Raw genomic sequence first — 72089 nt, forward strand, 5'->3', positions numbered from 1 at the left:
ACCATAATAGGCCCCAATCCAGCAACACCTCCCAGCTGAAAGAAATCTCCTCTTCACCTCCTTCAAGCAAAACACCCAATAGCTCTATACTCAAACCAACAGCACTTCCTTACTTGCACAAAATTCTAGCCTCTCTAGACCTCATGAGAGAGATCTATATATAGGGTTTTGGAGAAAGGATGAGTCATCTTGAGACTGGCCTGAAGCTGACTTGTGTCCTCTCCCACTTTAGTTAATCTTCAGTTCTTGAGTCCACTTGGAGAATCTTGCTTCCACTTGGAGATCAAGACCCTCTTACTCATCACTAGGCGAATTCCTTGACCCAAGTGTCAGTTTGGAAGCTTCCTGGGCAGTTGACACCTTGCAGAATGACTGTGCCACTTGGCCAATCTCGCCCAGCGCAGGTAGCCTTCATTAATTTTGACCTTCAGCGTAGGTACAAGGAGGAGCAGTTGACATTCAGCGCAGATGCTCAGTGGAGTAGCTGACATGATCCAGAAATAGCCTGTTTTTGAGTGTTTTCAGGTGGACAACTGATTTTCAGTGCTGTTGTTTGCAGACCTTGTTCCTCTAAGGGTAAGAACAACATGTTTAGGGACTTTGGATCCCTCATATTATTGACATTTCAGGCTCCATGCTGTTAGGCACAAAAATTTCTATAACAGTTGCCCCCTAAAGTATGAGGTCGTTTATCGGGTGAAATGCTTTATCAGGAGGATCCGAAGTTCATTCAATCGCTGAGAGGTGCCCTGCAATAAAATACAATACAATACATTATTTTTCATTCTGCTTTCATGATCTAGCTGAGGCGGACATTCCCATGCTCAACTTTATAAATTCATTTTGGTACATATAACAGACGACCGTATGATGATAGACTGATAATTCTCTGCTGAAATTATCATCCTTTGAGTAGGATGATCATCTGCTGCAATAATGTACATATCAAATGTCTTTATACTTCCTGAATATATATCGCAGCCCGGATGGATGAAACTAGATCCGGGGTCTTCAATCTCGTTCGATCTTCACTCTAAGTACAAGTCGATCCGTGTGAGAATTACGTTGAAGTCGAACATGGAAAGACATCGCTTGATTACCGGTCAATAATGTAAACCGTTAACAAGCGCGAGAGGAATCACCAATAATGATAATGACCCTCAAGGTACTGCAGTACAATTCACGTGGTGTGAATAAAGGACTTGGCGTCGAACACCATGCAAAATCTTCTGGTTGAAGGTCATTGATGTATACCTGTCGCCGGAAGTGAGAAACTTGCCATTGAGGCATGCAAGCTTCAAAGTACTGGGGGGGGTGTTCCTAGATCAACTTCTTGGATAATGAGCTGAAGTCGACAATAAGTGATCCGTCAAAGGAGGGCCTTAATGAATCCCACATCAGTGACACGGAACGGAGCTAATGATTTTAGTGGAGGTGAAAACAATCTGTGAGATATGATTCAGGGCGGCGATCATGGGTGGATGAAGGATAATGTATGGCAGTGGATGGGACACGGTTGACTCTTTCTGAACACATCTCTTGAACATATAACGACACTGATGTGATGGATCGGTAGCATTACCCCAAATACGGATGGTTTGGCGAGGACCATGGTGATGAGACCGGTGAATGAAACAACCCAACCCGATGTGATATGGAGGACAAAGTGTCATGTTCAAGAGCGACTTGCTACCATTAAAGCTTTGAGGTTCTCCCTTTCCCCAGTCATTTCTGACCAATACCTCTTTATTTTTGTCAAGCTTGAGGAGGATAACATATGCTTGTTCTATAACCTGCCCTTCGGGCAAGCCCATCGCTATGTTTTAACGAGCCTAGCGATAGGGAAACTCGTTCTCGTCTAAAGACAAGTTTGTCGCTATTTAATCATTTTAACGAGTCTAGCGACAAAGAAAACTCGGTCCTTTTCATTTTTAGAGAGTCTGAAAAGGTACAGAAAGTTAACTCCAAAATTCCTTTTTCGTCATCTAATCCCTTAAGTCCGAAAAAGTATAAAACAATACAAAAGGGATGAATTTTCGATAACTTTAACGAGCCGAATAAAACAAGCGCTCGACCTTTTTATGCAATAATCCCTCAGGTCTAAAAAGATTAAAATCTAGAGGAGGGATAGCTCTTCCGGTCACTTTAACGAGCTGGAAGGCCAAAACTCGGCAAACTTTTCATATTTTACGAGTCAGATGAAAAGAGCTCAAAGAAGACTCGTCTTTTGAGGAACGAGTGATAAACAGGGATAGCAGCAGATTCCAGGTACAGGTTGGAATTTTCCAATCACGGCAGTGTCACAAGGATGGCTAAGTGAAATCACTCTTCGCAGCTGTTCCTCAAAATGGGTAAACAATCATATGGAGGTGAACGATTGGCCAAATGAAATGGAGGTGGCGGGTGCAAACACGACCAAGGCTTTTATGGCTCATAAATTTACGATCACAGTGGTTATTTACCGAGATAGGTTCTTTTTTTAGATAAAAATGAGCTTAAACTCTGGGGGAAACATTTCTCACTACTTTTATTTATTTTTTAACAAGCATGAAGACCGCGTTAAAACTGCTCGGACCTTGCGTTTATTTTTTGATGAGCATGAACTTTATGCTAAAACTGCTCGTTGATAAGTTCGCATGACCCCAGCATAATAACACAAATCGAGGTGCATGCCCCCCAAGCTTCATTACATTCAACTTGGTGGTTGGAATGAAGGTTTACCTTTGGAAAGGGGGTTTGTTTCATTTTTTTTTTTAAATGAGGTTGACACAGTAAAATAACTATCCTCATGACTCCTTGTTTCATTTTTTAACGAGGTTGACACGAGATAAGAACCGTCCTCGGAGTCTAAATCCATTAGATATAGAAGGTTTCGTATTCCACTGTGGCCATTTCCGCCAGATTACTCGGAGGCGGTAGGGCAAAATTACCCATTAAGGCAGGGTCTTTTAGGAGACCTACTCTGATATTTTGGAGCGAATAATTGCTTCCATGGATCTTTGGAATGCTTCCTGTAACTTGTGAACTGTTGGGGAGAAAAGTTTGTTGGTCGACGATTGTAATTCCTCCTTGGAAGGGAAATGCAATCTTCCTGAAGTAGGTTGACACAACCGCGGCCATGGCATAGATCCAGGGCCTTCCCAGTAGGATGTTGTAATCGAGGTTTCCATCAATTACTTCAACATCAATTCCTATTGTTTTGCCCCCCAGTTCAACTTGAAAGTTACTTAAAATCCCGTATGGAGTGTATGATCGTCCATCAAATGCTTTTAACGTCGTTGACGATTTCGACAAGGGTGGTGAGCCTAAATCTTTCCAGCAACTCATCGACATAAGACATGTAGATGCCCCCTCATCAATAATTGATCGATGAATAGTTTTGTTGAGGGCTTTCACTTGAATAAGGAAAGCTAGTTGAGCTGGTAACTGAGGGTCATATCCTTTATGATCAAAGGCCACAAGATTGGAATCCATTGGGCCAATCCCACCTATTGCTGATAATAAAGCTTGCTCTTGGGAGGGGCAATTTTGCGGTACCTCAAGTGTCGACACAACGGACGGCGATTGGGCCAGGTCCTCTATCTGTGCTATTCTCACACAAGGATTAAATGTCGATTTGTGTACTGCTCCCTTTTGCGACTTTATTATTGGCTCAGGGATGATGGGTGGCACAACTTCGGTCAAAGTTGTTGTCGAACTACTAGGTTGTTCATTAGCCTTGTTGTTCGACAGCTTTGAATTCCTGTAATCCTTATTCCTCGTCAAAGCATTATTTTGCTGCTTTGAGGTAGACAACATAAGCACTTGGGATCGGGAAGCATTTTGATTAGCAACCAGATTTTGACCTGGATTAGGAAATGGATCAGTCAATACTGCTGGGGTTTTTCAACTCTTAAAGAGTTTCTTAACTTCAGCTATATGTGGAAAATCTTTCGTCCAATGATCCTCATCGCATATATGACACCCTGCCGGGGGTTTCCTTTTTCTCCCTGTCTTTTTCTTCTTGCCCCCTGGCTGTTTCAGTTGTTTGCCCTTGTCGGTTGACATGGCATTTACTTCTGAGGCAAGAAGTTCTTCATTTGCATTTTGATTAGAAATTTTGTGTTTTCTAATCACGCCATCGTCAGCGTGAGAGTCATTGTTTGATTTAGGAGGAGGAGGAATTGAGAATTCCGGTCTAGGGGCGTCAGGTATTTTGTCGTAGAGCGTGCTGGACTGAGTATAGACCAAGTCCAGATATTGCGCACGAGCAATAACCTGCTCTTCCGTTACGACTCCCCCCTTTGCCACATCTTCCGTGATGGCAGGAAGTAATGACTTGATAAACCATTCAGCTAATAGCTGATCGGGAACGTACGTTTTTACCATCCTACGACGGCGTCGCCACTCATGTATATGATCAGATATGTGGGTGGCAGTCGTCTGTTTGAAGTTGGTAAGGAGTTCTGTTCCCATTTCATACCTTATTGGTAATTGAAAATGGGTTAAAAAGGTTGTGGCTAAGGTACTGAAGTTGTCGAACGAAGCTCTAGGCAATTCAATGTACCATTTTGCTGCTGGACCCGTTAACATCCTCTGAAAGAGGCGAAGTCGTATCGAATCATCATTCAGGGTGTTTGATGAACACCATAGATGGAATGTCATCACATGATTCGACGGATCTTCACCCGGATTTCCATTAAATTTAGGAATGTCTGACGGAAGTTTATGCGGAATCACCGGCCACTAAGGGGCATAAGAAATTGGATCATTTGTCAGCCGGTTTAGATCTGGTAGTTCTAGAGTTGCTACAAAGGGCAACTGTTGGTTCAGGTTAGGCGAAGCATATCCAGGATAAGATGGTATCGCCTGAGCAATGGGTCTTTGCAGACCAGCATAATGCTGACAACTTTGACAAGGTTGATGGGCATAACCATTACAATATGGTTGCCCATTACTTACAAAGACTTGTTGCTCAGGTCCTTGATATGATTGCTGAAATGGAGTTTGTTGAGATTGAACCAGCTCTGGTTGTTGGACCATTTGCTGTTGACCAATACTGGATGATTGACCAAGATGAGGAGTCACAGTACTTGTTTGAGCCTGAGTCGCTCCAGATAAGGAGGCACTAACCTGAGGTTGTGATTGAGTCATTGAGACAAGATGCTGTTGTATTGCAACCTGAGAAACTTGGGGTCGACATACAACATGTAGAGCTTGTACTTGCGACGCATTCACTATAGCAGGTATGGTGGGAATATTCGACACAGGGTGTACTGGTTGCGTTGAATATACAACTCCTGGTTGTTGAGGCAGTATTGGTACCCAACCGCTGGATGTAATTCCAGTTTGACCTGAACTTTGTTGTAAACTCCCATATGGTTGTTCTCTAGGGGCGAACAATGAAAGAGCATACTGCCCTCCATACGGTGGAAACCCAGTACTTAAAGGGTAAATTGGCCTTTGAAGACACATTGGATCAATTTGTTGAGTTTCAACATAAGAAATACCAGATGATAATCCGGATGAAGAAATAGGAACTAACCGTGTCATCGTCCCTGATGGGACTCCGGCTTGTTGTTGAGGACAATTTGCCGGGACAGATGGTATACCAGCGAACATCGTTGGAGTAGCGGCAGGAGGCTCTGCCGCTGCTGTGTCGGACGACACAGTCCTAGACGTCGACGGTTGTTCAGACATATTGAGTCTATCCAATAGATTGCCTAGCGATTCTACAGGAACTTCACTCGTGATAGACTAAATTTGAAGATCAATGAGGGAAAGGTGATGATTATTCCGCTTAAAATAAATTTTATAACGACGCTTTAGACACAACTTGCTTTTTCACTTTTAAAGAGTCGAGAAAAATCTAAAGATGACTCTAGTCTCCTTCGATGTTTTAACGAGCCCGAAGTGACAAATGCTCGGATGGAATTTTTCAGTTATAGAGTTTGAAAAAGGCCAAAAGAAACTGCTCTGGAGATCTAGGCAGAGGATGTGCCAAACTTTTCGCAAAACCACAGAATACGTTTTACGGTACGAGTGGTCGATCTTCGTGAATGCTGTGTTCAATGCATTGCGATCAGTAGGGCGGCCGACACAGTTTCCTATGGATAAAGGCTTTGATCCTATAGGGGTAAGAACAACATGTTTAGGGACTTTGGATCCCTCAGATTATTGACATTTCATGCTCCATGCTGTTAGGCACAAAAATTTCTATAACACCTACCCAATGGGAAGACACTTGAAGGTAGAAACAGATCATGATAGCCTTAAATACTTTTTAGAACAAAGATTATCCTCTGAAGAGCAACAAAAGTGGGTCACAAAGATGTTGGGTTATGACTTTGAAATCATCTACAAAAAAGGGAAGCAAAATGTGGTGGCAGATGCACTCTCAAGAAAGGATGAGGATGTGGAAGCATTGTTGTGTGCCATTTCTATTATCCAACCAGATTGGATAAACAAAGCAAGGGAGGAATTGAGGAATGACGAAGAACTGTGGGCACTTATTTGAAAGTTACAACAAAATTCCAGTATGTTTGATACATTTAGCTGGAAAAATGATTCTTTAGGGTACAAAGATCACTTATACCTCTGTAAGAATTCCCAACTAAAACAAAAGATTCTTATGGAATTGCACACTTCTCCCTTAGGAGGGCACTCAAGATTTAAAAAAAATTACCATAGGGTTAAGAAGGAATTTTTTGGGATGGCCTTAAATTGGATATTCAAAAATTTGTGGCAGAATTTTTGTTTTGCCAACAAAATAAAGTTGAAACAATTAAGACACCAGGTCTATTACAACCTTTATCCATTCCAAGCCAACGTTCGGAGGAGGTTTCAATGGATTTTATCACAGGTTTACCCAAGTCTGAGGGAAAGAGTGTCATCATGGTGGTAGTTGACAGACTTACCAAGTATGCACACTTTTGTGCATTATCACATCCATTTAAAGCCAACACAGTTTCTACTGCATTTATGGAAACAATTCAAAAGATACATGGAAACCCAAAGATTATTGTAAGTGACAGAGATCCCATTTTCACTGGAATTTTTTGGACAGAATTATTTTCTTGTCTTGGTACTCAGTTACTTCATAGCTCATCTTATCATCCTCAACCTGATGGGAAAACTAAGATAGTAAACAAATGTTTGGAAGGATGTCTTCGTTGCTTTGTATATGATAAACAAACACAATGGGTCAAATGGTTGCCTCTAGCTGAATGGTGGTATAACACTTCCTTCCATACAGCAATAAAAATGATCCCATTTATGGAACTTTATGGATATCATCAACCATCCATCACATCATATTTAAGAGAAAATTATAAGGTTCAAGCAGTGGAACATCACATCGAACATCAAAAACAAATCTTCCAACTCTTAAAGGATAACCTTGTGTTGGCACATAATGGAATGAAACAACAGGCAGATCAACATCATAGCGAAAGAAGTTTTGATGTAGGTGATTGGGTATTCCTACGGCTACAACCATATAAACAAATGTCCCTCAAGCAAGCTAAGAAGGATAATAAATTATCACCAAAGTATTATGGTCCATACAAGGTGTTGCAAAAGATTGGTACTATGGAATACAAATTGGAGCTTCCTGCAGCTTCTTGATTGCACCCAGTTTTCCATGTTTCATGTTTAAAGAAGGTTATAGGTGACAAGCTCCCAGTTCAAACAATATTGCGAGAACTTGACGAGGAAGGAAAAATTATATTGGAATCGGAAGCAGTCATAGAAACAAGAACTCGACAGCTACGAAATCAATCAATTTCAGAATATCTTATCAAGTGGAAGAACTTATCCGCTGAATATTCCACATGGGAGGATGAGGATTTTATACAAAAGCATCCAAAACCACTCAAGCATTGAGGACAACACTTTTTTGAAGGAGAGGGGCATGTTGGGTCCCTATAATACTAGTGATTACCCCATTACTATTGTAGCTGCATCCCTTATTAATATTGTTGTGCCCCTATTATCCCCATATTGTTATTACCGTGCCCCATAGAATCCCTCTATTGTTATTTTTGTGGCTTTATATTATTATTGTTAGGTCGGCTGGGTTATATTGTGACTCCTTAGACTCCTATATATAGAAAGGAGGTTTTGTCATTTGAATCATCCAAGAATTGTTCATTTATGTAATGTAAAGGAGGTTTCCCCCTCGAAGAGGCTGAATTCTAAGGCATTGATCTATCTTTTATATCTTTTCTTTAGCTGGTTTCATAACAATGTAGGTTTTAACCCTGTACAGAAATTACTTGCATACGAATTTTAAAACATAGAAAATAAACAATGCGAGAGAATAACACATAAAACACATATACACAAAGATTTTCCCCTGGATCCCAAAACCGGGACTACCAGCTTGATTTTTCATTATTTTCCTTTCAATGTTATAATACATATTTATACATGCAGAAGTATCCAATACCATGGACCAAAAAACCATCGCATCCAATACCATGGACTGAAAACCATTGTGTCCAAAAAAACATGTGCGAAAATAATGCACAAAACCATAGGTGGGTCCGCCCGACCTAACATAGGGTCCAAAACCAAAATTTTTTGAGGCACTGCCCCAGACCCCATAAAGTGGGGTTACGGGTACACCTCAAACCCCCTGTGACCCCCCCCTCCACTACGCAATCGACGCAACGAAGGGGGGCTCCGCCCCCTCTCTAACCCCCCAGTTAACTACGTGGGCTTGTCATGGAAAGAATATAACCCAACCCAACGTTCTCCCACTTGTTGTTTTCTTTCCACAGGGGGCCACAAGAGAGCTTAGTCATTTTTCCAGCCCTGAAATGCACATTGTCTCTCTACACCAAGAGAACTTTTCAGAGCTCACAAATTTTGTCACTCCATCTGCAGTATTCTTCAAAGTGTCCACCTTTACCAGCAACACCTTTTTGTCTTCTATCATATCCCTCACAAAGTGATACTGAACATCAATGTGCTTTTTATTTGAAGGATATGCGGTGTCCTTTGCCAAGAAAATTGGACTTTGGCTATCACAGTCTATCCTTATAACTTCCTGTACTAACCCCATACTTGAACACAATCGTTTCAACCAAATTGCTTCCTTACTTGCATGCGTGGCTGCCATGTATTTTGCCTCTGTAGTTGATAGTGCCACTACAGATTGTTTCTTACTCATCCAACTAACTGCACCTCTAAATAGGTTAAACACATACGTACTTGTAGATCTTATTTGATCCAGATCTCCAGCCCAGTTTGCATCAACAAAGACATGAATATCCAACACTTTGTCCAATCTTGGTCTTCTTTGGTAGCACAAACCATAATCACTAGTGCCATGTAAATACCTGAAAACTCGCTTCACTGCTGTCCATTGCTCCTTCGCTGGTTTTGACATAAACCTGCTCAATACTCCCACTGCATGTGCAATGTCTGGTTTGGTACAAACCATTGCATACATTAGGCTACCGATTGCACTTGCATATGGAACACGGGACATGTCCTCTTCCTCTTCTTGTGTCTTGGGACACTTTTCAGTAGATAACCTCGCACCTACAGGAATAGGAACCTTCACCAGTTTACTATCCTGCATATTAAACCTCTGCAATATTGTCTCGACATACTTCCTCTGGTTTAACCATAGCTTCCTCTTTATCCGATCTCTTTTAATTTCCATGCCAAAAATATAGCTTGCAGCACCAAGATCTTTCATGTCGAATTTGGAGGACAACTGGGTCTTCAAATCTTGGATAACTTCTTTGTCATTTCCAACCAACAACATGTCATCCACATACAAGACCAGATAAATAACATGGTCACCAATTAATTCAAAATACAAACAGTGATCTGCTTTGCTTCTAGTGAAGCCAAGTCCCCGTATAAATGTATCAAATTTCTAATACCACATCCTTGGTGACTGTTTTAACCCATACAGAGACTTCTTTAACTTACACACCAGTTTTTTCTTACCCTTCACCACAAAGCCTTCAGGTTGCTTCATGTAGATCTCCTCTTCCATATACCCGTGAAGAAATTCCATCTTCACATCCATTTGTTCTACCTCAAAATCAAAAGTAGCAGCAACAGATAAAAGTAATCTAATAGATGTTACCTTGGCAACAGGAGAAAAAATATCACCAAAATCAATTTCTGACACCTGGGAATAACCTTTTGGTACCAATCGAGCTTTGTATTTCTCCACTTTTCCTTCTGCATTTGTCTTCTTTTTGAATATCCATTTGCTGCCATGGGTTTCCTTCCAGCAGTTAACTCCACTAGATCCAAAGCCTCATTTTTATGCAAAGATGTCATTTCATCAACCATGGCCTCTTTCCAGAGTTCGTCATCCTTTGAATCCACTGCTTCCTTCATAGTTCTAGGATCATCATCAGTAATAGGAGAAGCAAAATTTGAATAGAAAGTAGATGGACTATACCTTTCTGGCTGCCTTCTTTCTCAAACTAATCTTCTCACACCCAGAGTTTGTGGCTCTTCATCTTCTGATTCCTCCTCTGCTGTAGAGTCTGATTCTTCCTCCTTAAGCTCAAACTCTATCTTCTCAGGGTCCTTTGGTTGGACTTCATGTTTAATTACATCTTTTACATCTCTAAAAACCACATCTTGGTTGTACACAACCTTATGTGTGAGTGGGTTCCAAAGATTATAACCCTTTAAACCATCCTTATAGCCAATAAAGATGCACTTTTCAGATTTACTATCCAACTTGGCTCGTTTCTCCTTTGGAATATGTACATATGCATCACATCCAAATACCCTCAAATGTGAAAGAGAGGGTTTCTTACCAGTCCATACCTCTTGTGGAGTCTTATCCTCCAACGCTAATGAAGCTGACCTGTTGACTAGGTAACATGCAGTATCCACTGCCTCTGCCCAGAATTCCTGTCCTAACTGTAGAGCCTCTAACTTGCACTTGATTATCCATCATTACCTACAGCTTTTCCTCACTTATCCCTCTCTTTTGCTCTATTTTCTGCATAAACTTGCCCAGATCATTACATTTGATGTCTTTAAGCATAATTAGTTAACTTTGCTTATGTTCTACTGTTGGTTTAGATTTTTGACATATAAACAGAGTTTCCGCAGCTGATCAGCAATTCCGCAGCTGTTCAGCAATTCCGCAGCTGTTCAGAGGTTCCGCAGCCTTTTTGTTGTTTGATATGCTCCACGTGTCTACTCAAGGAACGAGCCACATGGGCATGTTGGGTTGGATGTACACATGGATTGTATGCTATTGGTTGAGCCAAACCAGTCACGTATGCCATTGGTCAACGCAGGTATTCCCTCGGTCAAACGGTCAAGTTCTGAATGGTGGCACAGGAGCCGTAAGCAGTTGGGACACGGAACTGTAGTTGGCACCTCCTCCCTGCCACGAGGACAGCTAAAGACAGGATCCAAGCATAGATTTGTCTCCCATGATGACCGTTTCCCTCAAAAGTGCACGGAGTACCTACGTGTTTGCTGCACAAGCTAATTAGCTAAGACTGCGTGTTGCTGCGTAGTTAATAGGTTAGGCTGTAGTTGCTTAATTCACGCAGAGAGTAGTTGCCTCTGTGCTTATAAATAAGCGTGTGCCAACGCTTGTAGATTAGCTTTTTGATTATTGTAATTGTTGCGCAGACTTTGTTATAAAAACTCTGTTTTAGAAGGCTGTTCTTACAGCACTTTTCACTATAACTTTGACATGCTGGTTTTATAAAAAGAAGACTGTTCTGTTCACCTTTTCATAGCTGATCTTTTAAGTTGGTTGTGTGCATGGAGGGCCCCCATCTATGATAGCCCGTGTACATAATGTTTGGTTTCATTTTCCTGCTTTCAACAATTTCTTTTTCTTTCATTATGTATAATAGTGTACCATTTGCTCTTATGTCATTTCATTTCCAGCCTTTTTTTTAAACTGATCAGTATTGTTCTTTTGCAGGTTTTTAACCCGGGATTGTTTTTGTCTTTGTGTATTTGCTTTATATCTGATGGCATTTTCAGTTGACTTGTTCAAAGTTGCTGCCTTTACTTTATTTTCATAGCTGATTTCTAGTTTAGTTTCTCAAAGTTGTATGTTAATATATTGATGGTCTCTTTATCACAAGTTGTTCATCTTTCAGGGATCAGAATACTAATAAATTGCAGCTGGCTTTGAGTACTTTTTAGACTAATATTTAACTACTTCCTAATCGTGCTTTACATAGTACCATATGATAGAGGTAGAGAGTTAGGAAGAGTTGAACATTATAACTAGTCTTTAAAGTAGATTTTTCTCATTTTTGATCACTTTTTAAACTCATCTTTAACTACTTCCTAATCGTGTTTTACATAGTACCATATGTTAGAAGCAGAGAGTTAGGAAGAGACAAACATTATCATTGGTTTCTAAAGTGGTTTTCTTACCTTTTATTTTGCAGCAACATGAATAGTGTCTAGTGCCATTAGAAAGTGGTTCTTTGCTTTCAGTTTCATTTCAAGTTATTTATTTATTTCAAGCTTTTTCTTTGCAAATTTAGAAGATAGTTAGAAATCACCTGTAACACACACTCACTCATTTAGAAATCACTTTACACACACACTCACTCATCTGTTTATAAAATCTCCATTCCATCTTAGGAAGATAAATTGACCACAAACAACACCCCCAAACGACAAAAAGATCTAAGAGGTTGCTTAAGTACATATAGTACACCTTCACTTCATCAGCTTACGAGCCCCGGGTTGACAATTAATGACATCAATTTAGAAACACTAAATTGACTAAATATTTTGGCGCCGTTGCCGGGGAAGTGAAATTAAGTAGCCATATTCTTAGAAAAAAAAAAACATAAAAATTTCAAGGAAAGAAGTTGATAACCTATCAAAGTATGCTCTCCTCTTGCACTTCAAGGTGATCTGGAGGATCAGAAAAGAGAAAGTTATTGATTTGGTAGTTTCTTGAGTATGCTCTCTTCTTGCACCTAGAGTGAACTAGAAGATCAGAAAAAGAACTATTAACTTGACTTGAAGAAAAATAATAAAAAATGACATGCATAGGGCTAGAGATTCTAGGGGAAGGTTTTTAGCTAGAGCTCGAAGTTCAATTTTTACAAGTCCATCTGCTTCAAGGGATAGACAAGAGACACCTCCGTTATCTCCAACCGACATTCCTAGTCCTAGAATTCCTGGAATTCAAGAGCCAAGAGTTGACTCTCCTACACCTTCTATTGAATTTGAACCAGGAAGAGACTCTTCTCTTTCTCCTACAGAAAGACCAATTGTAATTGAGGAAGTGGAATCATCTGAAGAAGAAGGAGAAATCTCTTCTCATTCACCTTTTGTAGAGGAACCAGAAGATTTTGAAATCCCTAGGAGAACCATCATGGCAGAGGAAGAAGGAGCTGGTGGAGGTAGAGGCAGAGGTAGAGGAGGAGGAGGAAACAACAACAATAATGGAGGTAGAGTTCCCCTTGGAGGAGGAAATAGAGATGGGGATAATTCATTTGGGTTTCCCATTGTTAATGAGGATTCCCGAGCCACTATGAAAAACATATCACCATCTGTCCTCCCAAATTTCCATGGGTTAAGAACTGAGGACCCTGAAACATTTTTATTTGAGTTTGAAGTGGTGTGTTGAACTTATGACTACCTGGATGACTCTCAGAAACTCAAATTGTTCCCTTCAACACTGAAGGATCAAGCCTTGAAATGGTTCATGGGGTTACTCACTCAATCCATTAGGTCTTGGGATGAAATGAAACAGACATTTTTGGATAGGTATTTGGACTATTGTATGCCTACTAATCACAAGGACGAGGTTTTTAAAATGATACAAAGAGAAGATGAGAGCTTAGAAGATTTACTTGAAAGATTTCAATATAACTTGAAAAGAACAAAAATGAGTAGCTTGGATGAAGACACCTTAAAAGCCCTCTTATTAAAAGCCATTAGGGATGAATGGATAGATATCTTAAACATGATGGGGAAAGGGGATATTTCTCAACTTTCACTCAATGATATAGCAGAACTTTGTATCCATCTCTCAAGAGGCAAATCAAAAACTCAAAAAGGGCCTAGAGATCCTTCTCTCCTTAGAGCAAATAAGTCTGCAACAGGATCAGTAAGTAGGGCTGAAATCGGCAATATGCTTGATGAATTCAAAACTGACATCTTAGGGAGTCTTAGTGAACAACTAGATACCCTTAGGATTCACAATAAACAAAAAGCAGAAGCTGAGGCTTTGGCCATTTTTTGCCCGAAATGTAGAAAGAAACATGCTTTAAGGGAATGTCCCTTGGACACACACGTTGTAGAAACATGTGTAATTTGCTCAGAAACTCATGAGACTAAGAATTGTCCTTCAATACCTGGCCTCAAAGCAGTCTTTCAAGAGGATCCAAGTACACTTGAATCTCTCTGTTTTATTGCAAGGAGACCTTGGCAAGGGCAACAGAATCAAGGGTTTAACAACTCTATGAATTCTCAATCCCAACCAAATTGGAATCCTTGGCAACAACCTTGGCCTCAACCTCAAAATGCTTTTCAAGCATGGATGCAAAGCATGCAAAATCCTTATGGGAGATTTGCTCAATTCTATCAATATCCTCCATCATTTCAGAATCAGCAGGCTCCACAACTTCCAAATCAAGGTCAACAACTATCATTTCCATACCCTCAACAACAACAACCTCCTCCACAAAATCAAAATTCTCAACTCTCGCTTCAATCCGAGCAGAAATCAAATCAACTTCCCTCTAAGCCATTACCAAATCCAAATAATAGGAACCCTCAAAATGCTTACATGATGGAAGGTCAACCATTCCCTACCTATATGGTTGTTCCTCTCAATGAAGTACAACTCAGATCAGGTAGAATCTTAGATCAACCTTCTACAAGTGTTCGACAACCAAGCATTTCTGAGGAAGAATCTCTCAAAGTCAATAAGGGTTCTGAAGTGTCACTTCAAAACCAAAATATCCAAAAAGAAAAAGAAAAAGAATCAATCTCTACAACTCCCATAGTTGAGCAACCTACACCTTTAGCTACACCTCCTTTTCCTGAAAGATTACAAATTGACAAAGGAGTGGAAAAGAAAATATGGGTGCCTGACTATAGTTTTCTAGATGAATTGAAGAATGTCTGTATCAAGATCCCCTTGTTACAAGCCATTAAGGAAATTCCCATTCTAGCAAAGACAATAAAGGAGTTGAGTTTGAAGAAAACAGGAAAGAGAACCAGAGATACCAAAAGGATACATCTAGTTGGAAAAATTGCAGACATTATGATGGGTAAGATTACCATGCAAAAGTATGTGGATCCCGGTATCCCTAGAGAAAATACTTTGATTGACTTAGGAGCCACGATCAACATCATGAGTAGATAGACCATGGATCAGTTAAAGCTTCCTAACCTTCTCTTTACACCTACTTTACTACAGCTTGCAGATAGATCAATCATTAAACCTGATGGTGTATTGGAAGACATTCCAGTCTCCCTAGACTCTTGGGAATATCCAGTTGATTTTATGATTTTAACTCCCAAGAAAAATCTAGGAGGACATCCTCTTATCTTAGGAAGACCTTGGTTAGCAACAGCTAATGCTTTTATCAGTTGTAGGTCTGGGGACATGTATATATCAGATGGTAATTCCACCAAGAAATTCAACTTGTATCCTCCAGCAAAGGCAATAACAGAAATAGGAGAAGATGAGTGGGTTGATGATGAGGATACTATTCAATCTGTTCTAACCATCTCTGAGATCAGTGAGGATAGTCAAATTCTAAATACATTAGAAAATTTTGAAATACCTTTAGAATATGACTCTACACAGTTTCAGTTAGATGCAGAAATTGAATATCTCTCCTCTAGACAGATGTCTCTCTTCTCAATGGAAGGGTTTGGTAGTTCTACAGTTGAAATCCTTCCAGGAAAAGCATTGAACATTAACAAAAACTTGGAAAGACCATAACAAGAAGAATTAACTAAACTTTTGCAAAAACATTCCACTGCATTTGCATGGGAATACACTGACATGAAAGGAATCGATCCTAAGACTTGTATTCATCACATCTATATTGAAGAAAACAATAGACCTATTAGGCAACCACAAAGAAGGATGAATCCAAACCTTAGGGAAATCGTGAAAGAATAACTCCAAAATTGCTCAAGGTAAACTTCATTTACCCCATTTCAGATAGCCAATGGGTTTCTCCCTTGGTTATAGTGCCCAAAAAGAATGGTAAATGGAGAGTTTGCATTGATTATCGAGAATTGAACAAGGCAACCTTAAAGGATCATTTCCCTCTACCTTTTATTGATCAGGTACTAGATACTTTAGCAGGTAAAAAGTATTTCTCATTTTTGGATGGTTTTAGCGGGTATAATCAAATTCAGGTAGCACCTGAACATCAAGACAAAACCACATTTACTTGTCCTTGGGGAACTTTTGCCTACCGAGTACTCCCTTTTGGATTGTGCAATGCACCCGCTACATTTCAAAGGGTTGTACTAGGAATCTTTTCAGATCTGATTCATGATTGTGTAGAGGTATACATGGACGATTTCACAGTTTATGGTAATACATTTGAAGAAGCTTTGGAAAATTTGGAAAAAGTACTGATAAGATGTAAGGAAACAAATCTTTCTTTAAGTCATGAAAAGTGTTTTATGATGTTTACTGAAGGGATTCTTTTAGGACATCATATTTCAGGAGATGGGATTAAGGTTGATAGATCTAAAGTTGAAGTCATCTCTAAGTTACCTGTTCCAAATTACCAGAAAGATGTTAGAAGTTTTCTTGGGTTTACTGGATATTACAGAAGATTTATTGAAAACTTCACTAAGATAGCATCTCCTCTTTTCAAATTGCTTACCAAAGACTGTGAGTTCAAATGGGATCCTGAGTGTCAATCTTCCTTTGAAGCTTTAAAGACTAGAATATCTGAAACACCCATCTTAAGGGGGCCAAATTGGAAACTCCCTTTCCACATTTCTACTGATGCTTCAGATACAGCTCTAGGAGCTGTTTTGGGAAAAAAGGATTTGATCCCTTATGCCATTTATTACACAAGTAAGAATTTGACTCCCACTGAGTTAAATTATACTGTTACAGAAAAAGAGTTCTTAGCTGTGGTACATGCGATCAATAAGTTTAGACACTACATAACCGGCTATGAAACCTTTGTCCATACTGATCACTCTGCCATAAGATATTTAATGAACAAACCTGTTACTAATGGTAAAGTTACAAGATGGCTTTTACTTTTACAAGAATTCAACATTACTGTGTTAGATAGACCTGGAAAACAAAACACAGTAGCTGATTTCTTGTCTAGAATCCAAAACACTAATGAGGATTCTCCAGTAGAAGGTAAGTTTCCAGATGAATACTTGTTTGCAGTAACTACCAAGACTCCATGGTATGCAGATATGGCTAATTATCTAGTTACAGGGAAGCTTCCTCTACACTTATTTCCTAATGAGAAAAGGAAAATCATTCAGGAGAGTTCACATTATTCTTGGATTTCTAATGAATTGTTCAAAACAGGGCCAGATTGTATAATCAGAAGGTGTGTTCGGGAAGATGAAATGCCTGACATCCTTAAGGCATGTCATGATGAACCATGCGGCGGGCACTTTGCTGACAAGAGGATAGCCTATAAAATCCTTTCTCTAGGATATTATTGGCCTTCTCTCTTTAAAGATGCAAAGCAGTATGTTAGAAGGTGTGACAGCTGCCAAAGAGTTGGGAGACCAACTCCTTCAAATGAAATGCCACTACAACCTCAGGTATGCATCGAACCCTTTGAGAAATGGGCTCTAGATTTCGTTGGACCAATTAATCCACCATCAAAGCAAAAGAAGTATATACTGGTTTGTACTGATTATGTTACTAAGTGGGTAGAAGCCAAGGCATTGCCTTCTGCCACTGAAAATTCAGTTGTTCAATTTCTTTTTGAGGATATTTTCACTCGTTTTGGTGTCCCAAGGGAAATTGTAACAGATCAGGGCAGCCAATTTACATCTAAATTGATGGAGAAGCTGATGGAGAAATATAAGATCAAGCACAGAACATCTACTCCCTACCATCCACAATCTAATGGCCAAGTGGAATCTACCAATAAAGTTCTTGAAGGCATCATCACCAAGATTGTTCATCTTCATAGAAGAGATTGGGCAGAAAGGCTTCCTGAAGCCTTATGGGCCTATCGAACCACATGGAGGAACACAACAGGACATTCTCCCTATGAACTTGTTTATGGGAAGGAAGTCCTGCTTCCCATTGAGTTCCAAATTAAGACCTTCAAGATGGCAGTCCAATTGGGAATGAGCCTCTCAGAAGCCCAAAGACACAGAATGGACCAGCTAAATGAGCTAGATGAAATAAGACAAGATGCAATTCTAAGGACCGATCTAGTTCAGCACCAAAGATCTAAATGGCATGATCGTCATATCAAAGAAAGAAAGTTTCAGAAAGGAGATTGGGCTCTATTGTTTGATTCAAAGTTTAAGGACTTCAAAGGAAAATTTCAAATTCATTGGCTTGGGCCATATGAGGTTGATGAAGTCTTTAGTAATGGAGCAGTTCGAGTAAAAACTATTGATGAATTTCATACTCCTCTTATTGTGAATGGCCATCGCCTGAAAATCTACCAGAGGCCACTCTCAAAAGAGGAATTTGTCAAGTTGTTTAAAGAAGATTCTGCAATCAGGTTGGTGGAGAAGGATTCTTCTCCTCCATCAGCCTAATCTTTGGTTTTTGAAAAAAAAAATGAAAAAAAAAATAAAAAAATGTATAAGCCTGAAAACCAATCTCTGATTGGCAGTATTATGCAGAAAACCTGAGGTGAAAATCAGGGTCACCTGACACCTCATGTTTTCCAAAAAAAAAATCTCTCTCTCTTCCATCTCATTTCGCCATTTCATTCACTTCATTCACCATCTTATTCATTCAACCAATCTCACTCCACCACATTTCTTTTCATTCATCCATCCATTACATTCCATTCCACCAATAAAGTCATTGTCAGATTTATTATTACACAGCTAAAGTTGTTTTGTGCAGTCAGAAGGGTATTTCTGCAGTTTCTGCAGCTGAGGAGCAATTCCGCAGCCAATACACTTTCTCCACCTGCATAAGAAAAAAACACAGTCTCTTTAAAGAAGGAATCTGCAGTCCAAAGGTCATCAGAAAAAATTGAAAGGTCATGTAGCAGCAACAAACCATGAAAAGGAATCAAAACGCGGACACCTAAGGTATGATTCAAATTCTAAACCTACGGTTATAACATTTTGCATAGTTTACGGGTTGTGTTTTTTTGCCATTCAATGTAATGATTGCCAATCCTCTCCATTACTCGACCAAAATCCCCGTATCTCTCAGCCTTAACAGCCACCATTCATCACAATTTGAAAACCCACACACGGCTGCGTTTCCATTTAAATTTTCGTACCTAAGTGACGTAGACAATTGTACTACGACTCTCTGCGTTATGATTCTGCAGCCAAATGTACACTCATGACCGAAGTTGAAGGACTTAACCGTTTCTTTCCATCATTCATAACCCACCTACGCATGTATTATCTCATTCACGTAGTTGTTTCACCTCCACATTTTCCTTGCTTTCCACTGCTCTGCCTTATTCACCACTCTGTCATCGTAACCATACTCTGTTTCATTTCTCTCCTCTGCTAAACTTTGACCACCGTTGTGAATGTATTACGGCTGTTGTGTTGAAGCCGTAAGTCTACTGTGTGGAAACCACTATTGAAGCCGTAAAGTTGTTGAGTTAAAGCCACCGTTGGAACCGTATAACCCTTCCTCAAGAGTATTAAAATAGAGCCAGAGAATCAATGGGTAAACTTCTGAGGGCAGAGCCAGAGGGCTCCAAATTTCTGGAAGGATATCCCCAAGTCAAAGATCCTTTGCAAAAGGCAAATTGGCTCCAGTGCATTCAAAAATTCAAGGGTTATCATAGAGAGGTCACAAAGACTTTTGCACGTTCTTTCAAAGAGAAAGACAACCAAGTGGAGATAGGAGATCTGAAATTCACAGTCACCGAGGGCAGTTTCGCACAGCCCACTTCACTACCACAAACTAGGGAGAGATGGTTCAAAAACCGATCAGTACAAGACCAGCAATGGAAGCAAATTCTGAAGAATCCAGGTATGGACACTAGCATCTTTACAAAAGGAATCCCTGTTAATCTTGTCAAAGAAGAATGGACAGCTTTGCTTCTACTAGTACCAAAATTCTTTACATGTGAGGGAAGGTTTGGAGTTCTATATGTTTATCATCCCAAAATTATGATGCATTTCTTAGGAGAGCATGACATTAACCTTCCATACTTTTTACTCTCAAGCCTTAGAAAAATGTGCTCAATAGTCCAAAGATATCCTGAGCCACATTTATACCATCATGGGCTTGTCAAAATACTAGTTGAAGAACAGTTAAAGGCCAAAAGGGATACCTGGGAAAAATTTCTTGTGAGAAACCACTTCGAAGAGGCAGGAGAAGCCTCTGTGCCTAGAAAGAGTAGAAGAAAAAAAGAAGAGGTTACCCCAGAAACTGCTGTCCAAGAAGAAACTGTCCAGGACCTTGATGAAGAAGAAAATGTTGTCCATCATTCTGAACATGAAATTGACCCTGAACCTGCTGTAGACATTGATCAAACAGCCCAAGGAATAATTACAGAAACCCTGCAAGAAATTGTACAAAAAGCTGCTCACAAGAAAAAGGAGAGTAGGAAGAAACAAAAGAAAGATAAAGGAATAACCATAGCCCAAGAAACCTACCTTACTCCTGAGAATTCCAGTGAAGAGGACACTCAGCCATTGGCACATAGGTTGGCCCAACTTCATGAGGCTGCCCTTTCCAAGAAGATGCAAAAACAAAAACAGAAGCAACAAAAAGAAAAACAGAGCATCACCACCGTGAGAAGGAGCAGCAGGTTACAAAGCAAAATGGGGAACAAAGAGTCATTCTTTATTGACTTGAGCACACCTACAAAGGTTGCTACAAGACTTGATTTTGAGAAAAGCTCTCCACATACTGAGCAGGTTGAGACTAGCCCTCCACGTGAGGAAAGTCCTTTTGAGCATGAGCCTGAATTTGAACATGAATCTGAATTTGAGCATGAGCCTAGCCCAAAGAGGTCACTAGAGATTGACCCAGACCAGCAAAGAGTATACAATTACCTGGAAACATTAGAACAAGCTGTTGCTGGTCCAAGCACTGTTCTACCTCTTGAACAGCAAGTTCAATCACTGAAGCAAGAAGTCTTTGAGTTAGAGGTACTAAATCGCCACATCAAACAAGAAAATGAAAGACTAAAGGAACAGAGCAATGTGGACAAGATGGTCCAAGATAACACCATTCTTCATATGGGCCTTTGGCAAAAGGAAAACAAAAAGCTCAAGAAGAAATGCAGGAAATTAAGCAGAGCTTTGATCAATTTAAAATTCAGATGTTTGATGAAAAGACCAAGAGTCAATGTGGCCACACAGAGGAAGAAGAGAAGACTAGATGTCTTAGCAGAGGCATCTCAGCAGGTGGATTGAACAATGTTTTCGTTGCATGAGGACATGCAACAACCTCGTAGTGGGGGTATGTAGAGCCTCTAACTTGCACTTGATTATCCATCATTACCTACAGCTTTTCCTCACTTATCCCTCTCTTTTGCTCTATTTTCTGCATAAACTTGCCCAAATCATTACATTTGATGTCTTTAAGCATAATTAGTTAACTTTGCTTATGTTGTACTGTTGGTTTAGATTTTTGACATATAAACAGAGTTTCCGCAGCTGATCAGCAATTCCGCAGCTGTTCAGCAATTCCGCAGCTGTTCAGAGATTCCGCAGCCTTTTTGTTGTTTGATATGCTCCACGTGTCTGCTCAAGGAACGAGCCACATGGGCATGTTGGGTTGGATGTACACATGGATTGTATGCTATTGGTTGAGCCAAACCAGTCACGTATGCCATTGGTCAACGCAGGTATTCCCTCGGTCAAACAGTCAAGTTCTGAACGGTGGCACAAGAGCCGTAAGCAGTTGGGACACGGAACTGTAGCTGGCACCTCCTCCCTACCATGAGGACAGCTAAAGACAGGATCCAAGCATAGATTTGTCTCCCATGATGACCGTTTCCCTCAAAAGTGCACGGAGTACCTACGTGTTTGCTGCACAAGCTAATTAGCTAAGACTGCGTGTTGCTGCGTAGTTAATAGGTTAGGCTGTAGTTGCTTAATTCACACAGAGAGTAGCTACCTCTGTGCTTATAAATAAGCGTGTGCCAACGCTTGTAGATTAGCTTTTTGATTATTGTAATTGCTGCGCAGACTTTGTTATAAAAACTCTGTTTTAGAAGGCTGTTCTTACAGCACTTTTCACTATAATTTTGACATGCTGGTTTTATAAAAAGAAGACTGTTCTGTTCACCTTTTCGTAGCTGATCTTTTAAGTTGGTTGCGTGGATGGAGGGCCCCCATCTATGACAGCCCGTTTACATAATGTTTGGTTTCATTTTCCTGCTTTCAGCAATTTCTTTTTCTTTCATTATGTATAATAGTGTACCATGTGATCTTATGTCATTTCATTTCCAGCCTTTATTTTAAACTGATCAGTATTGTTCTTTTGGAGGTTTTTAACCCGGGATTGTTTTTGTCTTTGTGTATTTGCTTTATATCTGATGGCATTTTCAGTTGACTTGTTCAAAGTTGCTGCCTTTACTTTATTTTCATAGCTGATTTCTAGTTTAGTTTCTCAAAGTTGTATGTTAATATATTGATGGTCTCTTTATCACAAGTTGTTCATCTTTCAGGGATCATAATACTAATAAATTGCAGCTGGATTTGAGTACTTTTTAGACTAATCTTTAACTACTTCCTAATCGTGCTTTACATAGTACCATATGATAGAGGCAGAGAGTTAGGAAGAGCTGAACATTATAACTAGTCTTTAAAGTAGATTTTTCTCATTTTTGATCACTTTTTAAACTCATCTTTAACTACTTCCTAATCTTGTTTTACATAGTACCATATGTTAGAAGCAGAGAGTTAGGAAGAGACAAACATTATCATTGGTTTCTAAAGTGGTTTTCTTACCTTTTATTTTGCAGCAGCATGAATAGTGTCTAGTGCCATTAGAAAGTGGTTCTTTGCTTTCAGTTTCATTTCAAGTTATTTATTTATTTCAAGCTTTTTCTTTGCAAATTTAGAAGATAGTTAGAAATCACCTGTAACACACACTCACTCATTTATAAATCACTTTACACACACACACTCACTCATCTGTTTATAAAATCTCCATTCCATCTTAGGAAGATAAATTGACCACAAACAACACCCCCAAACGACAAAAAGATCTAAGAGGTTGCTTAAGTACATATAGTACACCTTCACTTCATCAGCTTACGAGCCCCGGGTTGACAATTAATGACATCAATTTAGAAACACTAAATTGACTAAACACTAACCCGACATCACTGAGCATGCTTCTTGCCCCTTCCATCAACGTCTTGTTCATTCTTTCTATAACTCCATTTTGCTGAGGTGTATATCGAGTAGTCTTCTACCATGCTATACCACTCTTGTAGAATTCTTCAAATTCCTTACTAAAAAACTCTCCACCATTATCTGTCCTCAACACCTTTATCTTCTTCTCTGTCTGGTTTTCCACTAGAGCCTTAAATTCTTTAAACCTGTCAAAGACTTCAAATTCTTCTTAAGGAAATATATCCATGTATTCCATGAGAAGTCATTTATAAATGATACATAGTACACAGACTTACCCAGTGATGGAACCTTCATAGGTCCAAACACATCACTGTGCAGAAGATCTAATATATGTTTCGCCCTCTTACCACTAGAGGTGAAACTCACCCGATTCTACTTCCTATATACACAACTTTCACAGAAATCAAATTCCAGAGAGTTCTTACTCATACCTTCTACCATACCTTTACCATGAAATATTCGAAGGCCCTTCTCTCCAATATATCCAAGCCTTTGATGCCACAGCATGGTCTTTTCTCCAGAGGAAACTAGATTTTCCACTTCACTTTCAAGAACCACGGAACTGCTGCACCTATCAACAATAGTGCTACCTTGTAGCTTGTACAGAGTTCCAATCCAAACTCCCCGCATCAATACAAGTGCTCCCCGAACCATCTTGCAGGTATCCTTCTCAAACACTATTTTTACACATGCATCGTGCAAATTACTAACAGAAATCAGATTTCTGGCTAATGCATGAATATGCAGAACACCTAGAAGTGTTCTAACCCTTCCACCTTGCAGCTTCAACTTTAGTTTTCCACGACCAATGATTCTAGTCTTCTTTTCATCCCCCAAGAAGACATCACCACCATCATATTTCTCATACTCATAGAACCACTCTCTATGGGGAGTGAAGTGAAAGGATGCACCTAAGTCAATCAACCATGCCTCATGATCTACATGTGTACTTGAAGAAGCCAAGTACACTTCCCCAGCTTCATCTGAGGTGGTCTTTGCCTCTGCAGAAGGAGCCTGATTAGATCCCTTTCCTTTGCTAGGAGCTTTAGATTTACAGTCCCTTTTAAAGTGGCCTTCCTTTCCGCATTTCCAACGCACCACCTTTACAGGTTTTCTTGGATATTTAGATCTCCCTCTAGTTTGAGAAATCCCACTCAATGACTTATTTTTTTTTTTTTTTTGGGACCGTCCTTGTACAGAAAAGGCATCACCATTTTGGCTCTCCATATTTTTCCGTCTCATCTCCTCCGTTAGTAAGGCTGAGAATATGTCATCAAACTGCAAGGAAGTTGCATTGTTACCTATTGCAATAACAATACTGTCCCATGAATCTGGTAGAGAACACAAAAAACTGATGCACTTATCTTCATCTGAAATTTTAATATCAATAGATGCTAACTAACTTACCATAGTATTAAATGCATTCAGATGCTTTGTCACCAAGTCTCCATCTTTTATCCTCATGTTATACAACTTTTTCTATGGGAACAATTTATTCACCAGAGACTTAGATTGGTACAAAGTCCCTAACTTGTCCCACAAAGCCTTTGCTATAGTTTCCCCTGATACATTCAGCAATATTGAATCTGAGACACACAATCGTATTATTCTCCTTCCATTCTTCATTATACACGCCCGTTGGTTTAGTACCTGAATCTACCATGATCCACTAATCTTTATCCACCAACAGATCCTCCATCTTGAGTTTTCACAACTCAAAACTTTGACCATTAAATTTATTGATCTCTATCTTTCCATTGCTCGCCATTTTCTTTCACCACCAGAATCGATCTCGCAGATCTCCCACTGAATAGGGTCTACCATAGGCCCAAGCGAAACCCCATAATAACAAAGGCGTCCCCTTGAAGCCAAATCTACTCTGATACCAAATGTAGGTTTTAACCCTGTACAAAAATTACCTGCATACGAATTCTAAAACACAAAAAATAAACAATGCGAGAGAATAACACATAAAACACATATACCCAAAGATTTTCCCCTGGATCCCAAAACCGGGACTACTAGCTTGATTTTTCATTATTTTCCTTTCAATGTTATAATACATATTTATACATGCCGAAGCATCCAATACCATGGATCGAAAACCATCACATCCAAAAAAACATGTGCGAAAATCATGCACAAAATCATAGGTGGGTCTGCCCAACCTAACATAGGGTCCAAAACCAAAATTTTCTGGGGCGTTGCCCTAGACCCCATAAAGTGGAGTTATGTGTACACCTCAAACCTCCTATGACACCCCCACACTACACAATCGGTGCAACAAAGTGGGGCTTCGCGCCCCCCCCCCAACCCCCTTGTTAACTACGTGGGCTAGTCATGGCAAGAATATAACACAACCCAACAATGAACCAGAATGCTATGAAGAAGCAGTGCAGGTAGAAACCAGGAAGAAGTGGGAGCAAGCCGTGAAAGAAGAGATGTGTAAGGCCCTCGCGACTTGGGCAGGCGCGCGATGGATGGGCGCTCCGTGCACGATGGGCGGACGGTGGAAACGGGCGGGCGCTCCATGCACGACGAGCGGGCACACACGGGTGCGACGAGCGGGCAACCTTACATCCGGCACTTATGCGACTCGGGCAGGCGTACGCGATGAATGAGCGGGCGTGCGGTGGGCGAGCGTTCCTTTGGTGCGATGATCGAACACGGGTGCGACGAGCGGGTAAACGTGCGATGGAGGGCCGAGCCACATATGCGACGAAATAATGCAGCAACGTGACATGAACGAGCGACACTTGGAAAATAAAACTAAGTGTTGAGCTCACCATTTATATGCGTTACCAAATGGAGTAAAGCCGACATGTTAAAGTGTATTCGTGGGCGTTTGGTGATGAGTATGGGGTCGGCCTTAAGGCTGGACACCCTCTCATAAACCCACGATAAGACATGTATAAACATGGAAGCGTTGAGCTCATTTGGAGGACAGTTCATCAACGAACTCGCTCAAGCTTCTTGCCTTCGCATATCTTGTGGGTGGTGCGCAGTTCTTATGCGCATAACTCATGCGCATGGCATGGTGAATGCGCAGAAGTTCTACTTGGATTTTGGTTGGTCGAAGATGCTATGAGTTGCAGTTTGGGTGGATATTTGTGTAGGATTGTACGAGCGTCTCGGTGACCCGCGTGGGCACTCGCTCTTGGACAAAGGTGCACAAATGTGTATGTAAAAGGCAAGTTGCCTGATATTGTAAAATCGGTTAAGTGTTGGCCATGGATTCTGCCAGGCACACTTGAACATTATATTGTAAACTGATATTCTTAATAAACGGTTGGGCAGACTCACGTTACGGGGAGTTGCCCCTCCCCTTTATACTTGTTGCAATTGTCGTTCTTGTTTTATAATTGCATTTGGATAATGAATGAGTATGGGCTTCATTAAGTATAAAGGATAAATGCATTTTTCTTGGTTGCAAAACACAAACTAAGTAAGGACAAGTGAATTAGGCGTAGTCCATGTGCACAAGTATTGTTAAAAAGAAAGTGCACGGTGGTGCCGCACCTCGCCGGCACAGTTGAAAGACCATTGTAGGCTTGGGGGCGTGACAGTTGGTATCAGAGCAAGGTTTGCTCGTGAAGGTTTGAGCAGGGTTGCTCGTGATAGTGACAAGGGTACTTGCAAGTGAAGGAAGTCGTTTCACACGAAGTTGAACAAGGACCGGTTCATGGTTGCAGGGAACTTGGTGAAGCTGGTAAAGGTTGGAACCGGGTGTCGTAGCATTGGGCAGGTGGTACTACGTGCTGATCATACGATTTGGGCACTTGTCAGATGGGCAAGTGGGACTGCGTGTGGACAGATATACACGGTTTGGGCGTCTGTGGGCCAAACGAAGTACGAACCAGGGAAGACGAAGTACAAGACATGGCAAGAAGGTGAAGGGAAGCTCTTGCTTACCTTATACAGGTTGAAAAGGTTGAAGCAAGAGAGGACCCGAATTCATGAAGAGCTTGAAGTCTTGGAAAGGAACATTGAAGAAGGGCTTCTTCAACTTGGTTGGACAATGGAGCAAGGTGAAGTTGCAGATAGTGCTATCAAGGAAGAGGAAGTGATGATGATTGAAAATGTTGCAGACATGACCATGATGGAGGATGAACTTGAGATTTATCAAGTTGGACCAGGATCGTGCAGTTTGCTAGCATGGATGGATGAGGATACTCATATGGAGGAACCTCATGACAATAATGATGAAGTAAGTATTAGTACTTGTGTTTCATTTGGGCATTTGGTAGATGGGCCGTGTGCAGTGAAAGGCAAAGTCAGTTTGCCTATGCTATGGGGGATCTTGCTATGGATATCTATGATGAGACCTTGTATGGAGAAGCAAGGATTGTCGATTGTTGCAGAACTTGTTGGGGTTGCTTGTGACCTTGTGATGGAAGGTGCAAGGGCCCGTGACAAGGGTGGAACTTGATGACCGTTATGGATGATTGGGTCATGCTTTAGCCACTTTGGCTAAGTGCCTGGCATGACTCATGGACAGATTGAAGGGCACACTCTTGGGTGGACTTCTCATGGCCGAGACCAAGAGGTAGTCTTGGTTGATGATGATCTTGGTGGAGGAGCCATGATGGAAGGGACTCGTGATGATGTGATGATGACATGGTTGGGTGACCGAGTTCACTAAACCGAAGATTGCAACTTGGATGAGGATGACCGATTGTTGTGATGAGCCTACTTGATTGGACTACATGGACAACATAGTCGTGGACATCAGGTTGGAGACATGGAGCATGGCAATCTTATGCAGGGACATTATGTGGAGCACTTGTAGAGGTGTCACTTATGGGCATCCAATGAGGAGTGTCAAGGTAGAAGTGTTTTGCAGATGGATTTGCTGATGTGACATGGAGACTTATTACTTATGAGCCTATGGAGAGGTTGTACACTCTTGTGCAACAAGGCCATGGACTTGGATGGAGTTGTGAGCAGACTATGGAGCATTCCTACTACATGGAGAGCTGAGGAATCTTGCAGAGACCTTTGGGCCGAGACTTGTATGCTTGCTAGAGTGTTGGTTGGGGATGACTTATGGAGCTCATGATGACATGAGATTGTTGTGACTTTGGGGACTTCATATATGGTGAACTTAGAGGATTTGATGCATTGAGGAGCTGAGGTCAGGAGACTGTGATGCAGTATGGGCTGCATACTTCCAAAGTACATGTGTGGGCATGGCTTGGAAGAGTGACTTGATGTGGAGGATCGATATGAGACCACTTTGGAGTGAAGGAGTTACGATGATGATGATGACTTGGTGGCAACACTTGGGGCATGAGTTGAGCCGAGACTCAACTACCTTTTGACATGGGAGCTGATTGATCTATGATCATGGGCAGCACATGGATAGATGATGCAGGAGTATACTTGTTTCTATGGAGACTTGAGGATTGACACATTGCAGATGTGATGGAGGTAGCTTCATGGACATGGATGTGGCATACCGAGAGTTGGAGTTTGATGAGATGGTCTCTTCATATGGAGGAGGCACACATATGGATGATGTTGGGATAGATGTGGCTGATTTCATGTAGCACATTGACACCAAACATCATGGACGACATGTTGCAGATGAGATGAGGACTACTTCATGGACCTGAGCATGGTTTACTTATATGGATGGATTCTTGATCGAGTTCAGGATGTGGCAGGATGCTTTGAGGAACGACTGATGATGGCATGAGTATGTGCATTCTCATGGTTTGAGCGTGACAGTTGGATTAGCTACCCAACTGGTTCAGGCATGAGGGAGCTCAATGTATAGAGATGTGCTAACATTGTGTTGGAGTATCATGGCAGCAGTTCACATGAGGACGACACATGATGATTTTTCATCATGGATTGAGATGAATTCCTGTTGATGGTGATCTTGGTGGAGAGCTACTGAGATGGTATGTTGTCGAGGACGACAATGATTTCAGGTGGAGGAGGATGTAAGGCCCTCGCGACTCGGGCAGGCGCGCGATGGATGGGCGCTCCGTGCACGATGGGCGGACGGTGGAAACGGGTGGGCGCTCCGTGCACAATGAGCGGGAACACACGGGTGCGACGAGCGGGTGACCTTACATCTGGCACTTATGCGACTCGGGCAAGCGTACATGATGAACGAGCGGGCGCGCGGTGGGCGAGTGTTCCTTTGGTGCGACGATCGGACACGTGTCCGACGAGCGGGTAAACGTGCGACGGAGGGCCGAGCCACATATGCGACAAAAGAATGTAGCAATGCGACATGAACGAGCGACACTTGGAAAATAAAACTAAGTGTTGAGCTCGCCATTTATATGCGTTGCCGAATGGAGTAAAACCGACATGTTAAAGTGTATTCGTGGGCGTTTGGTGATGAGTATGGGGTCGGCCTTAAGGCTGGACACCCTCTCATAAACCCACGATAAGACATGTATAAACATGAAAGAGTTGAGCTCATTTCGAGGACAGTTCATCAACGAACTCGCTCAAGCTTCTTGCCTTCGCATATCTTGTGGGTGGTGCGCAGTTCTTATGCGCATAACTCATGCGCATGGCATGGTGAATGCGCAGAAGTTCTACTTGGATTTTGGTTGGTCGAAGATGCTATGAGTTGCAGTTTGGGCAGGTATTTGTGTAGGATTGTACGAGCGTCTTGGTGACCCGTGTGGGCACTCGCTCTTGGGCAAAGGTGCACAAATGTGTATGTAAAAGGCAGGTTGCCTGACATTGTAAAATTGGTTAAGTGTTGGCCTTGGATTCTGCCAGGCACACTTGTACATTATATTGTAAACTGATATTCTTAATAAACGGTTGGGCAGACTCACGTTACGGGGAGTTGCCCCTCCCCTTTATACTTGTTGCAATTGTTGTTCTTGTTTTATAATTGCATTTGGATAATGAATGAGTATGGGCTTCATTAAGTATAAAGGATAAATGAATTTTGCTTGGTTGCGAAACAAAAACTATGTAAGGACAAGTGAATTAGGCGTAGTCCATGTGCACAAGTATTGTTAAAAATAAAGTGCACAGTGGTGCCGCACCTTGCCGAAACGGTTGAAAGACCACCGTAGGCTTGGGGGTGTGACAAGATGGACTCCTTAGCACATAACTAGACTTGGGACTTAGTCAGGTTTCCTGTAGGTAAAATTGCATTGTAGAATAAATGGGTTTACAGGCTGAAGGAAGAAGATGAGGAAAATAGAGGTACAAAGCTAGACTTGTGGTGAAGCGGTTTGCACAGAAGAAAAGTATTTATTTTGATGAAATATTTTATCTTGTTGTTAAAATGACTTCAATAAGAACTATAGTAGAAGCTGAAGATTTGCATCTTGAGTAGTTAGATGTAAAGACAACCTTTCTCCATGGGGGCTTGGTGGAAGAGATATATATGCAGTAGCCACAAGGATATGAGGTAAAAGGGAAGGAGAAACTAGTGTGCAGGTTGAAGAAGAGCTTGTATGGCTTAAAACAGGCTCAAAGGTAGTGGTATCTAAAATTTGACAGGTTTATGTCTGAACAAGGTTATACTAGATGTCACTCTGATCATTGTGTTTATCTCAAAAGGCAAAATGATGTAGCTATATTATATTGTTATTGTATGTAGATGATATGCTTGTCGTAGGTTCTAACATACAAGAAATAAATGTGCTCAAAATAAAATTGGCAAATTCATTTTCAACAAAGGATTTGGGTGCTGCAAAAGAAATCCTTGGTATGAGAATAACTAGAGACAGGAAGAATCACAAATTAACATTGTCTTAAAGTGAGTACAAAGAAAAGGTGTTGAAAAGGTTTAATATGCAGAATGCAAAACCAATTAGTATACTTTTGGCTAGACATTTCAAATTAAGTAAGGAGGTGTGTCCCAATACTCAGGAAGAAATGGATCATATGTCTAAAGTTCCATATGCATCAGCAGTTGGAAGCTTAATGTATGCAATGGTCTGCACAAGGCCTGATATTGCACATGCAGTGGGAGTTGTAAGCAGGTACATGAACAATCCAGGAAAAGAACATTGGATTTTAGTGAATTGGATTCTCAGGTATTTGAGAGGTACCACAAATCAAGCATTATGCTTATGTGGTTCAAACATTGTTCTACAGGGATATGTTGATGCAGATACGGCAGGTGATAGAGATAACACGAGGAGCACTACAGGATATGTTTTTACTATAGGTGGAACAGCTGTCAATTGGGTTTCAAAAATCCAAAGTGTTGTTGCACTTTCAACAACAGAAGCAGAGTATGTTGCTGCTACAGAGGCTAGCAAATACAAAGGTTTCTGGATGAATTGGGCAAGAAGCAGGAGTTGGGCAGGTTATACAGTGACAGCCAGAGTGCTATTGGGTGTGGAGCCTGATTATCTTCTGTATTCAAAGGTTTCAGCCAGATGTATATCCCAGGAAGACTGTACACCCCTCCCTGCGGGGGGGTGTAGGGGGGACTTTTCCCCCTCGCGGGGGTCCGGGGGGGGGGGGTAAATCCCCCTCGCCTAGGGGGTCCGGGGCTAGCGGTTCCCTGACAAGGGGTTTCGGGGGCAGCGCCCTCGAAGCTATGAATAGATGTAAAATTGCTTTGTAAAAGTATAGTAATTCCCAGTCAATCTGGGCCATTCATTAGGCGGAGATTTGATGGTAGAAGTTATGTTTAATTTATGGTTTTTTGCCCTAGAAGGCAACCCCTCACTATATATGAGGGAATTGTATTGCATCTATGTTGATCTGTATTCTGAGTGAGAAAGAGAGAGGAGATTGAGAGTGAAGAGGGTGTTACAGCGGATCTATTGTAGGTTGTGTCTCTTCAGTTTTCTGGATAATATAAAAGGAAGGATTGGTTGTTTCCCTGTGGACGTAGCCCAAACTGGGTGAACCACGTATATCTGTGTCTCTCTTGTTTTATGCATTTTTCTGTGTTTATATTTCTACAATATTTTATGTGTTCCATTGCTCCATAATGTATAATTTCCTAACAATTGATATCATAGCCAAAGGTCTATTTGGCTAGTAAACTCACAAGAGAGAAGGGTTCCTGGTTCGAGTGGGAGCAATGGTGGAAGATGGTAGGTTTAGGGTCGAAAAATTCAAAGGCCAAAACTACCAGTTGTGGAAGATGCAGATGGAAGATTATCTGTATCAGAGAGATCTTTGCCTCCCATTGAGCGGAAAGACAAAGAAGCCGACGAGTATGACAGACACATAATGGGATATTTTGGACAGAAAGGCACTTGGAACAATACGGCTGTGCTTAGCGGCGTCGGTAGCATTTAATATTTCAAAGGAAACGACAACACAGGGTTTAATGTCAGCATTGGCCAAACTATATGAAAAACCCTCAGCCTCAAATAAGGTATTTCTTAGGAAGCATTTATTTAATATGAAGATGTCAGAAGGTGGATCTGTTGCAGACCATTTAAATGATTTTAATACTCTTACAAGTCAGTTAAGCTCTGTAGGGGTAAACTTTGATGATGAAGTTAGAGCTTTGTTATTCTTGTGCTCATTACCAGAAAGTTGGAATGGTTTAGTAATGGCCATTAGTAACTCTGTTTGTGGATCTAGTACTTTAAATTTTGATGATGTTGTCGGTGCTATAATTAGCGAGGAAATGCAACGGAAAAGCTTCGATGAGACATCAGGTAATTCTTTGAGTGAAAAGTATAGGGGAAGAAAAATGGAAAGAGGAAGAGCTCAGGATATCGCAGTAAATCAAGGAAAGGCAGATCCAAGTCTAGATCAAGGATAATCTGCTGGAAATGCAGAAAGAAAGGACACCTAAAAAAAGACTATAGGTCTTGGAAGGGAAAACAAGGAGATGCACAAAAAGAAAACAATCATGAAGCAAATGTGACAAGTGAGGTGTTACAAGATGCTTTGATTTTTTCTTTCGAAAATATTACTGATTCCTAGGTGGTAGATTCAGGGGCCTCATTCCATGCCACACTTGGATAGAAATACTTTCATGACTATGTTCAAGGAGATTTTGGACAAGTCCATTTGGGTGATGATAAACCTTGTAAAATTGTTGGAATGGGTAAGGTTCTTGTAAAACAGCAGAATGAAAACCAATGGCTACTAAAGGAGGTAAGGCATGTTCCAGATCTGAAGAAAAATCTGATTTCAATAGGATAGTTAGGCGGTGAAGGTTGTATGACAACTTTCACAGATAAAGCTTGGAAGGTCACCAAAGGAGCCCTGGTAATAGCAAAAGGCGAAAAGGTTGGTACATTATATTTATGCAATGGTATTTCTAACTCTATTAATGTTTTAACTTCCAAAGGAGCAGATGCACCATTATGGCATCATAGGCTCGGACACATGAGTGAGAAGGGGATGAAAATCCTTCAGCCAAGGAATTTATTGTCGGGCTTGAAGAATGTTGATTTGGACTTCTGTGAGAATTGCATTTATGGAAAACAGAAAAGAGTCAGATTTCTCAGAGTTGGGAAAGAAAAGAAGAGCGAAAAATTAGAGCTTGTGCATACAGATGTATGGGGACATGCTCAGGTATCATCTCTCGGTGGCTCTCGTTATTATGTTACTTTTATTGATGATGCAACTAGAAAAACTTGGATTTATTGTATTAAGTATAAATCTGATCTGTTTTATACTTTCAAGAAATGGAAAGATTTGGTTGAGATTGAGAGAGGAAAGAAATTGAAGTGTCTCAGATCAGACAATGGAGGTGAAAATTACAACAATGAGTTTGATAGGTACTATTCAAAGCATGGAATTTGCAGAGAGAAGATAGTTCCAGAACACCACAAGAAAATGGTGTGTCAAAAAGGATGAACAGAACAATCATGGAGCGTGCAAGGTGCATGAGATTGCATGCAGGATTGCCTTTACAATTCTGGGCAAATGTTGTAGATACTACTGTTTATCTAATAAACAGAGGGCCTTCAGGTTCCTTGGATGGTGGTGTTCCAGAGGAAGCAGGGACAGGTAAAAAGGTAAACTACTCCTTTTTAAAGCCTTTTAGTTGTGAGGCCTTTGTCCATATTAATAAAGAAAATAGAACAAAGCTTGAGGCAAAATCAAAGAAATGTACCTTTATTGGATATGGTGTTAATGATTTTGGTTCTCACTTATATAATTATGAAAATCACAAAATCATTAGGAGCAGAGATGTAATGTTCAATGAAAAGGTCTTGTATAAGAATTAGTTGCAGGAAAAGAAACAGGAACAAGAAAACAAGGAATACACAGTTCTTGATGAGATCACTGAAAAAGTAAAGGTGCTTGAAAATAATAATAATCAACAACCACAACAACAACAACCACCACAATAGCAACAGACACCCCAAACACCTGAAAGTGGTGTTAGAAGATCTACGAGGATAAGTAAACCCCCTGAACAATACTCTCCTTCATTATATTATTTATTGTTGACTGATTCTGGTGAATCCGAATGTTATGAAGAAGCAATGCAGGTTGAAAGCGGGAAGAAGTGGGAGTTAGCCTTGGAAGAAGAGATGGACTCCTTAATGCATAACTAGACTTGGGACTTAGTCAGGTTGCCTGCAGGTAAAACTACATTGCAGAATAAATGGGTTTACACGCTGAAGGAAGAAGATGGAGGAAAATAGAGGTACAAAGGTAGACTTGTGGTGAAGGGGTTTGAACAGAAGAAAGGTATTGATTTTGATGAAATATTTTCTCCTGTTGTTAAAATGACTTCAATCAGAACTATTATAAGTCTACTAGCAGCTAAAGATTTGCATCTTGAGCAGTTATATGTAAAAACAACCTTTCTCCACGGGGATTTGGAGGAAGAGATATATATGCAGCAGCCACAAGGATATCAGGTAAAAGGGAAGGATAAACTAGTGTGAAAGTTGAAGAAGAGCTTGTATGGCTTAGAATAGGCTCCAAGGTAGTGGTATCTAAAATTTGACGAGTTTATGTTTAAACAAGGTTATACTAGATGTCACTCTGATCATTGTGTTTATCTAAAAAAGAAAAATGATGGCAGCTATATTATATTGTTATTGTATGTATATGACATGCTTGTGGTATGAGAATAACTAGAGACAGGAAAAATTGCAAACTAACATTGTCTCAGAATGAATACATACAAAAGGCGTTGAAAAGATTTAATATGCACAATGCAAAACCAGTTAGTACACCTTTTGCTAGCCATTTTAAAATTAGTAAGGAAATGTGCCCAAAGACCCAAGAAGACATGGATTATATGTCTAAAGTTCCATATGCATCAGCAGTTGGAAGCTTAATGTATGCAATGGTTTGCATAAGGCCTGATATTGCACATGTAGTGGGAGTTGTAAGAAGTTACATGAACAATCTAGGAAAGGAACATTGGATGGCAGTGAAATGGATTCTTAGATATTTCAAAGGTACCACAAACCAAGAATTATGCTTTAGTGGTTCAAACATTTCTCTACAGGGATATGTTGATGTAGATATGGCAGGTGACAGAGATAACAGGAGGAGCACTACAAGATACATATTTACTATAGGTGGAACAACTGTCAGTTGGGTTTCAAAAATCCAAAGTGTTGTTGCACTTTCAACAACAGAAGCAGGAGTTGGGTAGGTTATATAGTGACAACGAGAGTGCCATACATCTTGCAAAGAACTTAGCATTTCATTCCAAGACTAAACATATACAGTTCAAGTACCATTTCATACAGTCAGCATTGGAAGATGGACAGTTGAAGCTGGAAAAGATACACACTAGCTAGAATCTTGCAGATATGCTAACAAAAGTTGTAACCAGGGAGAAACTGAGAACCTGCTCAGTTTCAATTGGGTCTTCAAGTATGATGAAGAAGATGAGAAACAACCAGGTCCAAAGTGGAGTCATTATCTAGCAAATGAAGCGGCGGTGGAGTTGCTATAATCAATATCCAAGTGGGAGATCGTTGGGTGTGGAGCTTGATTATCTTCTATATTCAAAGGTTTTAGCTGGACGTATATTGCAGGAAGACTGTACACCCCTCCAAGCAGGGGGGTGTGGGGGGGACTTGCCCCCCCCCATGGGGGTTTGGGGGGGGGGGGGGGGGGTAAATCCCCCCCGCCTAGGGGTTCTAGGGGCAACGCCCCTGAAGCTAAGAATAGATGTAAAATTGCATTGTAAAAGTATAGTAATTTCTATACAATCTGGGTCGTTCATTAAGAAGAGATCTGATGGTAGAAGTTATGTTTAATTTAGGGGTTTTTTCCCTAGAAGGCAACCCCTCACTATATATGAGGGAATTGTATTGCGTCTATGTAGATTTGTATTCTTAGTGAGAAAGAGAGAGGAGATTGAGAGCGAAGAGGGTGTTACAACAGACCTATTGTAGGTTGTATCCCTTTAGTTTGTTGGATAATATAAAAGGAAGGACTAGTTATTTCTCCGTGGACGTAGCCCAAACTGGGTGAACCACATATATCTGTGTGTCTCTTGTTTTATGTGTTTTTTCTGTGTTTATATTTCTGCAATATTATGTGTTCCATTGCTCTGTAATATATAATTTCCTAACAAGTTCCATACATCTTGCAAAGAACTTTGTATTTCATTCCAAGACTAAACATAGACAACTCAAGTACCATTTCATATGGTTAGCATCAGAAGATGGACAGTTGAAGCTGGAAAAGATACACGTTAGCCAGAATCTTGTAGATATGTTAACACAAGTTGTAACCAAGGAGAAAATGAGAATATTCTTAGTTTTAATTGGTCTTCAAGTATGATGAAGAAGATGAGAAACAGCCAGGTCCAAAGTGGAGCCATTGTCTAGCAAATGAAGTAGCAGTGGAGTTGCTATAATCAGTCTCCAAGTGGGAGATTATTGGGTGTGGAGCCTGATTATCTCTGTATTCAAAGGTTTTAGCTAGATGTATACCCCAAAAATATTGTACACGCCTCCATGCAGGGAAACTCTTCCCCCCTGCGGGGGTTCAGGGGCCAATGGTCCCTCAGCAAGGGTTTGGGGGCAGCGCCCCCGAAACTAGAAATGGATGTAAAATTGCCTTGCAAAAGTCTAGTAATTTCTAGTCAATCTGGGCTGTTCATTAGGTGGATGATCTAATGGTAGAAGTTATGTTTAATTTAGGGTTTTTTTGCCCTAGAAGGCAACCCCTCACTATATATGAGGGAATTGTATTGTGTCTATGTATATTTGGATTCTGAGCGAGGAAGAGAGAGGAGATTAAGAGTGAAGAGGGTGTTACAACGGATCAGTTGTAGGTTGTACCTCTTCAGTTTGCTGGATAATATAAAATGAAGGACTGGTTGTTTCTCTGTGAACCTAGCCCAAACTTGGTGAATCACATATATCTGTGTCTATCTTGTTTTATGCGTTTTCTGTGTTTATATTTCTGCAATATTTTTTATGTTCCATTGCTCTGTAATATACACTTTTCTAACAATATGTATAGGACCACTGGTTTTCCGCCGATTGCAATATGATGGATGCGATAAGGTTAGGCTATAGCTTAATGTCTCGTTAGGTCCGCCTATCACAATTGCACATCAGTCGTCACTTTTGCAGACCATGAAACCCACTAGACTTCATAGATTGCGATTTGAAATAGACAGTCAGTGCTGACAGATTATGGCCCGCCCCTAACTAAAATGTTTTCTTGGTTAGCGAATTTTTGGAGCAAAATTGTGGGTTCCTATTGGATGTGGAACAATTTATGGAACACATAGTGCAAAAACTAGGAGAAGTCATAACGTCTTTAGTTTTCCACCAAATGGGTTGCAAAAATAGGATAGAGAGCCATTTTTTAGTATTCTAAACTCACTAGAGTAGGTTTCAAAAGAATTTGACCATTGTAAACATAAATTTTCACACTTTTGAGCATAATAGAGAGGCCCAAGCCACTGGAAGTTGGACCAAGGAGATGTAGTCCAGGAGGGGTGAACTCCTTTATCATGTGCTTATTCTAAAGTGTTTTTGGTGATGTTTTGTACATGTTTATACTGTTTTTCAGTTTCTGATTTATGTTAAATAGCTCATAAAATTATCATAAAAATCTTCATTTCACTTGAAAAAATTCATGAATCCTTAAATAAAATGAAATAATTTTGTTTATAGTATGAGGAAGATCTTAGCATTGCAAACTAATATTCTAAATTAGATCACTGGTAATCTGAGAACTGGTGTAGAGCAAAGAAGATGTTTCAACTCCATGAATGCCTTCTGTTGAGATTCATACCAAAATAATTTTTCTTTTGATCATCCCTTGGTGACTTGAATCAAGGGCCAAGTGATATGAGAGAACCCCATCATGAACCTATGCTAGAAATTGGCAAACCCCAGAAAGCTGTAGAGGCCTGTTAGAGTGGTTTGGGTTAGCCAATCCCAAATGACTTGGATCTCAGCTGGATCCACATCCACTCCCTATTCATCAATAATTTATCCTAGATACTGAACCTGGATCATGCCAAAAGTGCATTTCTTCAAATTTGCACATAACTTGTGTTGTCACAGTGTTTGGAGAACCTATCGAATGTGGTGGAAGTGCTCTTCCCAAATCTGGCTGAAGATCAGGATGTCATCCAAGTATACCACTAGAAATGACTTGGTGAACGGATGCAAGATGTAATCCATCAACCTCATGAATTTTGCAAGAGAATTCGTCAACCTGGAAGACATAACTAACCATTCGAAAAGGCCCTCCTTGGCTTTGAAGGATGTCTTCTACACATCGAAGGGTTTGATCGGTACCTAGTGATATATGGACTTCAAGTCGATCTTGTTGAAATATTTGATCCCCTTGATTTGGTCTAGAAGGTCATCAATCCATGGGATTGGGTACCTATTTCCGACAGTGATCTTGTTCAGTTCTCGATAGTGAATACAAAGTCTCCAAGTCCTATCCTTCTTTTGTACTAGCACATTGAAGCTCCCACAGGGAAATGAACTTGGCCGAATGTGACCTTTCTGAAGCAACTCTTCAATCTACCTCTTGATTTCATCATTCTCCAAAACAGAGCATCGATAGATTGGTCCATTGGGAAACGACACACCTAGGGTCATATTGATGGAGTGTTTGACCTGACAGTGTAGAGGCACCCCTGCAGGGGAGGTGAATATGTCCTCGTACTCTTCCATGACCTTGTCCATCTGTGTTCATTACCACCATATTCTTCTTTCCCTGAGGGCATATCATTAGGAAAACAAACCTAGTTTTGGAAATGAGCTTACTGCATTGTTTTGGAGTAACCAAAGAAATGACGGTAGGCGGTGCTACCTCCGGTATTATGTACAATTCATTTCCCAAGGTAACAATAACAACGTGAGGCCTTGACTCATACACAACATGTCGCTTCCATAAGTATGGTTGGCCTAATAATACATCACAAACATCAAGAGGGTAAATGTCAAATAATACCTCATCCGTGAAGGGCTTGATGCTATATGGAAGGCGACATTGTTGGATGATGCGAAGATACCATACTTGGTGAAGCCACCTGATGGTGTATGGTTGTGGGTGTGCTGTGGTCGGTAAGACTAGCCGCTTCATGACCTCTATTGAAACAAGGTTCTTTTGACTCCCACCATCGATAATGAACTATAGCAGGGAACCCTTAACCCACATCTGGGAGTGAAAGAGGTGCTCCTCCTCCTCTAGATCTTCGGGTTCCTCCTTTTGGATCTTTGTGGTGGAAACGGTGGCATTGGGCTCAGAATCGATAATAATCTTCCCTTTATCATTCCCCTTGTCATGTTCTGATTCAGAGTCAAAAGATGCATTTGATTTAGAAGTCTTATGCTCGGCCATCAGTGACTGCTTGGCCCAACACTCACTTGTGTTGTGAGTGGAACTCTTATGGAACTCACACCACTTTCTCATGTCCTTCTTTAGCTTCATGGTGTTTTTATTTGCTTGCCGCTTTGGCAGGTTGTCCTAGGTTGCCTTGCCTTCGATTTGTCCTTCGTTCTGTGGGTTGTGGGCACCTTTCTCCTGCTTCATATTCACAGATCCAAAGTCTACCTTTTTATGTTTAATCTTCTTCTCGATCTTGATAACGTATCAATACATTGTGCCAAGCAAGGAGATGTCCAGGAACTCCATCTCATCTTGTATGTACATGTGTAGGCATCTTCGGTACTTGAGTACCAAATGTTTCTTAGAATACTTGATAGGTAACTTTGTGCAAAGGGTATGAAAAACATTGGTAAACTCCAACACGTCTTGGTCCCTTCCCTACAACAGCATGGTCCACTTTATGTATTTATCATCATAGCTCTCAACAGGGTAGTACTACTCCTTCATGGCATCCCAGAATGAATTCCAAGTGGGTGTGCTAAAAATAGCGAGGGCGTACTTTCATCTTTCTACTCACAGTAGGGTTCCCACTAGTCCTTGACATCGGGCGCGACTTTGAGAAGAGAAAAAGTAATGTTTTCCCAGTTGGAAAAATCATGAACATAAAAATATCCTTCTATAATATTTAAGCATTTATCTATGGTGTTTGCATCTATTTGTCCCTCAAATATGGGAATGTCAAAGTTTACTTGTAACTTAAAAAGTGTGGCACCTCTAGAGTGGTTATTGGATGTGGATGCGTTGCCAGTGGGAAACCGTTGAAGGATTTGGGCAAAGTTATCCATCATCATGTTCCTTTGTTTCTCAAGGGCCTCCTCGAGCAATATTTTGAGAGGATCTCTTGCTCACTCGTCTTTATTTTCTTCCCCCATGGATGGCTGTCAGCGTTTGCGAGGCTGATATTGCAATGGTTCAACAAGATCGAGCCCTAAATCCTTTTTTAAAACATATAATAACTTTAAAGACTACATTGTGGTGGAAAATCTGTCATTTTACAAAATGTGATTTGTTACTTATAGTCGTTCTTGGTTACAATACCACAGGTGTAAGAGCCCTCGACTACCAACTAGGTATGTAACTCAAGATACCCAAAAAAAAGTGTGCGTGTGTGTGTGTTTTTCTTTAATATAAACCCATCCATGTTTCATAAAAACATTGAAAATAGATCCATAATATTTTTATATGTTAATAATACTTTACATAGACTTATATCATGCTTTCGGCCTTTCATAGTACATGAAAACAAAACACATTAATCATCACATAAATTATAATTCTTCCAAAAATGAAGATGGAATCATCATATCCAAACACATCCACAAAATTATTAAGTCTTCCAAAAATAAAGAAGAATTCATCATATCCTAAGCATTCATTCCATGTAACATAAAGTTTAGATGTTAACATTTGATCCATTCATTTGTAGAATATTTCTTTGCAACAATGCCCTATATTTTAAACATAAAATTATGCCATTTAGTATTATGAAATCATTAAATGATCAGAGCATGAGGATTCATTTCAATTTTATCTTCTCTATAACTAATTTACTGATGTCTAAGATTCTTACTCGTGATGGAAAGAAATCTTCCTTTTATTTTGGCTCATATATTATGGACCCCACTATAATACTTTCTTTTAAAATATTGGATACTATAGCTTGAATAATATTGATAATTTCAAATTTGTTTATCTTACTTCCAAATTAGTTATCTTATTTACCCCAAACAGCTAAAATTAATTTGTTCATGTACTTTGAGAATCTTTCATCAATACCATAGCTTTATGTGCAAAATATTCCAAGGGAATTTATATACATCCTAAAAGGAAAAATCCAACATTCTTATTTCAATTTCTTAAAACATATGTGACACAATTTCCAATACTTACTAAATTAATCTCTTCAATGTAATATTTATATTATTTTAAAAGCATGAAAAAGAAGGTGATGCAATTGAATCTAAAACCTAGTAAAATAAATTCAATTTAGTATTCAAATAACATTCCTGTTAAGGAAGGATACCCAATTTCCAATACTTACTAAATTACATACAATTTCAATGTAATATTTATATTTTTAAAAGCATGAAAAAGAAGGTGATGCCATTGAATCTAAAACTTAGTAAAATAAATTCAATTTAGTATTCAAATAACATCCCTATTAAGGAAGGACACCCATGTATGGTGTCCATAAGTGATTGGCCATAATTACCAAAATCCGTCCCATTTGAACTAAATATTCTTATTGCTACCATTGCATAAGTATAACTTTCCAACCTATAGAAAGACTCAAAATTTTCTTTTCAAGGAAAATCCAAACAAACAAAATAGAGTGTTAACAAACAAAACAGAGTGTTATTTCACACTCTCCAAACAGAATTACTCCATGTGGAAGTTGACAAACAAAACAAAACAAAGTGTTCTTTCACACTCTCTAAACAAATTTACTCCCTGTGGAAGCTCACAAACAACACTCTCCAAACAAAATTACTCCATGTGAAAGCTCACAAACAAAACAAAGTGTTCTTTCACACTCTCTAAACAAATTTACTCCCTATGGAAGCTTACAAACAAAACAGATTGTTCTTTCACACTATTAAAAAAAAATTACTCCTTGTGTAAACTCATGTAGTGAGATTTGGTGTTATGTAGAGTGAAACATTAAAATAATAATAAATGATTTAAACTCATTCCAAAATCAACTATTGGTAAAATGAGCAAAGATACCAGTGTATAAAACATTTAATAGTATCTTCCATAAAAAATTATTCCAGACTAATCATTTTTACAAAAATAAAAACTTTAAACTACATAATGCAAATGGATAAATCATAAAATCTCATTTGCCAAGAATGCATATAAATATTACCAAGGTTATAAAAGATTACCAATGTTATAAAAGATTACCAAGGTTAACCTCTTTCATAATCTATTCGACACTAATACTTTCGGAAATAATGAAAACTTCAAACTACAAATTGAAAATGGAGGAATCATAAACTAATATTTTCCAAGAATGTATATATAGTAAAAGTTACAGAGAATTAAAAGACTAATTTATCTTGTAAGGTTTAAAGTAAAAGTTACAAAATATTACCACACTAAAAGCATTATCCACAGCCATCAAGCTAAAAGCATTATCAGCCTTTGCATTTAATGATATGATGCTCTAAATTATCACACTAACATGAGTAAACACAAATTAAGTAGAGATATATGTTTTTCTTTTATGAAAAGTGAATAAGAATTACATTTCAATGAATACTTTCTTTCCTAAAAAAGAGTAAATTCTATATTTCAAGAGAACTTTATTTCTTGCAAAAAGAATAAGAAAAGGAACATTGTAATGTGTGGCTTCAAAACAATGACTGCTAACTCTGAAACAAAAATTTTGCAGAAAACCATTAGTTGATGAAAGATAAATATATAACCTTAAAGGATACCAACTAAGCGAATGAGGATGTCAGGGAATAGGAATAGGAACATCATCTTGTAAGGATTTATAGTAAAAGTTACAAAATATTACCATAGTAATTTATCTCATGCATTAACCAAAGTAAATGTAACACACCAATATATATAACCATCAAGGTAAAAGCATTATCCACCTTTGAATTTAATGATATGACGCTCTAAATTAACACACTAACATGAGTAAACAAAAATTAAGTACCTTAAAGGATACCAACTAAGCGAATGAGGATGTCAGAGAATAGGAATAGGAACATCATCTTGTAAGGATTTATAGTAAAAGTTAAAAAATATTACCATAGTAATTTATCTCATGCATTAACCAAAGTAAATGTAACACACCAATATATATAACCATCAAGGTAAAAGAATTATCCACCTTTTAATTTAATGATATGATGCTCTAAATTAACACACTAACATGAGTAAACAAAAATTAAGTAGAGATATATGTTTTTATTTTCTAAAAAATGAATAAGCATTACATTTCAAAGAATACTTTCTTTCCTCCAAAAAGAGTAAATGCTATATTTTAATAGAACTTTCTTTCCTGCAAAAAAAAAATAAGAGCAGGAACAATGTACCAAGTGCCTTCAAAACAATCACTGCTAACTCTGAAACAAGAATTTTGCAGAAAACCATTATTAGATGAATGATAAATATATAACCATAAAGGATACCAACTAAGTGAAGGAGGATGCCAGATAATAGGAATATGAACATCATCTCTTCCAATTATAGTTTACATAACATAGTTTGTTTTTTTTACTCAGGTGAATTACAAGTTTAAGTTGTAATCCTCTCTTTTTTTGTTTTTCTTCTCCAACAAAAAATAACAGAATATTAACTCTTCCTCAATATAGGCTTTCATAAACAAAAAGAATTTTGCAGAAAACCATTATTAGATGACCGTAAATATATAACCTTAAAGCATACCAACTAAGCGAAGGAGGATGCCAGATAATAGGAATATGAACATCATCTATTCCAATTATAGTTTACATAACATAGTTTGTTTTTTTTACTCGGGTGAATTACAAGTTTAAGTTGTAATTCTCTCTTTTTTGTTGTTCTTCCCCAACAAAAAATAACAGAATATTAACTCTTCCTCAATATAGGCTTTCATAAACAAAAACGTATTAATAGGATAGTAACTATTCCTCAACATATGCTTCCATAAACATAAATTTGTAATAAAGCAGAGATCCACGAATTGAAAATAAAAGTAGTAAACTTATAATGGAAATAAGATATAGAGACTACAATTAATTACAGTTTTGTAGTTTCAACATATGTATAACTAGATCTTTTATAACAACAAGAACTATTTTGAAGGTAAACTAACTACATCTTCCTCCAAGAAAGTTAATTAAAGAAAAATATAACAAACTGTAAATGTTACCTGATATAGGGTCGTTCTACTTTGTTTAGAAGCTCTGCTCGCCAACTCCAATAGACCAGTCAAATTTACCACCCAACCATATCTAAAGAAAACCATTTTTCCTTGGAACCCCCAAGCTTTATGAGCTCACAAAAAGTACCAAATTCAACAATAGTGAGAAGTTTCGGGAAACTAAGGAAGATATCCTATCTTCCTCTCACACCACTTAGTCTCAATCAACAAGGATAAATTACTGAAATTTTAATTAGGAATTGAGAAAAATTACTGGGATTTTTATTTAGGAATTGGGTAGTCATTTTGGCATCATTTTCCTACTCCTTCTGTTCCCCCTCTCCATGCGGGAAAAATACTTCAATATTTATAAGCGTGGAGTGGAGTGACACTTCACCCGCTTCATGCAAAAATTAACTAATTTTTGATATATCAAAAATTGTATTATTCACCACCCCCCTAAGGTGGCACCTCTCCAAATTTTCTCCTTTTATATTATTTTATTTAGGTACCTAAATTATGTAATATTCACCACCCATGTGTCTACTTGAGGATTTTTCTTATTATTTATTTTTAAAAAGTAGATAACTAATATATTGTATTAAAATAATATTTATTTTGAATAATCCTCTAAAGTGGATAAATTGGATTTAATTCAACTTAAAGTTTAACTTAGATTAATTCACCTGGTTGATGGAAGCCATTAAGTGGTGTTTTTTAGTCAGAGAATAATGATTTCACACCCCTATTGTGCACTTTTTCCAACTTGTTAGGATTCTGCATCCTTGCCCTATGATTAGGATGCCACGTCCTAGTAGAATCAAGAATCCACACCTTGATATATTCCAAAGATCCAAGACTTCGTACCTTGATCTTTTGAAACGTAGGACTCCATGCCCTAATCTTTCCCATATATTCGCATCTATTGTTCTTGAAGTTAGATTGTTTTCCTCAAGGAAATTTTTGTGAGCTCATATGCATTTGATGATCTGTTGGTAAGGCCTTTCTTCCCCAAACATGCACATCATAACCTCATAGATTAAAAACATCAAAAAAATTCATAATGAATCTAATTCAATCACATTTTACCCAAATGTATAAATGACCTCCATAGTCATGTGAGTATCCTTCTCGTCAGTAACTAAGTTCCCTGCAGATCTTGCTAAATATAAGGTCAATTATGTATAATCACATACATCATAAATCAACAACAATATTATGGTTCGTTAACTACTCCATATAGTAGCTTCCATTGATATGTCATAATCATATGTCATAAGCTAGATATAAAACAAAAGGAGACGTAAATCAACGTAGATATGATACATATAATCAATCACATAGCCACACATAAGAGGAAATATAACTATGCATGTAATATATATAATAGTGTTCCCCAATCAAGTGATCGATCCAAGTCCATAACATATAAGTCTATCATATATAATCTATCAAAAATCACCCTCAATAGGGGTCACAAAACTGTACTAAGAAAAATGGGATGCTACATACTCCCCCTCTTAGAGCAACTTGGCCTGAAGTTTGATCAAACAAAAAGGAAAAATCAAGGTGCAAAGAAGATGCATTATCCAAAGTGATAGAACTAGGAATATATAGGCCCCATTTTACCTTTACTTGGTCCACCATGCAACATCTGATTTGTAGAGTTTGATGCTCGAAAATGAAAACTGGCTCTGCATTGAGAGTCCCCTCATCTGTTACCTGTAATTGATGCCAATCTAAAGTGTGATAATAATCAAGAACATGCTTACGCAATACTGAAATATGAAATACATCATGCATACAATCAAAAACAGGGGGCAGAGCAAGTTGATATGCTGCATGCCCAATCTTTCAATGATTTCAAAAGGCCCAACAAATCGAGGAGAGAGCTTGGATCCTTTCCCAAATTTAATAAAGATTTTCTTAGGTTTTACATGAAAAAAAGCTAATTCTCCTTCTTTAAAACTACGATCCAGTCTATGCATATCAACATAGCTCTTTTGTTTATCTTGTGCCTCCTTTAATATTTGACTTATATGACACACTTTCTCTTCCATTTCTTGAAGCATTTCAGAACCTACCAAGATCCTGTCCTCCAACCTATCCCAACTTGAAAGTGTTCTACATTGTCTTCCATATAATAGCTCATAAGGTGCCATACCAAGGGAGTGATGATAAATGTTTTTGTATGCAGATTTCACTAATGGAAGATAATATTACCACTTAGATTGTTGATTTATTACATACATTCTAGGCATGTCCTCTAATACTTGATTTACTCTTTCAATTTGACCATCAGTTTCCAGATGATAAGTTGTGCTAAAGTTTAATTGAGTTTGGAGGGCTCCTTGAAAGCTAGTCCAAAATATTCTTGTGAAAACAGAGGCCCTATCTGATATGATTTTCTTAGGAAAACCATGAAGTCCAACGACCTCCTTGATAAATACTTGCACTATTTTAGATGCTTTATAAGTATCTCTAATTGGTACAAAATGGGAACTCTTGGCAAGCTTGTCTACCACCACCAGAATGGAGTCATGTCTCCTACTTGTCTCAAGTAATTCAACAATAAAATCCATAGATATTTCTTCCCATTTGGACTCAGGAATTTTATGCAGTTGCAACAAACTTGTTCGATGACCATGTTCTGCCTTAACTAGCTGGCATTCCAAACACTTTTCCACATAATTTGCTACATCCTTCTTCATGCCAACCCAAAAGAATTTTTTCTTTAAATTTGCATACATATTTTCGACTCCCATGTGAGCCATATACACTGCACAGTGATATTGTTTCAAAATGAGTTAACAAATCCCATTTCTATCTAGAACCACAATCTTCTTCATAAATCTCACCATACCATCATCATCACAAGAGTACCCCTCCATCTTGCCTTTTTTAGCCTCTTTCCCACATAGTTCACATCTAACTTCCTTACACCAATAATCTACATCTTGTGTCCTCAAGATGCATTCTTGTAAACCAATATTCAATGGAATTCTCGTAAATCAATATTCAATGGCATCACTGAAAAGATGCGCAGTCTTCGACTTAGTGCATTAACTACTTTGTTTAATGTACCATGGATGTAGGTTATATCAAAATCATATTCATTCAAGAGTTCTTACCACCGTCTTTGTCTAGCATTAATATCACTCTGAGTAAATATATGTTTCAATCCTCTATGATCCGTTTTCAATTCAAATTTCTTGCCCACCAGATAATGTCGCCAAATCCACAAGGCATGAACTATAGCTGCAAGTTCCAAATCATGGGTTGCATAGTTTTCTTCATGTGGCCTTAACTTCCTAGAGGCATAAGCAATCACCCTACCATATTGTGATAGTACTGCACCCAATCCATCTTTTGATGCATCAATACATACTATAAATTGCCTGTCCATATCTGGAACCTTCAATATTGGAGTTGTAGTCAAACATTACTTGAGCTTGGAAAAAGCCTGCTCACACTTATTTGTCCAATTAAATCTTGCTCCCTTCCTAAGCAAAGAAGTGATTGGACTAGATATTTTCAAAAATCCTTCCACAAATCTCTGATAATATCCTACCATACCCATGAAACTACGCACTTCATGCACATTGGAGGGTGCTGACCATTCTAAAATTGCATCAATATTTGTTGGGTCAACAATAATTCCTTCACTAGAAATAATGTGTCCAAGATAATGGATTTTTGATTGGAAAAAATAATTGTCAGACATTTTGGCATAAATCTTGTTTTCCGTTAAACATTGCAACACCAATCTCAAGTGTTTCTCATGCTCTTAAGGGGTCTTTGAATAGTTAAATATGTCACTGAGGAACACTTGTACGAATTTTTATAGGTACTTATGAAACAAACCATTCATCAGACTCATAATCACTCATGGAGCATTAGATAACCCAAAGGGTACAACCAAAAACTCATAATGACTAGAACGAGTTCTAAAATCAGTCTTAGGAATATCATCTTCCTTAACTCTAAGCTGATGATACCCTGATCGAAGGTCGATCTTGGAGAACACAATGGCTCCCTTCATTTGGTTAAATAAATCAATAATGTGAGGCAAAGGATATTGATTTCAAATAGTTACTCGATTCAACTGCCTATAATTAATACAAATTCGAAGAGATCCATCCTTCTTCTTTATAGATATTACAGGAGCTCCCCAAGGTGAAACACTTGGTCTAATCATAACTCGATCCAATAATTTTTGCATTCGTACTTGAAACTCCTGAATTTCAACCACAAACATTCGATAAGGAGCTTTGGATATTAGTTTTGATCTAGGCTTAAGCTCTATGGAGAAGTCAATCTCCCTCTTGGGAGGAAAACTAGGCAACTCTTCTGGAAAGACATCAAAAAATTCTAAAAGGATAGGATATTTCTCAAAGGATGAAAGCTCTCCCTCATTTAGAGTCATTATAGCATACATTTGACATATTTTTCTAAGACTTCACTTCAACTACAAGGTTGAGATAAGCCTTAAAGAAACAAGTCTCTTTTCCCCATGGAGAACCATAGATTGGCCCTCATCACTCACAAACTGAAGGGTTTTACTTCGAAAATTAAGCACAACCCAGTGGGCTTCAAGCCAATCCATCCCAATTATTACATCATAATAACCAAGTGATATCACATAAATATTCACATGTGTGACACACATTCCCATGTCTAAAGGGCACTCTTGCACTAGGTATTCTACCTTTTGAGAACACCCTGAGGCCATCTCGACCTAATCAAAATCGTTTTTCTCTTTTGCCACCAATTTACATTTTAATAAAGAATTAGGAGAAATAAAACTTTTAGTTGCACCAAGATCAATTAAAATAATAAATTACATACCATTCAATTTTCCGAATGCTTCAAGAACTATTGACTGATTCTCAACTTAACTATTGTGCACAACTTCATGAATCGTATGGGCTCTACCCATATCTCTAACAGTAGCCTACTCCTGGTTTGATTGTGACTAAATCTTGTTTTCATGACAATATTGCTCATAATGAGGTCCTCCAAAATTCCAACATCTATTAATAGGAGAAATTTTCATCAATTTGACCCTCTTTTAGGTGATTGCATTGAACTTTGAACTGATTCTTGAGTACGAGTACTACTTTTTTGAAGATATTCCCTTGGATTATTTATGTGGTTCTTAAAAGTATGGTTCTTTTAAAATCCTCGATGATGCGTTCCACTTGTATTATTCCTTATATCTGGTCCTCCCCTTCTAGGGGGTTTCCCATGGAATGATAGATTGGGGGCTTTATCCCCAATTTTGCTTCCCAACAATTCTTCCTTAGCTATAATTGATTTTTTCACTACCTCATGCAATGTAGTAGGCATCAAAATGCACACCTTTTCCTTTATAATAGGATTCAATCCATACAAAAACTTGTTTACCTTGAGAGCTTCAGTATTGAGATAGGTAGCATATCTAAGCAGCTCCATGAATCAGGCCTCATATTCAAGTATCGTCTTAGTTCCTTGCTTAAGATCATGAAACTCATTCAACTTCCTCTCCAAGTATTCAAAAAAAATATACTTTTCTCGAAATTCTTGTTCAAATCGTTCCCACATCAAGGTAGAAATGGAATATCCCAATTGAGATTCTAAGTTCCTCCATCATAATAGTTCGGTCTCCTTAAGTTGGTAGATATCCAACTTAGCTTTTTGGTTGCTAGAATAGTTCTGCAACTCAAAACATAGGCACATGTTTTCCAACCAAGCTTCTACTACCTCGCCTTTGGTGGTACCTCCTGTCTATCTACTTGAAATGAAGAACCAGGCATTGAAGGATTCCCTCCAACCCTACTAATCAAGACTTCAATGATCTTATGGAAGGATAACATCATATCTCTTACTTCCCTAACAAATATTTGTTCAGATTCTCTAGATTGGGAAGGTGGAGGTGAGAGTTCCCTCCTCCATTTCCTTGATGTTCTCTCCATGGTTACATAACTTGATGAAGGAAAATTCAAATAAGTAAATAAAATTAATTACCTCTATATGTTATTAGGCAAGCCCTAGGTCCTAGATTTTAAAAGTGCTCTGATACCATATGTAAGATCCCTCGACTACAAAATAGGTATGTAAATCAAGTTACCCGAAAAAAAGTGTGTGTGTGTGTGTGTGTGTCTGTGTGTGTTTGTTTTTTTTCTTTAATATAAAACCCATCCATGTTTCATAAAAGCATTGAAAATAGATCCATAATATTTATATATGTTAACAATACTTTACATAGACTTGTATCATGCTTTTGGCATTTTGTATTTCATGAGAACAAAACACAATAATCATCAGATACATTATAAGTCTTCCAAAAATGAAGAATAAATCATTGTTAAAAATAGCAACAAGAAATGATAAAATTAGAATACAGAAATTCTAGTTTAATTTTTCCTTGAATTAAACTAAGAATTAAAATCGAATTCTATTCACTAGAAACTTGTAAATAGTTAATTAAGTTTAATTAACTTAATTAACTTAGTAATTTTGATTTGGAAGTATTTCTGAAGTCATATATATGTTCTCCCTATATTATAGGGGTCTAAGATGAGTTAAGTATGAGTGGTAATTAGTTAACTTAGTTTACTAAGTTAAGTCCAGTTAAATTAGTTCCAAATTGTTTGAGGAACTAATAGTGAGTTAACAATTAGTTGATGCGTTAGTGCACTCAACTAGTGCTACTCCAATTAACTAAAGATTCCCTCATCAAAAACTCATGCATGTCGATTATGAGAAAGACCTAGTTGAGAGTGCAGGGATAATATACTATTTGTTATATAATTTTTTGAGTTGTACGGATGGTGCATGCAATTAGGAGTTGAACCTAGAATGTATTGCACAGTTATGGATGAGGAATTTGCCTTTAAATACAAGCTAATTCTCTCATGAATTGTGCAAAGAATTAGAATCTTGGAGGCTTGGAAATTTGGTTAAGTATTGGCCAAAGGGAGTCATTAGGAGGAGGATAGGAAATACTTGTGCAGGTTAAGCTCAAGGTTGATCAGAGCATATTGTATTCATCCAAAGAGCTGCAAAATTGGCTAGGTGTTGGCATAAGGAAATAGGAACTGAATGCTGGGATGTTTCTTGAGAGAACAAGCATTGTAATCTCATCATGTATTTCTAATTAATGCAATACAAATAGTGGGTTTTTGAGTTGTGGCTTTCCCCAGATACTTTTTGTGTTATGTGTCATTAATGTTTTTCCTCTTGTCATTATGTTTTTGCTCGATCTTTATGTGCTTCTATTGTAAAGAGTAGAACTAGATTCTTGTCTCTTGTTTTAGTAGATTACATGAGCTTGTGAATCTACAAGATTTTTATACAATCATCATATCCAAAAATATTCGCAAAATTATTAAGTCTTCCAAAAATAAAGAAGAACTCATCATATCCTAAGCATTCATTCCATGTAACATAAAGTTCAAATGTTATCATTTGATCCATTCATTTGCAGAATATTTCTCTGGAACAATGCCCTGTATTTCAAACATAAAATTTTTCCATTTAATATTATGAAATCATTAAATGGTCATAGAATGAGGATTCATTTCCATTTTCTCTTCTCTATAACTAATTTACTAACGCCAAATATTCTTACTCGTGATGGAAATCAATCTTCCTTTTCTTTTGGCTCATATATTGTGGACCCCACTAGAATACTTTCTTTTAAAATCTTCGATACTATAACTTGAATAATCTTGATAATTTCAAATCCATTTATCTTACTTCCAAATTAGTTATCTTATTTACCCCAAACAACTAAAATTAATCTCTTTATGTACCCTGAGAAAATTTCATCATCAATACCATAACTTTACGTGCAAAATATTCTAAGGGAATTTATATATATCTTAAAATCAAAAATCCAACATAATTCTTCTTTCAATTTTTTTAAAACATACGTGATGCAGTTTCCAATACTTACTAAATTACATACAATTTCAATGTAACATTTATATTACTTTAAAAGCATGAAAAAGAAAGTGATGCCATTGAATCTAAAACTTAGTAAAATAAATTCAATTTAGTATTCAAATAATATCCCTGTCAAGAAAGGATACCAGAGTATGGTGTCCATAAGTGATTGGACATAATTACCAAAATCCGTAGCATTTGAACTAAAGATTCTTATTGTTACCATTGCATAAGTATATCTTTCCAACCTACAGAAAGGCTGATAATGTTCCTTTGAGGGATAGTCCAAACAAACAAAACATAGTGTTAACAAACCAAACAGAGTGTTCTTTCACACCCTCCAAACAAAATTATTCCCTATGGAAGCTCACAAACAAAACAAAACATAGTTTTCTTTCACACTCTCTAAACAAAATTACTCCCCGTGGAAGCTCACAAACAAAACATAGTTTTCTTTCACACTGTTCAAACAAAATTACTCCCTGTGTAAGCTCACATACTGAGATTTGGTGTTATGTAGAGTGCAACATTAAAATAATAATAAATGATTTAAACTCATTCCAAAATCAACTATTGGTAAAATGACCAAAGACACCAGTATATAAAACATTTAATAATATCTTCCCTCAAAAATTATTCTAGACTAATAATTTTTACAAAAATAAAAACTTTAAGCTACATGATGCAAATGGATAAATCATAAAATCTCATTTTCCAAGAATGCATATAAATATTACCAAGGTTATAAATATTACCAACATTAGAAAATATTACCAAGGTTAACCTATTTCAAAATCTATTCCACACCAATACTTTTGGAAACAAGATATCTAAACAACTTCAAACTACATATTGAAAACGGAGAAATCATAAACTCATATTTTCCAAGAATGTATATATAGTAAAAGTTAGAGAGGATTATCACACTAATTTATTTTGTAAGGTTTTATAGTAAAAGTTACAAAATATTACCACACTAATTTATCTCATGCATTAACCAAAGTAAATGTAATATACCAATATACAAAACCATCAAGCTAAAAGCATTATCCACCTTTGCATTTTATGATATTATGCTCTAAATTATCACACTAACATGAGTAAACAAAAAATAAGTAGAGATATATGTTTTTCTTTTCTACATCATGAATAAGAATTACATTTCAAAGAATACTTTCTTTTCTGGAAAAGGAGTAAATGTTATATTTCAAGAGAATTTTCTTTCCTCCAAAAATAATAATAGCATGAATAATGTATCAAGTGCCTTCAAAACAATGATTGCTAACTCTGAAACAAGACTTTTGTAGAAAACCATTATTAGATGAAAGATAAATATATAACCTTAAAGGATACCAACTACGCAAAGAAGGATGTCATAGAATAGGAATAGGAACATCATCTCTTCCAATTATAGTTTACATGACATTGTTTGTTTTTTTTTACTCGGTTGAACTGCAAACTTAAGTTGTTATCCTCTTTTTTGTTTTTTTCTTCCCCAACAAAAATTAACAGAATATTAACTCTTCTTCAATATAGGCTTTTATAAATAGAAACCTATTAATAAAATAGTAACTCTTCTTCAACATATGTTTCCATAAATATAGATGTGTAATAAAGCCGAGATCCAGAAATTGAAAATAAAAACAGTCAACATATAATGGATATAAGATATAGAGACTACAATTAATTATAGTTTTCTAATTTCAACATATGTATAACTAGATCTTTTATAACAAAAAGAACTATTTTGAAGGTAAACTAACTACATATTCATCCAAGAAAGGTTAATTATAGAAAAATATAACAAACTATAAATTTTACGTCATACAAAGTCGTTCTACATTGTTAGTTGCTTTGATCGCCAACAGCTCTGCTCACCAACTCCAGCAGACTAGTCAGATTTACCACTCACCCATATCTAAAGAAAACCCTTTTTTATTGGAACCCCCAATCTCTATGAGTTAACAAACAGTACCAAATTCAACAACAGTGAGAAATTCCGGGAAACTAAGGAAGATATCGGATCTTCCTCTCACACCACTTAGTCTCAATCAACTAGGATAAATTACTAAAATTTTAATTTAGGAATTGAGAAAAATTACTGGGATTTTAATTTAGGAATTGGGTAGTCATTTTGGAAGCATTTCCCTACTCCTTCTGGTCTCCCCCTCCATGGGGAAAAATCCTTCAATAGTGATAAGTATGGAGCAGAGTGACACCTCACCCCCTTCATGCAAAAATTAACTAATTTTTTGATATATAAAAAAATGTATTATTCACCACCCACCCTAAGGTGGAACCTCTCCAAATTTTCTCCTTTTATCTCATTTTATTTAGGTATCTAAATTATGTAATATTCACCACCCATGTGTCTACATAAGGATTTTTGTTATTATTCAATTTTAAAAAGTAGTTAACTAATATTTTGCATTAAAATAATATTTATTTTGAATAATCCTCTAAAGTGGGTAAATTGGATTTAATTCAACTTAAAGTTTAACTTATATTAATTCACCTAGTTGATGAAAGTCATTAAGTGGTGTTTTTAGTCAGAGAATAGCGATTACACACCCCTATTGTGAACTTCTCCTGACTTGTTAGGACTCCGTGTCCTTGCCCTGTACTTAGGACTCCACGTCCTAGTAGAATCAAGACTGGACACCTTGATCTATTACAAAGATCTAAGACTCCACGCCTTAATATTTCCCATAGATTCTCATTTATTGTTCTTGAAGCTACATGGTTTCCTCAAGGAACTGTTTGTGAGCTCATATGCATATGATGATATGTTGGCAATGCCTTGTTTCCACAAACCTTCACATCATAACCTCATAGATTAAAAGCATCAACAAAATTCTTAATGAATTTAATTCAATCACATTTTTCCCAAATGTATAAATCACCTCCATTGTCATGTGAGTATCCTTCTCGGTAGTAACTAAGTTCCCTTCCAAATCCTCCTAAATACAAGGTCAATCATGTATAATGACATACATCTTAAATCATCAACAATATTATGGTCTGTTAACTACTCCACATAGTAGATTCCATTCATATGTCATAAGCTAGATATAAAACAAAAGGAGACATAACTCAACGTAGATATGATACATATAATCAATCGCATAGCCACACATAAGAGGAAATATAACTATGCATGTAATATATATAGCAATGTTCCCCAATCAAGTGATCGATCCAAGTCCATAACATATAAGTCTGTCATATATAATCTATAAAAAATCGCCCTCAATAGGGGTCGGAAAACTGTACTAGGCAAAATGGGATTTTACAAGAGGTAAATTCCATGGGTGGGCAAATACCATGGGTGAATGAATACCATGGGTGGATGTAACTTACAATACCATGGGTAACTTCCATGAGTGGATAAATACCATGGGAGGATGAATACCAAGGGTTGACGCCATTTACAATATCATGGGTGAATGAATACCATGGGTGGATGCCACTTACAATACCATGGGTGGATTTCCATTCAGATAAAAAAGGTTGACGGATTCACTACTATTGACTCGATAACCCTTTTTCATAATGGAAGAAGTGGCATTTTTTTATCATTGTTCAAATGTATAATCAATGATCGCCAGTTAACCAAAATACTAAGGAAGAGTAATATCGATTGATGAATTTATCAGAGTTGTGCAGTAGAGGTGTAACAAACGGTACAACAGAAGAGTATAACTTGAGTATAAGAATGTCGAACTATAGTAGAGGAAGTAGACAGAGGAATGATGAATGACAGAATACACAAAGGAGCCACTGAATAGTGGAGCCAACATAACACTTAACTTTTCTTTTTCTTTTTCTAATAATTTTTTATGGAAGTCCATAATTCGATAATGCTGGGAGACGGGTCTTGACAGAGCTGTGAAATTTAGTTAACAATCCCAACGAGAGGATTTCAACACTTAGTTAATTTTCATCTTTAGTGAAGTTTTTCATCTAATGAGACCCAAAATTGTAAATTGAAGAACCCATAACAGAGATTTACCGGAGGTTGGAACACCCATAAGATTTATAAATTATTGTTTTTAAAATCATTGGGCTCCAAGATCATTTTATTAAAGAGAATTGTAAGGGACAATAAATTTCCTGTTGCCCTCGATTGGAAGATTAGAATCCTCCGACTTATTTTTATTGTGTTCATGGAAGCTCGAGACTTATTTTAAATGTGTGCTGAGTATTAGAGGGGTCAGGCCTAGATGATGGAGGAGTTGAGGCATGGCATTGTTATACAAGTGACCATTTGAAATTGAAAACGTAAGCCATTATCCTATTGCATATATGTAAAGTATGTATGTGGAATATTGGGGCATTTGTGTAACCACGGTTAAGGGACACTTATTCCAAGCTGGATGTTGGGCAAAAAATATCCTAGCGGGTATTAGTAGATGTGTGCTTTTGGCTAAGGGAATTGACAAAGGCTAAGGCAAAGGCATTGAAAGGAAAAAATTCATTTTTGACACATTTATTTACAAAAATAAAGGAAATTAGGAGAAGAGGAAGGTAAAAGGTCACAATTTGCATGTGAGGAGGAAATTGAAGGAAAATAATGGAAAATGAAGAAATTAGAGGCCACATTCATAAAAAGGCTTTTGAGGATTAGTTCATGGCCTTTTTCAAGTTCAAGTTTGGAGCCCTTTCGTTATTATTTCTCTCTCTCTCACTCTCTTGGTCACTTAGAGTTTTCTTGGAGCACTCTAGTTTGGAGCAAAGGAAACAGAAGGCAAGGAAAGGAAAGGAAAATCAAGCAAGGAACAAAGAAAGGAAAGTAGGATTAAGGAACTTCATCAGGAATACTTTCACGTAACCCTTTGCATGTGTGATTTCCTAGCTAGTTTGGAAATGCATGGCTTTGCATGTTGGTGTATGGTTCTATTTCTTTTGGTGGCATGGTTTTTCTAGGTTATGACAGTGGTTTTCAGCCTAGCCTAGCCTTTTCCTGGATGCCATGGTATGTTGGGATGTTTATTTCAGTTTTGGAACTTTGGAATTGCTAGATGGATTTTATAATTCGGGGTGGAGGTGGTATCAAGGTTCATGTTAAAGGCCTAGGTATCCCTTGACCAGTTTTAGTAGAATACATGGTAAATCCTAAGGGAGTAGTCTCAATTTAGGGCCTAGCAATCTGGGCTTGGATTGCGATAAAGCCTGAGAGAGAAGGAGATGAAAATTTCCTCAAGGATAATGATCGATTCTAGATGGCATTACAAGTTCTTTTCAGTTGTGAACAGAGCACTGATTTTGGTGTGATCAGGGTTGGATGAGGGTGGAGGTGGTTTAACCTCTAGATTCTCTTGATTTTTCTTGGATTGGTTGTTCTTGAGATCCCACATTCATGCTTGGAATATGGCACAGGGGTGACTGGATGAGAGAGATATTTGGTTCAACCATGTCTATCGCTGGCTGGTACGTGGAAGTCCTGAACCTGGTCAGATTTGCCTATGATTAATAAAAGATAATTTCTCTTACTTTTGCACTAATTTATATGTGGATTTAATGGTTTTCATATCTTTGATATTTATATGGTTTTATGTTCATTATAAGCATGGTTGAATGGCTGGTTCTTGTCATGGTTATTTCATATATTTACTTGTAACTGCTAAATGGATGGATGAAATACCTAATTGATGATGTAGTAGTTTAAGGAAGAAGGAGGTGATCCTTCTGGTTATGTTTCATAAGTTGTTTCAGACATTTATGATCTATCTTGTATCATAGACCTGTAGGATGAATTGATTCCAAATGTTTGATAGAATTTCAATCTCGGTTGGGGATGCTCAGACCATGTCCTGAGGGTGATTTTGATTTATCAACATGGTTATCACGTTTATTATGATTTCTGAAAGTTACAACAAGTTTTGGGCAGAGGGCAGGATTTTGGGCTAGAAAAGTCACTCAAATCCCAGTGTCCCTGTCACTGAACTGGCAATTCTGTACCACAGGCACTGGCAGACATTCCTGTGAGAGCGAATTTAGGTTTTTGGTCACTCCCTTTCCCATAGCATGAGAGTGAATATGGCCTAAAAGCTCTAGAATAGCAGTGGGACCCAGGGACAGGTTGTCTAAGTTGATGAATTATCTTCTGAGGGGTCTGTTGATGATGTTGGATGACTGTATGTGATGTTCTATGGATTCCACTTCCTTATGGTGACATAGGAGGTTGAATTTGATTGTAGTAGCATCTCTCCTCATGTTTACCCTTTTTGGCATGGTTACTTTGGGTAGACCTAGGAGGGGGTGGTAGAGATTAGTATCAGAGCATGGTTACGCTCCTTTTGGGTCATATATGCTGCTATATATATGGGTGAATGTGTTGGTCATGCATGCATGTCAGTTGCGTGTGTGGCTCTTACACTGATGTTCCATGTGCTTATTTCACTGTATCGTATTGATCATGGTAGAAGTAAGGTTATCATGAGCAACTTGATTTAGATTTAATGGAATGCATCGTCATGAATATATGACTGGTTATACAATTATAAGCAGCTTATTTACATTCTTGTATGTTGGGTTAAATTCTTGGTTATTTGATTACATGCATCAATATTGTATGTTGATTACAAGAATTGATTGCTTATGCTCAACTACATGCGGTTATGTGTATGTGTATTTGATTAGGCATTGATTATGCAGGTGGATAGTTGCATAAACAAATGTGTATACTGGAGTATTGGTTTTTGTCATGCATGAGGTTATAACATGCATTGTTGATATGGCCTTACATAAATTATTAGACCTAGCTAGTATGATGGTTATGTGTTGATGCACTTATTAATATATGTCTATATGTTATTATGGTTATGTTGTACATGCATCACATTGATTTTATGATCTTGCAGACAAGGTATCCACTCCAAGTATGCTAAGGTACTTTGATTTATGGTGATTTGTTTAGTTGACATAGTATGCCTTGTAGGAAAGAGATCATATGGCCAACAAGGCGGCAGATTACATAGAATCTCCCTTGAATTAGACGAGCAGTGTGGTGTGGGGCATTATTCTGACTTGGTATACACCTTGAGAAGCCTGAAGGAAGAAATAAAGAGTTGCAAAGAAGACAATGGAAAAATCATGCAGGCACAAGAGAAACAAGTAGAGGTGAATGCAGTATTACTTCAACATTTGTCAGATTTGCAGTGATAGGGACCTCTCTGGATCAGCCATGGACATGAGGATAAAACTAATGGGGCATATGGCAACAGGTCTCATAGTAGACATGGGTTAGATATATCTGATGCTATCAAAGATGGCAGGTTGTTGGACACTCCCGATAGGAGAGATACTGGAAGCATGTATTACTCTAGTTTTGTTTCTAATAGACATCATGATCACCATAATTATCATCCATATAGGAGGAATGATAGGGGATATTTTTTGGATGAGTTCAAGAAGGAAAAGCCACATACCTTTGATGGAGAGATGAAGAAATTATAGGATGCATAGGCTTGGTTTCTTGGCATGCGGAAATTCCTTAGGTTGCATGATTACTCAGAAAACATGAAGGCAAGGATAGCCCTTTTTAGTCTCAAAGGTAAAGTGGATATTTGGTGGGAAGACATGAATAATTTCAAGGAAATACATGAGGATGAGTTGACTTGGCATGAATTTGAAAGGCTCTTCAAGAAGAAGTACTTGTTTGAGAGGTATTATGATGATAGAGCTAAGGATTTTTATGAGTTGCGAATGGGTTCTATGAGAGATGAGGAATATACTAGCACAATTTTGGAGTTGTTGAGATATATTCCTTACCTCAGAGAGGAGTAGGCCAAGGTTCAAATATTCATCAATGGATTTCCAATTGCATACAAAGACTAGATTGAGTTGGATGAGCCTATATTGTTGGAGGAGGCCATCCAAAAGTTGAAGCATTATTATGAGCAGTCGAAGCACAAAGTTGAGCCTAAACATGACTTGAAAAGAAATGACAAATCTAAGGAAAATGGCCACCAAAGTGAGGAAGACCTCAAGATGAAAGTAAGAAATATAGTGTAGTTATTTACAAGAGATTCAATGTAGATGATAAGGGATATGGAGAGAAACAAACTAGAGGTGGTGGTAAGGAACCATTATAGTGTTGGATATGTGGTAAGGATCATCATAAGAGGGATTTTTCGCAGTATCAGAGTGGTGGTATAACACAGACCTATAGTAATCAACAGGCACATACAGTTGGTGATGTTAGCCATAACATTCCTCGGATTCATGTAGTTGTGGACAATAGGCAAGAGGATCATCATGCATCAATCTTTGAGATGAACGGTAAGCTTTGTGATCAAGTTGTTTCTATTTTGATTGATCCTGGATCTAACTATAGTTATATTAATCCCAACCTGGTGGATCAGTGTGGTTTGAGAAAAGAAGTGCATGCAGAATCTTGGTTGGTATAGCTGGCTACAAGTACAAAGAAGCGAGTCCACCATTGGGTAAGAGCTTGTGTCTTTGAGTTAAATGGTATGACTACAACAATGCATTTGAATGTATTTCCATTCAGATCGTATAGTATGCTTTTGGGTATGGATTGGATATACCTTCACAAAACAAAAGTGGATTTCTTTGACAAGGCGTTTGAGTTTGTGGATGATATTGGGGAAAAGAGGACCTTGCAGCGAAATAAAAAGCCTAAGTTAGTAAGGATGGTTACCATTATGCAAGATAAGCGTAGTTGTAGAAAAGGTTGTGTGATGTTTTCAATACACATTTCCAGTGAAAAGGGTAAGGAGGTTGAGGATGATGATGTGTTGGCCACGTACCCAATATCGCAAAATTTTTAGGATGTATGTCCTAATGACATTTTAGAGTTTCCACCCCAAAGGGAGGTAGGATTTTCTATTGAGTTAGTGCTAGGGGCAAATCCAACATCAAAAGCACCTTATAGGATGAGAAGACCTGAGTTGGTAGAATTGAAGTTGAACCTAAAGGAAATGTTGGAAGAAGGATACATCAGACCCAATGTATCACCTCGGGTCTCACCAGTGTTTTTCGTAAAGAAGAAATATGGTACTCTTAGATTTTTTATTGATTATAGGCAACTGAACAATGTAAGAATCAAGAAAAGATACCCTTTTCTGAGGATTGATGATTTGTTTGATCAGCTAAAGGGAGTAACAATGTTCTCTAAGATCGACTTGAGATGAGGATACCACTAGGTATGCATATAGGAATAGGATATCTTCAAGTCTGCATTCAGGACCAGGTATGGGCATTATGAGTTTGCTGTTGTTCCATTCATTTTGAAAAATTCTCTAGCTACATTCATGTGTTTGATGAATAGTGAGTTGCATCCTTATCTGGAAAAGTTTGTTATTGTATTCATTGATGACATACTAGTATATTCTAAAAATGAGGAGGAACATGTAGCAGCAGTGTTGAGATTGCTAGGAGAGCATCAGGTGTATGCCAAACTTAGCAAGTGTAAGCTATTTTAGACTAAGGTACATTACTTGAGACATGTTGCCTCCAAGGAAGGCATAGTAGTAGATCCAAAAAAAATAAGGGCCATCATCGAATGAGTAACTCCTAAGAATGTAGATGAGGTGAGATCATTTATGGGATTGACAGGTTACTACAGGAGGTTCATCAAGAAATTCTTACGCATTTCATATCCTATCACATCATTGTAGTGGAAAGGTAAGAAGTTTGAATGGACGGTGGAATGTGAAGATAGTTTTGTGCGGCTTAAGCAATTGTTGACACTTGCACTAGTGCTAAAGATTGTGGATCCAGACTAGGAGTTTTTTGTGTGTACAGATGCTTGCAAAAGGGGACTTGTTGTAGTTATCATGCAAGAAGGAATGGTAGTGTGCTATGAGTCATAGAAACTGAATGAGAATGACAAAAACTATCTGATGCATGATCTTGAGCTAGAAGCGATTATACATGCATTGAAGATGTGGAGACATTATCTTCTGGGAAGGAGGTTCACATTGATGAGTTATCATAGTGGGATAAGGTATTTTTTTGACCAATTGAATCTCAATTCCAGGAAATATAGATGGTTAGCCACCCTTAGTGAGTTTGACTTTGAGATTAGATACATCAAAGGGAGGGAGAATCAGGTTGTAGATGATCTTTGTAGGAAGGTACAAGTAAATCACATAGCAACTATAAGCTCTTATGGGACAAACTTACATGATAGGATTTTACAAGTGGGTCAGCGGGATGAAAAATACATGGAGATTGTGCACACGTTATAGAAAAGTACAGGTTCATGTGATCAGGATGCAGAATATCATCTCACACCAGATGGCTTTGTGAGGTTTTGGGACATGATCTATGTGCCAAATTACAATGAGCTCAAGAAGCTTATCTTGAGGGAGTTTCATTGAAACTGTATTCGGGTCATCCAAGATATCAGAAGACATTGATGATGGTAAAGAAGTTCTATTATTCGTTGAATCTGAAGAAAGAGGTGTTTGAGTTCATGGCTAGGTGCTTAGATTGTTAGCAGGTAAAGGTAGAGTGCAAGCATCCATGTGGTTTACTATGACCTGTAGAGATTCAAGAATTGAAATGGGAAGTCATCTCCATGGATTTCATCATAGGTCGTCTGAGGACAGTGAAGCAACGTGATTTTGTTATGGCTGTGTTTGACATGTTGAGAAAGGTAGCTCACTTCATTCTGGTAAAGACTACATATTTAGATAGTGAGTTAGCATAGGTGCTCATCAGAGAAATAGTGAGGTTACATGGTATTCCAAAGAAGATTGTGTCAGACATGGATGCAAAGTTCACTTTCAAGTTCCGGAAGGAGTTATTTGTAGTCTAGGGTACATACTTGGACTTCAACACAACTTATCATCCACAGAAAAATGGTAAGACAGAGAGGGTCAACCAGATCTTGGAAAATATGTTGATGATGTATGTGATACACCAATAGAGGAAATGGGAGGAGTATATTCCATTTGTGGAGTTTGCGTACAAAAATGGTTATCAAGACTCATTGAGGATGACTCCTTTCAAGGAATTGTATGGATGGAGTTGTAACACTCCCACTAGCTAGAGTGACCCAGTGAACAGGGTACTTATTGGACCAGATATGCGAGCAGACATGGAGTAGGAAATGTAGGTTATGAAGAAGCATATAAAGGCATTACAGGACAGACATAAGAGTTATGAAGATATACACAGGGTGTTCAAAGAGTTTTAGGTTGGGTAGCATGTGTATTTTCACATCAAGCCCAAGAAGATCTCTTTGAGGAATGGTTCAAGTGCCAAGCTGGCACCATGTTATTGTGGGGATTTTGAGATCCTTGGGAGGATTAGATCAGTGGCATATCAACTTGCACTGCTTCTAACAGTGAAAGTCCATGATGTTTTCCTTATTTCATTGCTTAAGAAGTATATAAAGGATGTTGATCATATTATTGATTGGTATGTATTGCAGGTGGAGCAATAAGGAGAGTTCTAGCCAGAGCCTCAGTATATATTATAGTAGAAACATCTCATGCTCACGAAAATAGACATAGAGAAATTTAAATTGCAGTGGAAGCACTTTGGCCTTAAAGAAGCTACATGAGAGTGTAGGTTTTAAGCCTGTATAGAAATTACCTGCATACGAATTCTAAAACACATAAAATAAATAATGTGAGAGCAGAACACATAAAACACATACAAACAAAGATTTTCTCCTAGATCCCAAAACCGAGACTACCAGCTTGATTTTTCATTATTGTTCCTTTCAATGTTACAATACATATTTATACATGCCGAAGCATCCAATACCATGGACCGAAAACCATCACGTCCAATACCATGGACTGAAAGCCATCGCATCCAAAAAACATGTGTGAAAATCATGCAAAAAACCATAGGTGTGTCCGCCCAACCTAACATAGGGTCCAAAACCAAAATTTTCCAGGGCACTGCCCAAAACCCCATAAAGTGGGGTTACGGGTGCCCCTCAAATCCCCTGTTAACTATGTGGAAAGAATATAACACAACCCAACATTCTCCCACTTTTTGTTTTCTTTCCACAGGGGCCACAAGAGAGCTTAGTCATTTTTCTAGCCCTGAAATGTCCATTGCCTCTCTACCCCAAGAGAACTTCTCAGAGCTCACAGATTTTGTCAATGCATCTGAAGTATTCTTCAAAGTGTCCACCTTTACCAGTAACACCTTTTTGTCTTTTATCATATCCCTCACAAAGTGATACTGAACATCGATGTGCTTTGTCTTTGAATGATATGCAGGGTTCTTTACTAAGAAAATTTCACTTTGGCTGTCAAAATCTATCCTTATAGCTTCATGTACTAACCCCATACTTGAACACAATCTCTGAAACCAAACTGCTTCCTTGCTTGCATGAGTGGTTGTCATGTATTCTGCCTTTGTAGTTGATAGTGCCACTACAGATTGTTTCTTACTCATCCAACTGACTGCACCTCCAAATAGGTTAAACACATAGCCACTTGTAGATCTTCTCTGATCCAGATCTCCAGCCCAGTCTGCATCAACAAAGCCATGAATATCCAACACTCTATCCAATCCTGGTCTTCCTTGGTAGCACAAACCATAATCACTAGTGCCACGCAAATACCTAAAAACCTGCTTCACTGTTGTCCAGTGATCCTTCCTTGGTTTTGACATAAACCTGCTAAATACTCCCAATATGTGCAATGTCTAGTCTAGTACAGAACATTGCATACATCAGGCTACCGACTGCACTTGCATATGGAACACGAGACATGCTCTCTTCCTCTTCTTGTTTCTTGGGACACTGTTCAGTAGATAACCTCACACCTACAGGAATAGGAACCTTCACCAGTTTACTATCTTGCATATTAAACCTCTGCAATATTGTCTTGACATACTTCCTCTGGTTTAACCAGAGCTTCCTCTTTACCCGATCTCTTTTAATTTACATGCCCAAAATATAGTTTGCAGCACCAAGATCTTTCATGTCGAATTTGGAGGACAATTGGGTCTTTGAATCTTGGATAAATTCTTTGTCATTTCCAACCGAAAACATATCATCCACATACAAGACCAGATAAATAACACGGTCACCAATTAATTTAAATCACACACAGTGATCTGCTTTGCTTCTGGTGAAGCCAAGTCCCCGTATAAATGTAACAAATTTATGATACCATATACTTGATGACTGTTTTAACCCATACAGAGACTTCTTTAACTTACATACCAGTCCTCTCTTACCCTTCACCACAAAGCCTTCAGGTTGTTTCATGTAGATCTCCTCTTCCATATCCCCATGAAGAAATGTTGTCTTCACATCCATCTGTTCTACCTCAAAATCAAAAGCAACAACAACAGATAAAAGTAATCTAATAGAAGTTACCTTGGCAACAAGAGTAAAAGTATCACCAAAATCAATTCCCGACACCTGGGAATAACCTTTTTCTACAAACCAAGCTTTGTATTTCTCCACTTTTCCTTCTGCATTTGTCTTCTTTTTGAATAACCATTTGCTACCAATGGGTTTCCTTCCAACTGGAAACTCCACTAGATCCCAAGCCTCATTTTTGTTCAAATATGCCATTTCATCAGCCATAGCCTCTTTCTAGAGTTTTCGATCCTCTGAATCCACTGCTTCCCTCATAGTTCTGGGAATATCATTAGTAATAGACAAAGCAAAATTTGAACATAAATCAAATGGACTATACCTTTCTGGCTGCCTTCTTTCTTGAACTGATCTTCTCACAGCCGGAGTTTGTGGCTCTTCATCTTCTGATTCCTCCTCTGCTGTAGAGTCTGATTCTTCCTCCTTTAGCTCAAACTCTATCTTCTCAGGTTCCTTTGGTTGGACTTCATGTTTAATAACATCTTTCACCTCTCTGAACACCACATCTCGGTTATACATAACCTTCCTTGTTACTAGGTTCAAAAGCTTATAACCATTTAAACCATCCTTATACACAATAAAGATGCACTTTTTAGATTTACTATCCAACTTTGTTATTTTCTCCTTTGGAACATGTACATATGCATCACATCCAAATACCCTCAGATGTGAAAGAGAGGGTTTCTTACCAGTCCATACCTCTTGTGGAGTCTTAACTTCCATCGCTGATGAAGGTGACCTGTTTACCAAGTAACATGTAGTATGCACTGCCTCTGCCCAGAATTCCTATCCTAACCCAGCACCACTGAGCATGCTTCTTGTCCTTTCCATTAACGTCTTGTTCATTCTTTCTACAACTCCATTTTGCTGAGGTGTATATGGAGTAGTATTCTACCATTCTATACCACGCTACTTGCATAATTCTTCAAATTCCTCACTGCAAATCTCTCCACCATTATCTGTCCTCAGTACCTTTATCTTCTTTTCTGTCTAGTTTTCCACTAGAGCCTTAAATTCTTTAAACCTATCAAAGACTTTAGATTTCTTCTTAAGGAAATATATCCATGTATTCCTTGAGAAGTCATCTATAAATGATACATAGTACATAGACTTACCCAGTGATGGAACCTTCACAGGTCCAAACAGATCACTGTGCAGAAGCTCTAATATATGTTTTGCCCTCTTACCACCAGAGGGGAAACTCACCTGATTCTGCTTCCCATATACACAATTTTCATAGAAATCAAAATCCAGAGAGCTGTTACTCATACCTTCCACCATACCTTTACCATGAAGTATTCAAAGGCCCTTCTCTCCAATATGCCCAAACCTTTGATGCCACGAGATGGTCTTTTCTCGAGAGACTACTAGATTTTCTGCTCCAGTTTCAGGAACCATGGAACTGTTGCAGCCATCAACAACAGTGCTACCTTGCAGCTTGTACAGAGTTCCAATCCGAACTCCCCGCATCAATACCAGTGCTCCCTGAACCATCTTGCAGGTATCCTTCTCGAACACTATTTTTACACCTGCATCATCCAGCTTACTAATAGAAATTAGATTTCTAGCTAATGCAGGAATATACAAAACACCCGGAAGTGTTCTAACCCTTCCACCTTGCAGCGTCAACTTTACTTTTCCACGACCAATGATTCCAGCCTTCCTGTCATCCCCCAAGAAGACATCACCACCATCATATTTCTCATACTCACAGAACGACTCTCTATGGGGAGTGAAGTGAAAGGATGCACCTGAGTCAATAAACCATGCCTCATGATCTACATGTGTACTTGAGGAAGCCAAGTACACATCCCCACCTTCATCTGAGGTGGTTTTCGCCTTTGCAGAAGGAGCCTCATCAAATCCCTTTCCTTTGTCAGGAGCTTTAGATTTACAGTCCCCTTTGAAGTGGCCTTCCTTTCCGCATTTCTAGAACACCACCTTTACAGGTTTTCCTGGAGATTTAGATTTCCCTCTAGATTTAGATCTCCCACTCGATGACTTATTTTTGTTTCTGTTCTTGGACCATCCTCGTACGGACAAGGCATCACCATTTTGGCTCTCCATATTTTTCTGTCTCATATCTTTCATCAGCAAGGCTAAGACTATTTCATCAAACTGCAAGGCAATTGCATTGCTACCTATTGTAATAACCAAACTATCCCATGAATTTGGTAGAGAACACAACAAACTGATGCACTTATCTTCATCTAAAATTTTAATATCAACAGATGCTAATTGACTTACCATAGTATTAAATGCATTTAGATGCTCTATCACCGAGTCTCCATCTTTCATCCTCAGGTTATACATCCTTTTCCACAGGAATAGTTTATTCTCTAGAGACTTAGATTGGTACAAAGTCCCTAACTTGTCCCATAAAGCCTTTGTTGTACCTTCCCCTGATACATTCAACAATACTGAATCTAAGATGCACAATCGTATTGTGCTCTTTGCCTTCCGATACAACTTCTTCCATTCTTCATCAGACACTCTCGTTGGTTAGTACCCGGATCTACCATGATCCAATAATATTTATCCACCAACAAATCCGCCATCTTGAGTTTCCAAAACTCAAAACTCTAACCATTAAATTTCTCGATCTCTATCTTTTCGCTGCTCGCCATCTTATTTCACCACCAGAATCGATCTCGTAGATCTCCCATTGAACAGGGTCTACCACAGGCCCGAGTGAAACCCCTCAGCAACAAATGCATCCCCTTGAAGCCAAATCTACTTTGATGCCAAATGTAGGTTTTGACCCTGTACAGAAATTACCTGCATACGAATTCTAAAACACATAAAATAAATAATGCAAGAGCAAAACACATATACACAGAGATTTTCCCCTGGATCTCAAAAGGGACTACCAGCTTGATTTTTCATTATTGTTCCTTTCAATGTTACAATACATATTTATACATGTCGAAGCATCCAATCCCATGGACCGAAAACCATCACGTCCAAAAAACATGTGCCCCTCAAACCCCCTGTTAACTACATGAAAGGAATATAACACAACCTAACACAGAGATGATAGATCAGATGCAAGCCCTATATCCTTCATCGCTGCGAGTAGAGGCAAAGCAATTTTGGTTTGATGTGGTTTATGTTGGCGTATGTTTTACTCATATTTTGCTATTTGTATATGTATATGTATATGGATGTAAATACGATGATGAGCTAAGTTATAAAGCTCCAATAAGTGGTATGTTTTTCTTTTGAGTAGGTTTTTCATTGTAAATACTGCAATGAGCTAAGTTATAAAGATCCTTAGGCAGTATGTTTTATTTTCAGTAGTTTTGTTGAGGTCGTGGTGTGGCTTAACACCTAGGATGGTGTTGAGGCAAGTTAATTACCTATCATTTAATTTTCAACCCGAGGGTTTTGTAAAAATTTCGAAGCCTGCGTGCATTGTATATGATAGAAATTGACATTGAATTTTGATCAATATTACTATGAAACCAAATAATGAAAAACCAAATTCACCTATTCTAAATAAACAATCAACTCAAAAGAAATTATAGTACAATTACAATACAATGCACAGAATTGAAATCATAATCTTTCAATCTTGCAGGAACTGAAAAGCACACCACTCTTTTAGAAATGAAAGCAAAAACAATCATTCTTAACCTCTCACACAGGGAAATATATGAAAGCAAATAAAAACAAATGCTCTTAACTTCTAGGTAGAAAGAAAATAAAAACAATCACTCTTAACTTGTCACATAGGAAAAGGTATGAAAGAAAATAAAAACAAATGCTCTTAAATTCTAGGTAGAAAGCAAATAAAGGCAATCGCTCTTACGCTTTCACATAGGAAAATATATGAAAGAAATAAATCTTAATCTATGAAAGTAATAAATCTTAATCTATTAAAAACAATAAATCTCACACATTGTACATGGTCAATCCAAAAGCATGAGAGATGGCAAGTTTAGAGGCTCCAAATGCAAGCATAACCAAATCAAGGTGAACATCACTCATGAGCATGGTGCCAAATTCAAATTCTATATTAAAAACATGAGAATTTCCCCAAATTTACACATGCCTTTGAAAGGAGGAGGCTCTCCTATTTATACAAAAACATAAGAAGTTACCTCATTAATGGAGGTTCATTATTCTCTCCCTAGATCCCTAGAAAATATCATAGAGTTAGAACTCAAATAGGTAATGATGAGACACATATAGAGTTACAACTCAAATAGATAATGATGAGACACATATCCTCTTTGACCTTTATCCAAATCTTCTTCCATATATTGAATGGAATTCGAATTTGAGCATTGGAGGCCACATAAGGGTGCCATGGAAGCTTCAAAATGACCTACCCATCTCATGAAACTCAAGCCACTTTTAAGTATTAGCAAGTATATGTCATTTTTCTAAGTTTTAACCATTTAATTCACTTATAATACTAGAAATCATTAACTTTTGGAAAACACAAATGGAACACATATAATTATGAAAATGGAGGCTAATGAAAGATTATATGGCTATGGAGTTGTGACATGTGAGTGAAATGGTGGTGATAAAAGTGAAAGTGGATGATATTTTGAATACATTTTGGAGGCTCTACGTGTTGGTTTGTGTTATTATTTCCACGACTAGCCCGTGTAGTGAATCAAGTTGGCAGAGCCCCCCCTTCGTTGCGCTGATTGCGCAGTGGGGGGATCATGGGGGGGTGGCAGCCCCCCTTGTCTAGGGGGTTTGAGGGGGGCAGGTAGCCCCCATCTACAGGGTCCGATGCAGCACCCCGGGAATAATTTTTTTTGGACCCTATATTAGGTTGGGCAGACCTACCTATGGTTTTGTGCATATTTTCGCACATGGTTTTGGAAGCGATGGTTTTCGATCCATGGTTTTGGACTCAATGGTTTTCGATCCATGGTATTGGATGCTTCAGCATGTATAAATATGTATTGTAACATGGAAAGGAATATAACGAAAAATCAAGATGGTAGTCCTAGTTTTGGGATCCAGGGGAAAATCTCTATGTATATGTGTTTTATGTGTTATGCTCTCACATTGTTTATTTTTTGTGTTTTAGAATTCGTATGCAGGTAATTTTTGTACAGGGTTAAAACCTACACTTGGTATCAGATTTGTTTTGGCTTCAAGGGGACACCTTTTTTGCTGAGGGATTTCACTCCGGCCTTTGGTAGACCTCGTTTAGTGGGAGATCTGTGAGTTCGATTCTGGTGGTGAAAGAAGATGGCGAGCAGTGGAAAGATAGAGATCAAGATTTAATGGTCAGAGTTTTGAGTTGTGGAAACTCAAGCTGGAGGATCTGTTGGTGGATAAAGATCAGTGGATCGCGGTAGATCCAAGTACTAAACCAACGGGAGTGTCTAATGAAGAATGGAAGAAGTTGGATCGGAAGGAAAAGAGCACAATGCGATTGTGTGTCTCAGATTGAGTATTGTTGAATGTATCAGGGGTAGCTACAAAAAAGGCTTTATGGGACAAGTTAGGGACGTTGTACCAATCTAATTCTCTGATGAATAAACTGTTCTTATGGAAAAAGTTGGATAACCTGAGGATGAAAGATGGAGACTCGGTGACAGAGCATCTGAATTTGTTTAATACTGTGGTAAGTCATTTATCGTCTGTTGATATCAAAATTTTAGATGAAGATAAGTGCATTAGTTTGTTGTGTTCTCTATAGGGAAAATTTTAAGAACCCCCCTAAATTTATATATATAATAAATGGGTGAATCCCCATGATACATAGGAAAA

This window comes from Pinus tabuliformis, chromosome 7 (genome assembly GCF_031772625.1).
Source record: "Pinus tabuliformis cultivar Carrire ecotype Pingquan chromosome 7, CPIR1, whole genome shotgun sequence".
NCBI classification, from domain to species: Eukaryota; Viridiplantae; Streptophyta; class Pinopsida; order Pinales; family Pinaceae; genus Pinus; species Pinus tabuliformis.